Source organism: Pongo pygmaeus, chromosome 6 (genome assembly GCF_028885625.2).
Source record: "Pongo pygmaeus isolate AG05252 chromosome 6, NHGRI_mPonPyg2-v2.0_pri, whole genome shotgun sequence".
Lineage (NCBI taxonomy): Eukaryota > Metazoa > Chordata > Mammalia > Primates > Hominidae > Pongo > Pongo pygmaeus.
This window is the reverse complement of record NC_072379.2, coordinates 69036483-69108571: the sequence shown is the minus strand read 5'-3', so window position 1 is coordinate 69108571 and position 72089 is coordinate 69036483. Positions and strand designations below refer to the sequence as shown.

The 72089-nt window shown below is 39.2% G+C and overlaps 1 long non-coding RNA gene across 1 annotated transcript; it reads left to right on the top strand.

Annotated features, from left to right (window-relative positions):
• The first annotated feature begins 22572 nt into the window (after positions 1-22572).
• On the top strand, positions 22573-41369 carry LOC134739863 (uncharacterized). The gene is made up of 3 exons (XR_010126922.1): positions 22573-22597; positions 40646-40734; positions 41328-41369. It is a non-coding gene; the product is annotated as an uncharacterized LOC134739863 (long non-coding RNA).
• The last annotated feature ends 30720 nt before the right edge of the window (positions 41370-72089 follow it).

The window sequence follows — 72089 nt, the reverse complement described above, 5'->3', positions numbered from 1 at the left end:
TGAGGCTCCTCAACAATTTTCATCACTTTATGACCCAGAGACATGGCCATAGCAAATTTGCGCCTCTGCCAGAGTGGCAGGGCTCTACTGAGGCAGGTGAAAACCAAAACATGTCACCCTGGGAGGGTCTCCATTTATTTAGGAGGCCTCTGTTTATTCAGGTGGACATTACCCACTTCCTATTGCTACCTTAGGGGACCTAAGTACCTCATCCCATTTTCAAAGACTTAGCAAGGATGAGCATCACTCTGAAGCTAATTGCTCATGTTTTAGAGATCTGTATAGTTAACATCTGTTGATAAAGCAGTTGCTAGATGTGTGGGGCATGGCACTGTGTGCTAGCTCATGGTCATTTCATTTTGAAATTCAAAGTAGAATGAGATATTCAGCTTAGCTTTAACACCTTGTTTTGAGTGTACTCTTAAACAACTCCTTCAGTCCACATGTTATTTATGACAGATAAAATTCTTCAGAGGCTTCTTAAAAATATTTTTGCTATTTGCTGAGGACTAGCATAAAGGTATAAAAACTCTTACAAAGTGCTGATAGGAACAAGACACATGTTTTACTTTATTCTTAGCAAGCAAAAGTCGACAACTGGCTACTCATCAAACGCAGCTGATTCATCATTTCACCCTCTACCATCTACACTACATATTCTTTTTTGTTCTTGCAACCAGCATATTGTGCTTGTAATGAAACAAAATAGGCAACGAAATGAGCAGATTTTTAAAATAAGTTGCATGACAGACAGTAAAGGGAGGTATCATTTGTTAAAGCTTTTGTTTCACCATATGAACATGAATATAGCATTTCTTATATTTTTATGTATATGTTTTTACTTTTATTTTAGGTTTGGGGGTACATGTCCAGGTTTGTTATTAGATAAATTCATGTCATGGGAATTTGTTGTACAGATTATTTTGTCACCCAGGTACTGAGCCCGGTACCCGATAGTTATTTTTTCTGCTCCTCTCCCTCCTCCCACCCTTCAGTCTCAAAGAGGCCCCAGTATCTGTTGTTCCCTTCTTTGTGTTCACGAGTTCTCATTATTTAGCTCCCTCAGTGAGAACATGTGGTATCTGGTTTTCTGTTCCTGCGTTATTTTGCTAAGGATAATGGCCTCCAGCTCCATCCATGCTCCTACAAAAGACATGATCTTGTTCTTTTTTATGGCTACATAGTATTCCATGTACACTACTTACTCTCTACCTGTAGACTGGAATCTAGGAAATTAGGAGACGTTCAGAACCTCAGAGACTAAAGCCAATATCAAGGTTCCTTATTTCTCTTGAGACTCTTTCTGGCGGGAGATTCTTTATTGTCCTCACTACATTTCTGGACCACAAAAAATAGTTTCAGCACCTAAATTCAAATCCCTGACGTTCTGAGCCCCTCCTATTATGTCTTTGTTGTAGGTTATATCTCACCTCTTCATCCTACAAATTTCTATTTATTTCACCTCAAAACCCAGGTTTCATTCTATAGACAGAAGTAATGTATCCTTCCAAAGGCATGGTATGGTGACTGTAGTTAACAACAATGTGTTATATACCAGGAATTTGCTAAAAGAGGAGATTTCAAATACTCTTGCCACCCACACAAAAAGGAAAAGTAACTATTTGAGGAGATGCATACATCACTTAGCTTCATTGTAGCAGTGATTTTTATATACATGTATGTCACAAACATCATGTCGTATACCTTGAATATATATAATATTTATTTGTCACTTATACCTCAATAAAGTTAAAAGGTAATGTATCCTTAAAATTCAAAACCAAGGTGATTGTGTTTTGTCTGTGTAGTTGATATAGGTCAAAAGAACATGAGCTCTGCTCTCACTCAAGTTAAGTAGCCCTGAGCCATGGCAGTGAAGTTGAGAATGGGGAGGGACTCGAAAGGGTCTTACCCTTGCCATGAGCCTCTGCCTTCTCCCACCACCCACTCTTCTCTTGGCCACCAGATACCCACATGGAGCTGGAACTGACAGACTGGGGCAGGGGGGACCCGAAGCAGTCTCTATTGCGCTCCACGGACACACAGCATTGATCCAACATTGGACAGATAGGAAAGGGGAAAGAAAGAATAGTGGAGAAAAGTAGAGAAGTGAGCAATACATTGAAAGACAAAGGCAACAGAGGAGTGGAAGAGAGAGATAGACACAGAGTGAGGTAGGGAGCCTCAGACCAACCAGCACCAACCTGTCAATACTAGCAGTAACATTTACTAAACATTTACTACATGCTAGTACTTTGCTGAATGTGTTACATGTATTAACATTCCTTTATTTATTCACAAATATTTAACTGACAAGATCCCTGCCCTCCTGAAGCTAACACCCAATCAGGCAGTCAGATAAATTGGTAAAATATATAATATTTAGAAGATAAGTGCTAACAATAAAAATGAAACAGGGAAGAGGGATAGTGCGTATCAGAGTGGGAGAAAAGGGAAGTGGCCCCTTTAGCTAGGGTGTCCAAAGAAGGCCTTATTGAGGAGGTGACATTTGAGAAAGACAGCAGCATCAGCTTTGTTCACTCTTGGGCATTTTTGCCACACTTTGAGACCCTCAAAATGTTTGCTTTGTATTTGAGCTACTTGTGCTTGTTTGTGTTTTTTTTCTTTTATTATATTTTATCTATCATTTCCATGTGTTGAAAGCAGAAGGGATTATCAAAGGGTAAAATCTCTACATCAACTTGGCTAGTGTGGTCATTTCTTTGTATCAACTGTGAAAGGACTAAAGTCTTACTCAAGAAGAGCAAATCTTTTTTAAGTTTGGACATCTTGTCTTGAGAAAGAAGAACCAGTGTGTCTATAGTATTAGTCTATATTAGTATTATTATTATAGTATTAGTCTATATTTCATCCTGCTGATGTTATACAATTCAAATATGAATTGAATTCATATATGTCTTCAAATATGAATTTGAAGACAGCTTCAAAATATGATTGGAAAAGCAGAAGTCATGTCATGAGACAGTTAACCTCATTTCATTATGTTATTAAAAATCATTTGAATCATCTTACTTGCACTTGGAATTCTAGTCCAATATTAGGATGACCTTGCATAAAATTGAGGGCTGCTATCTATTTGTTTTGCAAAACTCAGAGACATTGTAGTAAAGTACTTGCCAAGGTCACATCAGCCGGTCGTACCTGGGAAATCTGTGAGTATAGACTGGGAAAAAGAGTTAAAGCTGATGAGCTGATGTGTGGATTGATTTCATTACAGCCTCAGGAGGCTAAAGAGTGCAAATTGAAGAGAGAAGGCTTGACACCCTTGAGAACACTGGAAAAACATGTTATGCCAACACCAAGACTGAGGGCCTGAAACAGAACAAATATCAATTCATGTGTGTGGGGGTGTAGGGGTGTGCATCTTGACAAAATAATCCCTAAAATGAAATTTTACAGTTAAAAGTGCATTTGAAGTGGTAAGTAAAAGAGCTGATAGAGCAATAACTTGACACTCAGCAAGGAACTGCTGCTGGAGGAAACTCTTAGTTGCCTGCCTTCCCATTGGTCAAAAGCATCAGAAGTGAGCTGAGCCCACATGAGCTATTTGATGAAAAGACAGAAGGGGCAAAGCAGGACTCTTCAGGAGCCAGCTCCTGAGATCTCATTATGCACATTTTCAATCCGGCATCCATTGGTGTCAGGTTGGTAGCTTGAAATAGGTGATGGAGGAGTATTTACACTATGGAAATCAGCAAATGCTACCAATCAGGCCAAGGCATTGGGTTTGTTTTTGTTTGTTTTTCCATGATTGTTAAGTGTTTCCCATCACACCATGAGGTAAGGGAGAGGCTGTTCTGGATAAATCAGATGTTCTTTGTCAGGACTCAGAAGCAAGAATGAGAGAAATAATTCCAAAATACATGAAAATATACAAAAGATATGAGATAAATATCCTGATAATAAGGTTACTCTAGGGAATTGAGTGCCACATTCATTTAAGGCAAGAGCATTCCATTTTAGGACAGGAGATTCTAAAAATCTATTAAACCCAGGATTATCTTAACTTCATTAAAGGAAACAAGGAGCCATAAAGCCTGTGATCCACATATGATTAAGGATTCTAGGTAGCTATTTTCAAGAGCTCTTGGAAAGCCAAAACAAATGATTGGCTTACTCCAAAACTTATTTCATAAAGTCAAGGCCAATTTTCTATTTTAAATTTATTTTTTGAATGCCCTTTAATCCCTAAAGGTAGGAGAAGAGAAAAAATATACATATGAACTCAGGTTCATTCCATAGCTTTAGCCATATAGCTATCACTGTCTGGATTGGCAATAAAACCCACAAACATTTCCTAATTATCCTAATTATTCTCTATAATCAAAGATCAAAGCTGTCATCAAGACTGAAGGACTTAAACTGAACGGGGTGGAGCAACAGTACAAAGAACCACAAGCAAACAAATGTCTGTCATAAAATCTCCATGTTCCTTGCTTAAAAATCTGCAAGCTGATTGAACTCATGTCAAGTCCTGAGGATATATTATATTTGACATCACTCACTACAGAAATTGTAAACTTTCTAATAAATAACATAGAGCAGGATGGGACATTTAGTTTATTTACCTTCATTTATGCAGAACCCAAAAGTATTGCCTGTGTTTTTCCAGGCTCCTTCAGCAAAACTTTTCTTGTGAATTCTTGTAACAGGAAAGCAACAAACCAATACCAAGTAGGGAAAAATTATAGTTATTTCTTAAAATGGAGATTTCATTTGTGATATCTGCATTCTTTCTATAGGTACAGATTTCTTTGAGTTTTAGATGGTCAAACCCCTTGTTATGATATAGTATGATGGTTAAAAATAAAGTCTTTGGAGACAGCCAAATCTGTTTTTTTTCTCTTAATCTGCTACTTGCTAGTAGCTTTGGACAAGCTACTTAGCAAAGACTTTTTTTCATTTGTATAAATAAGGTTAATAATGCCTAACCCTCATAGTTACAGTAAAGATTAGATAGGAGACTGTGTGTTAAGTGCCTCACACAGGGCCTGACTCAGAATGAACCCCCCAAAAATGTTAGTTATTACAGCTCTCTTAGTCAATCTCCTCATAATTGAGTCACTAGATTAACTGATGCGTGCTGATGTCTGTGGAATACTGAGCACTTACAGCTACTACATTCATCTCCAGTACGCTTGCACACTTCTGCTCCTAACTGGTGTTTATGTTCTCAAAACTGCAAATTCCAATCAGACTTGTTTTAATTATGTACAATCGATTAAATTTTATGTAAACCCATAAAATATGAGTACAAAAAGACCATTTCTATAAAAACTAAAATGCATGAATGTAAATGAATCCTTGGAAAGATTCATAAACATGAATGACTAGAAAAACAATACTGCTAATATATAAAGTATGGATGAGTTGACTAAAAATAACTGAGGAATTTCTTAACCCTTTAAGGATATATCTAGATCACTTCAGAAGCATCATTAAATTACCCTGCCACTTAAAAATGGATGACTGGAAATAGGAAAGGATGCCCTGTGTGTGTGTGTGTGTGTGTGTGTATGTATGTTTTGAATCAATGAATAAGGTAAAGGATTGGATTAACGCTTTGGGGGCAGGGGAGAGCAATGAACAAAGTGAAAGGATTGGGTGTGACTCTCTTCCATGTCCTAGTTCTATGTCATTAGGCAAATTATATAGCCTCAGCCCTAAAATGGGGGTATAGAAAAAGCCCTAAAGGCATGGATTTGAATCAGAATCTTTTAAGGTGTTTTCTAACTCAAGGATTCTTATTTATCACAGTTTTCATAGGAAGTAATGATCCATGACAAAGCCACAGCATTGACCTAAACCAACAAATGCACCACAGGAAAAACCTGGCTTCCTTGTCTTGCTACTTTCATATTATGATGGCAAATTCACAGAGTTTATAGAGATTTAGAATTTTGATTCTGGTCTAATTTACTTAAATGTATGTAGATGTAGCTGGTGTTCAGCAATGGCATTTATAATCCCAATGTAAGCCAACGAGTCCCAGATTCTGTAGCAATGCTTGGCAGGTTTCATCTTTTTTGTGTAATCAATACATTCAAATCTTTTGAAAATCACTCTAAGGATTATCTGTAAGGGCCTACCTCTTTCTGTCTTTGCCTCACTATATAATCAACAGAAAGAAGAGATGTTTTTTAAAATGTTAGATTATTGCCATTTGGTGGAGATTATCATCTGAGCCCATTAACCAGAGCCTTAAGGCACTGGGCAACCTGCCAACAAAATGAGATGAGCTGCATTAAGATCAATTTGTTAATTTTTAATGAGGCTTCAAAATGCCCTAGTAAATTACTTAATCATTTTAAGAATGCATTGCTGCTTCTTCACTATTCCTCCTTTCTGTACATAAAAAAGCTAATTTATTTTTAATCATTTCCATTCCTCCTTTCACCCCCCTAAAGGCTACAATAATTTTCTGCTATTACTACAACTAGCCAAAGCAGCCCATAAAACTGAAGACCAAATATAATGAAAGTGGATTAAATAGCATGACAAGATTTTCAAAGCAATCCGATTCTTTGACTCCATAAAAAACTTTTCACAGTTTTAACATAAGGAATTAACATATTATGGGTCTTTCTTTTTGGAAGCAATGGTTTAAGTTGTGCAGGATGTTGCACACCACCATGCTTCTAATGAGTTAGATTATATATAGGACTTCATTTCAATTGCTCATTTTTAAAATTAACTAAAATTTGTGTGGAATATAACAAAAAAAAAAAGAGGGAAAGGGTTTAAAAGTGGACCATTAACAAAGTAATCTAAATCCATCAGGACACAGGTCTTAGGATATTTTGTTCACTGGGTATCCCCATGTCTGTGTAGTGCTAGGCACATATGAGGTGCTCAGTAAATACATATTTTTAAATAACACTTTAAAGGAGATTCTTTTTTTCCCCTGTACTTGAGAAACAGCTCAGAAAGTATAATGGATATACTTTCAATGGATAGGTTGAAGACACTAACAAACCTGTAACTACTGGAAATGAAACCACGACTTTTGTGGAATACAAGGCAAGGATAGGTTGCATAGCCAATTAGAGTAGACATAACCCACAGACAAGAGTAAGTCCTGTTTCAGTTCACAGAAACACCTCTCGCCAACCAGAGCAATGTGCGTTACTACTAGGGAGGTCTGCAAATTAAAAGTGAGATGAAGCATTTTCATTGGCTACTGAGTATTAAATATCTGGCAAATAGAATATCTCTCTAATATAACTCAAAATTATTAAAAATCACATCTTCTACTAATTCTATAGGAAGAAGTTAAGATTTACAAAAGTCTTCCAACCACAAAAAGCCACTTTAAGGAACCACGTGGGGCACATGACAATAACAATCGCAAGTCCTCCCTGCTAGGATGTAAGCTCACAAGGGCAGAGGTCTGCACCTCTCTGCTCACCTGTTTCCGTAACACTTAGGAGTGACAGAACAAGCCCTGGAATTTTAATCAGTAGAACTGGATTCAAATCTAAGCTCTACCAGTTTCCCCCTATTTATAAAAATAATAATAATAATCCGTTCTTCACAGGGTGTTCTGATGATTCAGGCTCAGGAATCTGCATTTCATATGAAAAGGTGTAATGACTCTCACATGTTGTTTACGTAAATAATATTCTGAGAAACACTGTCTCCCCAAACTCCATGTTGTCCAAATGAAGAAACTGACACCCAGGTGAGATTAACTGATTTACTAAAGGACTTTCCATTACTTTGAGGAAGGAAGAAATAAATGTAGAACAAAAAGGGGCATGCGAGTTGTGGAACAAGCAGAAACTGTCTTTTGCCTCCCGTGGACACTGTAGCCATCTCTTTTAAAATTGATCACTTACTAATCCATATATATAATTATTTTTTAATAAATTTGCATCATCAGAATTGCTGCATCACAGAATATTCACTTTTGGATGATTTCGATATATATTTATCAAAATTGTCTTCTACAAGGCCTATAGCAATTTACAATCACACTAGCAGGGTAAAAGAGAAGGTTGAAGAGAGAACTTCAACCTACCACCAAATAGTGGGTCAGGAGGCGATAGTGTGCTACCTGGGGCTCCAGCTAAATTTGCTGGGGTTCTGCAGAGTCTCCAATGGAAGGTTAATTTTTAGGCACAGCATTTTGTTTTTGACACAGACCTGCGGCTGCATCTTGGGCTTACAATATATTTTGGTCAGTTTGTTGTATGCTTAATCCTTGCTACTGATTTGGGATAAAACTAGATTATTTCACAAGAACTGTGGTTTCAAATGAGATAAAACCACAAAGTCTTACTCTCAGGAGAAGCAAATTGAAAATGGTTTGGATGATGAGTTTTAGTCAGCTTTACTACGTGAGCCAGAACATAACATAAACTCAGAGTAAAAGAAATTAGAAATGGAAAAATAACCAGTTCCAAAGACTAAAAGTGAATAAACCAAATATCTGAAATGTAACCACTTTACACATTTATACCCATCACTTGCAATAGATGGAACTGCGTCTGTTCAGTCTGCTTGTGTTTTTTTATTCATTGGTTTTTCATCAATATCCATCACCCAAAATATAGCAACTAAGGAATTTCTGCAATTGCTAAGTATAGAGCTTACATAGACCCATCTAAACTAGTGCTACCGAAACTCTGATGTGTATACAATTTACCTGGAGACATTATTAAAATGCAAATACTGATTCAGTAGGCCTGGGGTGGGGCCTGACATTCTGCATTTTTAACAATTCTCCAAGTCATGCTTATGCTGCTGTTTCCTGGGTCACACTTTGAAAAGCAAGAATCTATACTAAATGTACTGAGGAAATACAGCAGGACATCAACTGTTTATCCCTAAGCCAATTGTTGTCCACAATAGTATCACAGTACACCAGTACGACTATTTCCACTGAAGAGGAAAGTGATAGAATTAGAACAAGCACCTGGTCTTGAGAATCACTTGTGTACACCACAACCTGTACTATCAGTGACCCAACCATTAGTTACTTCACAGGGCTGTGTTGCCTTAAGAACTTGTGAACAGGTGTGTGGGGCAGAAAAAAAAGAAAGTGAAAATCATCACCTCAAGAACTTTTCTGCTATAACTTGAGAAGTGTACTACTCATTTTTTAGCCCTAGAGCTCCTTCCAGAAGGGGATCTCATCAGGTTGATTAAAAAACACATATCACCAAAGTTATTAGTCATTTAAGTGGGCTGGGGGACAAGATGACATTGTGGAAATTTTAAGCATACCCTTCTATAGATTGACATTTATGTGCAATATATAGGGTCCCTGGTTTCCCAAGCACCATAGAGAAAGAACAATTTTCTAGCTAATATAGTTGAGATAAACATGCGTTGAGAAAAACAGTTCTAGAACTATTTCCAATGATCTCAGAAGTAACATGATATTCCCAAAACAAAATTAAGTTTTAAAATAGATATATTTCAATTAGACATTAGAAGAAAAGAGAGTGATACAAAAGCTGCCATAAAAAACAATTTTTAAAAATTATTAATTTAGATATAATTATTTACTACCTTCTCAGAAGCATTGAAAATTAACTGGACTATGGAAACACATAAGAAAAGTCAATGGGCAATGACTAAGTGTACTATTTCTACATAGTTCACTGAAGGACTGGCTTTGCAAAAGCCACTAAATTTTACCTACATGAGTGACAAAGTTCTATTTCCAATAATCAAAAAATATCTGGCAGCAGTAAATTTTACTTGGTAACTTATAATAATCAAATTTAGGGGTATATTTTCTAATATTTTAAGAAGCACACCTTGCCTTATACATGGAAATACGAATTACTATCGTTAAAGTAATAACCACAGGTAGTATGTGTAGCTATCATGTGGTTGTATTTGAGAACAGAGTTTCTTATCCCAAGCTTTAACCTCGGATATAATCCCTTCTCAAATGCCCTGTTAGGGTTTCTTTCTGAGCCTCTTGCACATTCTTTGGTTTTATTTAATGATGGATTCCTTTGAGAATGGTTTGTGTTTTTAAAAATAGCCAAAAGCCATTTGAAACAAGGATAATTGACAAGGAAGGACAATAAATACTGTTTGAGGGAAACAGAAGTAAATAACTGGGATTGATTTTCTTTTGTAGCCAGTGAGTGGATTCTGAGGCCATTCTGAAGTTGGAGCTCCAGAAATATTTTGAGCCGCAGAAGTGTTATTTGAATAGCATTGTGATGACTTGGAAGACTAATACATATTTAAAGATTATTTTGTTGAAAAAGTGATTAACTGCTCTTAATCCAGTGTCAACGCATCCACAAGGGGGCACAGATGGGTTTCAGGGCAATCTCCCGCAACTGCATATCAAATGTGGTAGGTACGTGCCTTTGGGTTTATTTTTCATCAGAGGAGAAAACTGTTCTCATCAGAGTTTCAAAAATGTTCATAATTCACAAAAAAGAAGCAAGTTAGGATGTCCTGCAGATATGTGGGCTCAGGCCACCTACTTACTTGCAGTGTAACCTTGAGCAAATTACTTAAATTCCCTAAACAGGGGTCTCTTCCTCCATAAAATGGTGATAATCATATCTATCCTGAAGATTGGCATGAGAATTAAAGTGAATGCAGTGCCTGGCACATGGCAACAACTCAATAAATGGTAACCTTGTTGATACACAATTGTATAGCCTTAACATGACTTAGTTTCTCAAATATCCTGTTCATTGCCAAATAGCCTTGACTCTCCTTGTGTCATTTCATCCTCCTCTCAAGGCTCAGAGAAAAATGGTATCATTTTCCACACGACCCCCCAATCTCTCCATCTTGTTCCCTCATATTTCTTGGATCTTACTTTCTCATTGCTTCCTTCAACATCTTTCATCTCTCTTCCTCTGCTGTGTTCTTCTCTCCATACTAGTTCCCCACTTTTTGCAAAATATTTTCTTGCTATACTTCTATCTATAATAGTATACCTCCTTTTCCTTTCACCATCTCTTTTTGAATATGTGGTGGGCTCCAGTTCTTAATTCTCAAATGGCTAAATATGGTTTCTGCATGTGAATGAAAATGAACTCATAAAGGTCAGCAGTTACATTCCCAGGAGCCGACTTCTCTTGCAAACTGCTGGTCAGAAACAAGGCTGATGAACAGTTCTGATGAGGCTTCATTTGGGCATCGTCCTGTGTATGGAGACAAAGATCTGTTGTAGATCTTGTTGCTAATGTATTCTCAATTCCTCAATTTTATTTGTGCTATCAGAACAAGTTCTATCCTAACTAGACTATGTGATGCTCTTTATCAACTAATCAGCATAACATGCACACTCAACATGAACAGATATCCAGAAAGAATGACTTCAAACACTTTCAGATGTCTTCACATAGCTTTTCTCAATTCTCAGCCTGTGGTATTGCTTATAGCATTGAGTGTGGCAGCCTTACCTCAAGCTCCATAATTTTTTTTTTTTTTAGTCGGAGTTTCACTCTTGTCGCCCAGGCTGGAGTGCAGTGGCCTGATCTCAGCTCACTGCAACCTCCGCCTCCCGAGTTCAAGGGATCCTCCTGCCTCAGTCTCCCAATTAGCTGGGATTACAGGTGGTGCCACCACCGGCTATATTTTGTATTTTGAGTAGAGACAAGATTTCACCATTTTGGCCAGGCTGGTCTCAAACTCCTGACCTCAGGTGATCCACTCACCTCAGACTTCCAAAGTGCTGAGATTACAGGTGTGAGCCACCGCGCCCAACGCTCCATATTATTATTGCTTGCATCTTAACACATTTACTCAAATACAATACCACTAAAACTGAAAATAATCAATAGCTAAATTTTCATCCGCCTGAAACTGGTTCTCCTAGTCCACCTTCTTGAGTCTCCAGTTTGTGCCAGTGTTATCACTCAAGTTCCCTACTATGAAAAATCTGACCCTGGTGATGAGTTGACGCCATGAAACAGAGACTCCAACAAGGAGTAACCTGCAGCACCTCTCTTCCCACCCCTAAGGGATCAGCTATCCCAAAGCACTTGGTCCTCTCTTTTCAGTTTAATCTGAAATTAGCCTAGTCCATTCCTAGGGCATAGATATGAAGTCTCCTTTTTTAGGAACTGGGTCTTGCTCTGAAGGTCCAAATTTCTTGAGGTCAAAAGTAATTAAGTTTGGAAAACTTTCCATTATGGTGAGCGAAAATCTCCAATACAATTAATTCAGAGTTTTAATAGGGCTTTTTATGATTTTAATAATGCTATCCATATTTGTAAGCAAATTAGAGCTTCAAAAGACCATTTCATCTCTTTCTATATTATATATGTGCACATACACACAAACACACACACACACACATATATATGCAGTTATTTATTAGTCAAAGATTTATTGAGCAACCCTCATACTCAAGTTAGGTTGTTAGGCAAATGGGATACGAAGATGACTAGAATATCATCTCTGTCCTGGAAAAGTTAATTACTAGAGAAGACAAATATATAAACAAATAACATCATAACAATAGCAGTTGTACTAGCTAACTCTTGCTGTGTGCTTCCTGTTTGCTAGACACTTTGTCAAGTGCTTTACATGGATATTTTATTTAATAGCATACAATAATACTGCAGGTAGGTACTGTTATAGATAAACAGAGGTTTTAAAGATGTTGGGTGCCTTGTCCAAGCCCATGAATGGGCAAAAGCTTCAAACCTAAGTCTGTCTAACCTGTAAAGCAAACTCTGAACTAGCACATTTTCTTGCATCCAAAATTCTGGAGGAGCAAAGAAACAGGAAGAATGCCATGGGGTGTGCAGCAAGGTAGGTGGTTCTTACTCCACAGCTAGTCTTGGATTTACTAGAGAAAAGGGAAACTGATTGAGTCCCTAGAACCTAAAGCCTAGGGAATAAAGGAGGCAAGGAGCAGGGGTCCTTCCAAAGTCAGAGCTGCACTGCTGGGAACTGCTTTATCAATTGGCCCAGGCAGCCCAACCCTGGGTACAAGAGGCACAGGAGGACTCCCTTGCCTCTCTTTGTACCTCTCAGTTAGGTTTACCGATAGCTCAGACATTGTTGATCTGTGTTGTCATTCCCATTTATCACTACAGTGTGAGTCATTGTTTTCCCATCTGCTTCTTTGAAGAAGCAATAAATGTGATCCACACCCATTTTACACTGGTCAGCAGCACTGGAATTGAGGAACAACCAAGGACAGTTACACAGCAAAATTTTTGGTAACATAGGCCTAATATCTGCCTCATAAAACTTTTCTACTTTTTTTTTTTTTTTTTGAGACAGGGTCTCACTCTGTTGCCCAGGCTGGAGTGCAGTGGTGCAATCTTAGCTCACAGTAACCTCTGCCTATGGGGTTCTATTTATCCTCCCACCTCAGCTTCCCAAGTAGCTAGGTCTACAGGCATGCACCACCATGCCCAGCTAATTTTTGTATATATTTTTGGTAGAGGTAGGATGTCACCATGTTGCCCAGGCTGGTCTTGAACTCCTGGGCTCAAGCAATCTGCCCACCTTGGCCTCTCAAAGTGTTGAGATTACAGGCATGAGCCACCGTGCCCAGCCTATAAAACTTTTCTTAGAAAAAAAAAAGTTATCAGGTATCTTGAGCTCTTTCAAAAAGGCATGACAAATTCTTAGTAACATTTATGTACTTCTCATACTTTTTGCTACGGGAAGACTTTTTAATTGACACATAATAATTGTACATATTTATGGGGTACAAGTGACATTGTGATATATGTATACATTGTATAATTATAAAATCAGGATAATTAGCATGTCCACCACTTCAGACACTTATCTCTTTGTCTTCAGAGCATTCAAAATTCTTTTATCTATTTTGAAATGTATAATAAATTATTGTTAACTATGTGTTATAGAACACTAGAACTATTGTGCTATAGAACACTAGAACTTATTCTTTCTAAGTATAATTTTGTACTTGTTAATCAACCTCTTCCTATTCCTCCTCCCCTTTACCTTTCCCAGCCTCTGTAATCACCATTCTACTGTCAACTCTGAGATCAACTTTTTTAGCTCCCAAATCTCAGATAACATATGGTATTTGTCTTTCTGTGCCTGGCTTATTTCACTTAACCTAATGTCCTCCAGGTTCATCCATGTTGCTGCAAATGACAGGATTTTATTCTTTTTTATGGCTGAATAATACTCCTTTGTGTGTATTTACCACATTTTCTTTATCCATTCATTCACTGATGGACACTTAGATTCCATATCTTTGCTACTGTGAATAGTGCTGCAATAAATGAGAATGTGGATATCACTTCAACACACTGATTTCCTTTCATTTGGATATATACCCAGTACTTGGATTGCTAGATCATATGGTAACCCTATTTTTAGTTTTTAAGGATCCTCCATACTGTATTTTATAATGACTACACTAGTTTTCACTCCCACTAACAGTATATGCATTCCTCTTTCTCCGCATCTTTGCCAGTATGTGCTTTATTTATCTTATTGATTATAGCTATTTTAACTGAGGTGAGTTGATATCTCACTGTGGCTTTGATTTGCATTTCCGTGATGATTCGTGATGTTGAACATTTTTTCTTATACCTGTTGGCCATTTGTAGGTCTTCTCTTGAGAAATATCTATTCAAATCATTTGCCCATTTTTAAATTGGATTGTTTGGGTTTTTTTTTTTTTTTTTTTGCTGTTGAGTTCCTTATATATTCTGGATATTAATCAATACAGGGGATATTAATCCCCTATCCGTGAATAGTTTGCAACTATTTTCTCCCATCCTGTAAGTTGTCTCTTCATTCTGTTGTTTCCTTTGCTGTGCAGAAGCTGTATAGTTTGATAGTCTCATTTACCTATTTTTGCTTTTGTTACCTGTGCTTTTGAGGTCTCATCAAAAACATTTTTACTTAGACCAATGTCCTGAAGCATTTTTTCTATGTTTTCTTGTAGTAGTTTCATAGTTTAGGTCTTATGTTTAAGTCTATAATCCATTTTGAGTTGATTTTTATATATGGTAAGTGATAGGGGTCTAGTTTCATTCTTCTGCATATAGATATCCAACTTCCCATGACCATTTATTGAAAGAGACTGTCTTTTCCCAAATGTATGCTCTTGGCACCTTTGTCAAAAATCAGCCAGTCATAAATATGTGGATTTACTACCATAAGACTTCCTATCCACTTAGTCTTCAAAAAATGTTTTCTGAGGCCCTACTATGCACCTAGTAGTGATCTAGGCACTGGGGTAGAGCTATAAACAGAAAAGACAAAATATCTGCCCTCAGAAAACTTGTTTACTTGCAAATGTAGCTGGATGAAAACTTAAAACTCAGCTTGATAAGGAACTAGTCCTGACAACAAATTACATAGAATGATGAAAAGGACAAGATGCAATTTCACTTATAAAAAGAGCTTCACAATGAGTTGGCAAGTGTATGAGATTCTTTTTAAGCTATGATTTTATTGTTTTTTAAAAAACAGGTCTTTTAAATTTTTTTTTTAAATCAAGCTACGTAGAAAATTACAAAGAAAGAAAGCAATAAATCGCCCATATTCTCCTTTCCAGATTAGCTCATGCTATCTTTGATGAATACAATTCCAGACACCTCTGGGCAGCTTTAGACACAGGTAGATATGATGGTATATGAGAAGGATCGCACTACAAGTGATTTTAGTAGAATTATTAAATAAAACTATACTTGAATTTAAAAAGAAACAGAAATCAGAGTAAAACTGGGTTGGATTATTGAACTGTAAATGTTTTTAACAAACAGTAATACTAAAAATTCATCAAAGGGAGGGCTGGAAATCTACATGCAGAAGAGTAAAATTGGACCTTTATCTCACACCATATAAGAAAATAAACTCAAAATGGACTAAAGACAAAAATGTTAGATCTGAAACCCTAAAACTACTAAAAGAAAACATAGAGGAAAAGCTACTTGAAAGTGGTCTGGGCAATAATTTTTTTGGATATGACAATGAAAGCAAAGGCAACAAAAATAGACAAGTGAGATTGCATCAAAGGTAAAGCTTCTTCAGAGCAAAGAATGCAAACAGAGTGTAAAGATAACTTCTGGAATGGGAGAAAATGTTTGCAAGCCATATATCTGATAAGCAGTTCAAATCCAAAATATTTAAGAACCCACACAACTCATCAGAAAATAATTTAAAAATCAAATAACCTGATTCTAAAATGAACAAAGAACCTGAAAAGACATTTCTCAAAGGAAGATATATAAATGGCCAAGAGGTATATGAAAGGGTTCTCAACATCGCTAATCATGAGGGAAATACAAATCAAGGCTGTGATGAGATATCGCCTCACACCTGTTAGAATGATTATCATCAAAACACAGAAGATAAGTATTGGCAAGGATGTGGAAAAAAGAGAACTCTTGTACACTGTTGGTAAAAATGTAAATTAGTACAGACATTATGGAAAATGCAATGCAGGTTCTTCAACAAATTAAAATAGAACTATGGTTGTAAAAATGGTTCAACAAACCCACTTCTGGGTATATATCCAAAGTAAATGAAATCATTATCTCCAAGTGATATCTGCACTCCCATGCTCATTGCTGCATTACTCACAATAGCCAAGATATGGCAACAATCTAAATGCCCACTGACAGATAAATAAAATGGGTTACATATGTACAATGAAATATTATTCCTTCACTTAAATGAAGGAAATCCTGTCATTTGCAACAACATGGAACCTGGAGGACATTATATTAAGTGAAATAAGTCAGACAGAGAAATACAAATACTGCATGATCTTACATGTGAAATCTAAAAAAGCCAAATTTATAAAAGCAAAGAGTAGAATGGCTGCCAGGGACTGGGGGAGAGGAAAATAGGGAGATGTTAGTCAAAGGGTACAAAGGTTCAGATATGCAGGGTGAATAAGTGCCAGTGATGGAATGTACAATATGGTGACTATTGTTAACAATACCTTATTACATACTTGAAATTTGCTAAAAGATACATCTCAAGGATTCTTAATACAGCAAAGAAAGAAAAAGAGAAAGAGAAGAAAAATAAAATTGTAACTATGTGAGGTGATGGCTATGTTCATTAGGTTGATGGTGGTGACTATTTCACAATGTATACATGTATCAAAACATCAAGTTGTTCACCTTAAATATACAAAATTTTTATTTGTCAATTATACCTCAGCAAAGCTGTGGGGGAGGATGGGGAGGAAAGCTGGAAAATGCACCATGAGAACAGCAGGAGGATGGGGCTGGCTGAGGAAGCCAAAGTGAGAAGGCAGTCCCTTCTTAAGGTGGCAGCTCATTCTCAGGTCCAGACAGGCTTGCCCTCTGGGAATTAGGTCTTGTAGTTTCAAATTTTATAATTACTTGAGAAATCCCAGAAACCGGATTTTTATTTAAAATTTTGATTTTTTTTAAAGATTTGGACTTTTTTTCAAGTTATTTAAGAAAAGTGCTGTCCCCAGCCTAACACCTCTGACTCTCTAATTTTAATCCCCAATGTAAGCACTTTTAATGACCTGCATTTTCCAAATATTTATCTTGCTATTTCCAAAAACTGTGCTTATGTTGTTATTTCTTGATTTATCCATTTTAAGTATAATCTATTCAACTCTTATTACCAGAGATGACCTACCCCCGCCCCCAATTATTTTTGTTTAAATTACCATGACTGTATAGTCACTGCTAAACCAAGTGGTAAACTATAATTATTTCCTAGATGTACAACTTTGTTTCATTTTTCTAAAAAGTAGCACTTTCTTATTTTATTATTTTTTCCCTTTTCCATGTAACTATTGCTAATTCTTCCCTTATTCTCAAATAACCTCCCAAAACAATCTTCCAGCTGTCATATGTATCACATCAGCTATTGATCCATTTTCCCCACCCGAATATTTCCCTCCTAAAGTGCTCCATGTTTTTGCTACGATGTGTACTGATTTTCTAGACATGGTTCTTAAAGCCTCAATAATATTGCTGTGATGTAAGGAAAGGGAAACATACGTTCTTAAGGATTATTATTTAAATAAATATTTTAAACATTGGCTGCCTTTGCTGTGTAGAATTAGAGGCTTTTTTTCCGAGACAATTCTTAGTAACTCTTCACTCTCAGCAACCATATCTATTGGTAGACGTAAACACATACAGTCCAGTTGCAGTAAGAAGCCTTTAGGTTAACATTTTTCTCGAAGGTGGCCTATTTTAGGATTTCTCATTGTTTAATACAGAGGAACAACTGCTCAATATTTCAGTCTTATCTTCCAACATTAGTTTTGCTTCCTCTCCATGTGTTTGAGTGTTTTTGATGTCTAAGGTTTTTACAGCAGACATTAGCTTCCTGAAATTTAATTCAAACATTTTGTAAAGGTCACTGTGTATATGTGTGTGTGCGTTTTCTGAGGAGCAGTTCCACAGTTTTTATCAGATTCTCAATGCCGTTCTTGATGCCAAGAGGTTAAAAATTTCTGCTTTGTAGAGTAGATGTGCTTGTAATTTGGAGAATCAAAATAATAAAGTTAGAAGGGACAAGAAGAAACCATTTGGCAGTTAAGCAATTAAGCCATCCAGGAGATAGAGTGAGTTATCCTTTTCTGGAAGCGGCTCATCCATGACTAAAGTGCACAGCTTTTCACCTGTCAAAACCAGTAGGCTTCAAATCTCCTCACCAGACTATAGAACCCAGTTAGGCTCTTTGACAGACAGCAGCCTATTGCTCCTTATTACATTTCTTACAGGGCCTCCTCACCATCCCCCACCATGCAGATTGCACAAGTCACCACCTGCACAGACAGGCAACTCTCTCTGCACACCAAGCTGGATTTCTGGTAAGTGTGTGGGACTACATAAAATGCATCAGACAAGGAGAAGGATACTTGCAATCAGTCCTATTCAGCTATAAACTCACCACATCCCTCAAGTGTGACATAAGGGAATTTAAAGGAAAAGGAAATAATATTTTTTTAAGTATGCATAATGAGTCAGGAGCTGCATATATATAAATTTCAGTTAATTCTCTCAATATTGGTATGGGATCTATTATTATCTTCACTTGAAAGAATAAATACTAAGAGAGAGATAATTTGTTCAAGATCATAGTGAATCACAGAGCTAAAATTCTAACTGACCCCTTTTTGTAAATATAAACTTTATTTTTTTAGACTGGTTTTAAATTTACAGCAAAATTGACTGAAAATTACAGACAGCTTTCACTGACCCCATCCCCACACATGCACAACCTCCCCGGCTCTCAATATTCACCGAGTGTGTTTTTTTAAATGCGCAAAAAAGGCATTTTCTTTTTTCTGCCAAAATTCTGCAATTCTAAATCCATTCACTTAACAGTAAATGTGTTTGAGTAATATCACATTTAAAAGGCCCCTACTATTAATTATATTAAAGCAAAATATGTTTTACATAATGAATAATTAATAACGACTTCATCATTTATATTTTGAGTAAATGTAGAGTTTCTCATACAGGATTTTCTTAGAGTAAACTCTATCCAAACCTAGTCCATATGATAAAATGACTCTATTGATACTTAAATTCATGTATGTGATCATATTAAATTGCATATTTTGAAGAATAACTTGTGATATACAATTTCTAAACTGTCTTTATTCACACAAAGTTCCATGAAAATCAGAAAATGAAAGTACCTAATCTCACTTCATAGCTGGAGCCATTTAATGACGAATACTCAACCAAAAAAAAAAAAAAAGTGATAGGGAGACAGTAGGCAAGAGAAACAGAATTTAAGACTGTTTGGTAAAATGTAGATTAAAAACTTCAAAAAGATAAAAAATATTGGTGGCTTTAGAAGATTTTGAACAAGTTAGTTAATCTTGCAATGCTTCCGTTTCGTCATCTGTAAAATGTGGATAACAATCAGATCTGCCTCATGAAGACCCTGTGAGAATTAAACAAGATGATGTGTTCAGAGTACAGAAGTCAGTGAGCCCAGCATCTACAAGTGTCTATATGAATTAGTGGTTATTATGGCTACGATTGTGCCTGCTGCTGCTAAAGTCAAACTTTTTTTCCTTTTATAACTGAACATAGCAGGATTTGCATTTGTGGAAGATGGTACCAAAATACCTATCTCTCTGAAAGTCAAATAAAGAGAAAAATCAAAAAATGTGGATTCATCTTCATTACATTTTGCCCTAAAAATTTACTACTTGTTTTTTGTCTTAAAATAATAGTCTTTTAAATTGAAAACAAAACAAAACACATAAGTCTTTGTGGGGAAGCAGAGCAGTCAGATCAGCCACTGCCTCATGTGTGGAGCCTGTGCTATCTTTTCAACAACATTAAAATTACATGGCAAAGTTCTATCCACTCTAAACAGGGAATCTCTTAGGAAGAGATTAAGAAATAACAGAACCAAGACGCAGACCATGTGAGGCCCTATTGTCGCCATAAGTCATGACTGTGGTCTAGAAATTTAGACAGGAATTTACCTCCACTTTTCTCATCAACAAAGTGAACACAAATGCACGCCTTAAAATCAGAGGATCCAAAATGTAACATATAAACTGGATTTTAGATGTCATTTCATTTGAATTTTTTCAGCAAGGCAAGCTTCAAAAACTCTGGAGAGAATTCCTGAGAATGACAATGCAACTAAAGCCTTTTTCTCCATTGAATTTTAAAATTCTGTCCCTGAAGAAAGATGCCTCAAATTAAAGTGTCATAGCCATGATCACCCACTAGGGGCAGAATTAGGACAAGCAGCAAAATCTTCTAACACCCAGCCCAGCACCCTTTCCAGTACCTCAAGAGAACTATCAAAAGAAAGGTTTTTTAAAACTAGTACTCTTTTTTCCTACTTCAGGCTTTCTAAGGTCATTATATTTTGAGGATAAAACAAAGTCCAGGAACACAAATAATTCAGCTCTAGCCACTTACCAGAAGGAGAAAATGAAGGGCTCTCTGCCAAGGTTATGTAAGATGTCACCCCCAAAACAATATCCCACTGACAGAGAAAGGGAACAGCCAGAATCTTGGCATGTGGCTGTAAAGCTCAAAGTTCAGTTCCATTTCAGATGTACCTAGAGTCGCTCAGGGAATTCTCCCCAAACATTTAAATTCAGCAATGGAAAAGTATTTAAGTTACATGGGAGGCATTTTTTATTCTTTTCCTTTCAGCAAGTGCTGCTTTCTTTGAAATATGAATTATATATACCCACTATAACTAAATGTCTTTGATGGAGAATGAATGACAGTTGGAACCTAGTTTTTCACTTGTTCCATTTATCACAGGATGTAAAATACTCTTACTCTGGTAAATATTTCTTCAAAGTATCATTCTCGAGTAGATTATGTGATTTTCCTTTACAAGATCAAATGCTTGGGGGGGAAAGTATTAATTTAAAATGCCTAGGAGAGGTGTGTATAGATCCTGACTTTAAATAATCAATGCTTGTTATTCTATTTAATTAAACTAGTAAGGCAAACATCTTCCCAATAGAGCCCAAAAGAAAGCAAAATGAAATAAACTAGATTCCAAGAAGTGATTTCACCTTGTAAGCAAGCTGTCTGCTTTTCTTCTCTTCATCTTCCACCTTTTTTTAATTCATTCTCATTGCCATCTCTGCCTATCACAACCCGAAACCTCAAAAGGAAGTTTATCCCTGTGAAAGATAGTTCTTCCTACTGCCATTGTAACATTAGAATTGTTTTAAAGACAAACAACTCTGGAGTTAAACATGATGGATGCAAACAACAAAAGGATTCTTTTGTTATCACAACAATCCCTGCTGTCCTCATTTTGCTACTATGTGAATTTAGAAGTACACTTAGTAAGGTTGGAGTTATGCATAGGATGTACCTATTTTTTCATATTTGCAATGATTTGGGAAGCTGGATTAAATTAAGTGCTATAAGACATGGCCTAAAAACATAGAGCCACTTCTGGTCGAGAATACTCGATGCGCCACTCTCTTACATTTCAAACTAGAATGTTCTTGACCATGGACCAAACTGACTAGGGCTTGCCACAAGGTTCATCTCCCTTTGTCTGGGTCAGTTTTCCCAGCCTCTAACCCAAAGTCGGCCTGTCAAGAACCTCAACATGCCAGCAAGAGCTGTGTATGAAAAAATGATTATTTATGAAGTTATTAAAGTTGTTTTATAATCACATGTCATATAAAAATTAAGCTTCACATCATTATCTGGAATAAAATCATTCTAAGCAAAGAAGTAGTTCACCAGTTTAAAGTATTTACTTAACCTGCTTATAAAATCATTTTTTTAGAAAAGAGCAAAACATATACCTAGAAAATCGCTGAGCTCATCTAAAGAGTGTCCCTTGTGGTATAGCATAAACTCTGCAGTGGCTACATTCTGAAATCACAGTGTTATGGTTTCGCTGTGTCCCCACCCAAACCTCATCTTAAATTCCCACATGTTGTGGCTGGGACCCAAATCTCATCTTAAATTCCCACATGTTGTGGGTGGAAAGTAACTGAATCATGGGGCAGGTCTTTCCCGTGCTGTTCTTGTGATGGTGAATAAGTCTCATGAGATCTGATGGTTTTAAAAATGGGTGTCTCCCTACACAAGCTCTCTTCTCTTGTCTGCCATCATGTGAGATGTGCCTTTCACCTTCCACCATGATTATGAGGCCTCCTCAGCCATGTGGAACTGTAAGTCCATTAAATCTCTTTCTTTTGTAAATGGCCCAGTCTCAAGTATGTCTTTATCAGCAGCATGAAAACGGACTAATACGGGAAATTGGTACCAGTAGAGCAGGCACTGCTGAAAAGATACCCAAAAATGTGGAAGCGACTTTGGAACTGGGTAACAGGCAGAGGTTAGAACAGTTTGGAGGGCTCAGAAGAAGACAGGAAAATGTGAGAAAATTTGGAACTCCCCAAGACTTGTTGAATGGCTTTGGCCAAAATGCTGATAATGACATGAACAATGACATCCAGGCTGAGGTGGTCTGTGATGGACATGAGGAACTTGTTGGGAACTGGAGCAAAGGTGATTCTTGTTATGTTTTAGCAAAGAGACTGGTGGCATTTTGCACCTGACCTACAGATTTGTGGAACTTTGAACTTGAGATAGATGATTTAGAGCATCTGGCAGAAGAAATTTCTAAGCAGCAAAGCATTCAAGAGGTAACTTGGGTACTGTTAAAGGCATTCAGTTTTAAAAGGAAAGCAGAGCTTAAAATTTTGGAAAATTTGCAACCTGACAATGCAATAGGAAAGAAAATCCCATTTTCTGAGGAAAAATTCAAGCTGGTGGCAAAAATTTGCAAAAGTAACGAGGAGCCAAATGTTCACCAAGACCATAGGGAAAATGTCTCCAGGTCGTATCAGAGACCTTTTCTGCAGTCGCTCCCATCACAGGCCCAAGGTTTAGGAGAAAAAAAAAATGGTTTTGTGGGCCAGGCCCAGGGTCCCCATGCTGTATGCAGCCTAGGGACTTGGTGCCCTGTGTTCCAGCTGTTCTAGCCATGGCTGAAAGGGGCCAATGTAGAGCTCGGCCATGGCCTCAGAGGTGCTTCCATGTGGTGTTGAGCCTGCAAGTGTACAGATGTCAAGAATTGGAGTTTGGGAACCTCCGCCTAGATTTCAGAGGATGTATGGAAATACCTGAATGCCCAGGCAGAAGTTTGCTGCAGGGGTGGGGCCCACACGAAGAACCTCTGCTAAGGCAGTGCAGAAGGGAAATGTGGGGTCAGAGACCTCACACAGAGTTCCCACTGGTGCACTACCTAGTGGAGCTGTGAGAAGAGGGCCACCATCCTCCAGACTCCAGAATGGTAGATCCACTGACAGCTTGCACTGTGCACTTGAAAAAGCCACAGACACTCAACACCAGCCCATGAAAACAGCCAGGAGGGGGCATATACCCTGCAAAGCCACAGATGCGGAGCTGCCCAAGGCCATGGGAGCCCATCTCTTACATCAGCATGACCTGGACATGAGACATGGAGTCAAAGGAAATCATTTTGGAGCTTTGAGATTTGACTGCCCTGCTGGATTTCGGACTTACATGGGGCCTGTAGCTCCTTTGTTTTGGCCAATTTCTCTTATTTGGAATAGCAGTATTTACCCAATGCCTGTACCCCCATGTATCTAGGAAGTAACTAACTTGCTTTTGATTTTACAGGTTCATAGGTGGAAGTGACTTGCCTTGTTTCGAATGAGACTTTGGACTGCGGCCTTTTGAATTAACGCTGAAATGAGTTAAGACTTTGGGGGACTGTTGGGAAGGCATAATTGGTTTTGAAATGTGAAGACTTGAGATTTGGGAGGGTCCAGGGGTGGAATATTATGGTTTGGCTATGTCCCCACCCAAATCTCATCTTGAATTCTCATGTGTTGTGGGAGGGACCCGGTAGGAGGTAATGGAATCATGGGGGCAGGTCTTTCCTGTGCTGTTCTTGTGATAGTGAATAAGTCTCATGAGATTTGATGGTTTTAAAAATGGGGGTCTCCCTATACAAGCTCTCTTCTCTTGTCTGCCGCCATGTGAGATGTGCCTTTCACCTTTCACCATGTTGTGAGGTCTCCCTGACCACATGGAACTGTAAGTCCATTAAATCTCTTTCTTTTGTAAATTGCCTAGTCTTGGGTGTGTCTTTTTTTTTTTTTTGAGACGGAGTCTCGCTCTGTTGCCCAGGCTGGAGTGCAGTGGAATGATCTCGGCTCACTGCAAGCTCCACCTCCCGGGTTCATGCCATTCTCCTGCCTCAGCCTCCCGAGTAGCTGGGACTACAGGCATCCGCCACCACACCTGGCTAATTTTTTGTATTTTTAGTAGAGATGGGGTTTCACCATGTTAGCCAGGATGGTCTCGATCTCCTGACCTTGTGATCCACCCGCCTCGGCCTCCGGGTATGTCTTTATCAGCAGCATGAATACAGGCTAATACACATAGCCTATAATTAAAAATTATTTTTAAAATGCAGACCAGTAACTTTCATCTGGTAAGATCAATATCAATAGTTGGTCAGTTAGTTGAAAAAGCTGAACAAAGTAGAGGAGTTTTAAAATCAAATATTGTAATTTAAAACTTGAAAATAAACATGCATTTACCAATCTTTTAATGTAGAGGGTCTCCTTTTATTAAGTGCACATTATCTGATTAGAAATCCGTATCATCTTTCCTGAATAACGCACATCCACAAGGCATTCTCTCCAAATCCCCACTTCCCTTTAAGTGGAGCAAGAACCCAGAAATAATTCTGCAGAAATTTTAGAATACATGCCTTCAAGATTTTCAGTTTCCCCTCCAACCTCTTATATTTGTTTCATCCACATCCAAATTTAATAGCAAGTCTAGTAACTTCTCTTTATCAAGTCTTTCTAAGCATTATATATAATTAGTTTTCAGAGAAATAAAAATCCCCTTTTATTTTGCAGTCATATTTCACTGGTTCACATAATATTGCAATTACCCACTTTAATTCAATGGCAAGTGTAGGTGGCATAAACAGAATTGGTACAAACTCACCTGACCCTTGGCAGGCACACAATTCTATTGGGAAAGCAAAACTGCGGGAATCCTGCTAGCTTACTTTCAGGATGATACAGACATCAGATAGTATAAGAAAAAAAAAAATTGGTTAATATGTTGAGTCAGTTAAGTGGAGATATTCAGTTGGAATATCCAAATCCATATCCAAGTCCATATCTTTTAATATTTCCTCACACTTTCACCCTTCCATCTTTGATATAGTTTGCCTCTTTTACCTGATCCCTGCAGTTTTTTAAAAGTAGTTGATTTCCAAACACATTGTATTAACATTTTCTAAGCAATTTGCATTTCAGTTAATACTATACAATACAAAGTATAGTTCTGGCTTTTAAAAGGGGGCTTCATCAAAGGAGTTTATTTTTAAAATCTAATCAAGCAGTGTAAAAATCATAAGTGAGAAGCAAGCTCTTACAATATTAATGAGTAAAAGAATAAGATCTTCATAGGTAACCAACATGTATCACCATATATATGCATGGAAACAAAGGCGAGTTTAGACTGACTTACATTTGCATTTATAGTAAATAAGACAATGTATCATGACCTTCCCTGGGAATAAATGTTTTTTTCACTTGAAATTGATATCCATGAAATCAGTTAGGCAGTTCCAATATAATTCACCTTTCTGTTTTAGATAAGGACCAGATGTGCTCTATTGGGACACATGTTTTCATGTCCATTTGTATTTTCCCTTCAGGACTAAGAGTGCAGAGTCTAGAATTAGTGAGGCTCTCTCATTTGAAACTGCACCTCCCTCACTTACTACATTATATGTCTAAGCAACAGTCTCCTCCCCATGGCTCTTCTGTCCCATGCAGAACACAGTCATGCCTTGTGCTAAGCTGGTAGGCCCAGGTAGAGTAGCCCAGGAAATGCTTGTGTGAAAGGCTGTTATTCTTGTTCTCTAATTTATATTGCAGAAAAGCAGTGCTCCCACATTATAAAAGGACAGGCAAGAATCCCAGGAATCTCTTTACCTCTTCATAACAAATCCCACTCTGATGAGACTAGAATGAATTAACTTCAGTACCTAATACACACATCACTACTATATGCAACAATTCTATTCACTATTCTAGAAAAGCCTTGCTAAACAAATCTGCCTTACAATGACATCTGCTGGGAGTTTCTGGCACTGGATATATATATTTTTAAGACCAATATCTGAGGTTAAAAAACACGGCTCAGGAGAAAGATAATTTAACTGCGTCAAGAATCAATCTCTCAAGTTATCTTTCAAACTAGGGACTATATCACTTAAAAAATAAAGAAAATATACCTCAGGTGAATTCGTAATAAATATCAGATGCTGAGCTATGAAACTGAACCCAAAAAATGAATTAACATTCAAATGCAGTGTTATCCAGCTTTTAAACATTCCATCTAGCAAGAAAAGGACAGAATATATGACATTCTTCTTGGATATGCTTATACTTCAGAGAATTTCTCAATGCTGAAAATCTGTCATCTTTTTTCAAAAATATCAAAGTATTTATGGAGCTTTATTATTCTTCATATTTAAGGGACTACTGCTGTAAGTTTAGGTTAGAAATCTTTAAGGGCTGGTGAAGAGCATTTTCCTTCTAACCCCAAGTTTGAATTCCAGTTGAGGATGTGGCCAAGGTATGGTGTTAGAAGGACCACCATGGGAATGAATCTTCCAGCAACCTATTGACATATCCAGTGGTTCTGCCTTCAAAAAGGGATGATGGCTGGGTGCACTGGCTCACACCTGTCATCCCAGCACTTTGGGAGGCCAAGGTGGGTGGATCACCTGAGGTCAGGAGTTCAAGACTAGCCTGGCCAACAAGTGGAAGCCCGTCTCTACTAAAAATACAAAAATTAGCTGGGTATGGTGGCAGGCACCTGTAATCCCAGTTGCTTGGGAAGCTGAGGCAGAACAATCACTTGAACCCAGGAGGTGGAGGTTGCAGTGAGCCAAGATTGCACCATTGCACTCCAGCCTGGTGACAAGAGCAAAACTCCATCTCCAAAAAAAAGGATGATCATGCTGAAATTAAGATGATGCCTAATATTTCTCTATCAAAGTAACCTAAGCTATAAAATAAAATCTCCTAACATTCTCTCCCCTGTGAAGGGGCAGACACCTAAACGAAGGAGGAGTTAAGTTACAGGAGTTCACCGATGAATTAGAAAGGCAAAAGGAATTATAATATGAACAAGTTATAATTCTACTTAATTGCACCCACTAAGACATATTAACATGAGATGCAATTAACCTAAGTATTAGCACAAAGTCCAATCTCCAGCTGCCACTTAGTCAAAAAATTTTTGTAACTGAATAGAAGTGTTCATTGTTCATTAAGGAAATTTATATTGGCATTATTGTATTTGACAGCATGATGGACAAATTACATTTCTCTTGCTATTGTTCATAGTAATAATTGAGGCCATTCTTTACCTTTGAATAGATAATGATTAAGAAATTCTTGAGATTATGTTTGTCAGAATATAAAACTGGAGATAATCTAAATATCAACAGGAGAATGGGTTTAAAAAACCTGTGGTATATTGATACAAGGGAATATTAAAGGTTAAAATAAATGAACTAGAACTTCAAAAAGAAAAGAAAAATATTATGAGCTTAATAACATTGCAATCTCTCTGAATTTCCTAAGAGAACAAAAAAAAAAAATTACAGAGAAATTGGACTGGTCTCCTGAGAAAAAGCCCCTACACTGTTAAAAAAAAATTAAGCCATCATATAGCTCTTTACTTCAGCCATAAGAGCCAGCACCCCAAATCTGTGCTGTTCAGATCTGTCCACCTTTCAATTTGATTTTCATGTTTAAGGACATGAAGAAACATGATATTGAATCTAATAAAGTGTGAAGGCTGTGCTTTGTGGCAAGGCTGGAGTTATTCCCACAAAACTGACATAGGGTCAAAAAGCATAAAGGGTTGGTATATATTCTATAATTCCCCATCTTTTTTCTCATAAATGGAGCTTATTTTGAGGCATGGCTCTACAAGAGCAAAGGCTGTGTCCACCTCTGTTCAGTGCTATTTTCCCAGTGCCTGCTGGTGAATGTTTATAGAACTGCTTTCCTACTTGTAAGCTATTTTACAACCTTGACACCTGATATATCCACATCTTAAAGCAGATCTTTCCACATCTTTTCTGACTCTCATTGTTCCCTATTCTGCTCCACCCCAGACCCCAGATTCCAGGAGTCCACCTCAGCTAGTCTGAGTCTCCCTTACATTGCTCTGGTGGCAGAGAGAGTCCTCTGATTTTTACAGAGGCCATCTGCTGCCTTGGACCAAAGACCTCTGCTCACTCTGCTCAAGACTCTGGGAGTGAGAGAAGGGAGAGTAGAAACAATTGGAGCCATCAGATGGAAGGTAAAGCATGTAAAGGAGCATCTAAGGAAATATTTGCCCACAAGGCAGTTTTTGAAATGGATGTTGAAAGATACTAGGGGCATGATTGGAGGAAACCAGGAAAATTTCAAAATCTTTGTCTTTTAATGTCACTCTGTTTGTATAAAAGCATTTAAAACCACAAACATTACACATATTGGGATAAAAGGACTATTTAGGCAGCTTTACAGTTAATTATACTGATTTGTCTTACCCGCTTATTCCCAATACCCAAATACGTGAATGTCTGTCTGCTTGCTACACAAGCAACAAACTATACTGACTGTACACTCATATTAAGTTTCAACCAGGAACATAACCAAATATCTTGCTAATGCTGATTCCGAATGTTTTTGCTGACCATTTAAACAATAAATCAATTTGACCAAAGAAGTTATTATGCAGTTGCAGAGATAGATATTTTATGCCCTCTTCTGCAGGATAATTTTTTCTTAAGCAGAAAATGTATAAATAACCTGCAAATAAAATAATTTTCATTTAGACTACTTCCATACATGTTTGCCAAATCTATCCTGCTCCAGTCCCCAGCACTACTAGACCAAGTCTCATCTCTTTACTCTGCATTACTGCCACAGCCCTGCCTCTGAACTTCTGCCTACCCTACCAAGAGAAAATGTTTTCACTGGCCGGGCACGGTGGCTCAAGCCTGTAATCCCAGCACTTTGGGAAGCTGAGGCCGGTGGATCACGAGGTCAGGAGATCAAGACCATCCTGGCTAACAAGGTGAAACCCCCTCTCTACTAAAAATACAAAGAATAATTAGCCGGGCGTGGTGGCAGACGCCTGTAGTCCCAGCTACCCGGGAGGCTGAGGCAGGAGAATGGGGTGAACCCGGGAGGTGGAGTTTGCAGTGAGCCAAGATCGCGCCGCTGCACTCCAGCCTGGGCGACAGAGCGAGACAATATCCCAAAAAAAAAAAAAAAAGGAAAATGTTTTCACTTTACTCCTGTAAATTGATACAACAAAAATGCTGTAATGGCTTCTGATTTCTTTCAAGTTCAAGCCACCTCCAAGACCCCAGTCCACTTTGTACAATTTTATATTCCATTATTTCCCATTATATATGGAAAACACATTGTCTTCCAGGTTTAGAAATCTCTTTTTAGGTCAATTAATATCAATATTCCCTTTAAGCTACTCAGATCTTGCCTTAAAAGAACTGCCTGGTCAGTAAGTCTCAACTCAACACCACTAGAGCTTCCTCATACAAGTTATTCCCAGCAGCATTCCAGAAATCCATATTTGGAGCTCTAAGACACATTGTCTTACTAGCACAGAATTCTAGTTCCCATCTTAATCACTTCATTCATTTTGTCCTTTTCACCTGGAACGGTATGCCCCCCTACTTCACTCCCTATTCAAGTTCTAAGGAAATATTTGCCTTAAAGATTCACCTTAAGCTGTATCTGAAAGCTTTTACATACTTCAGGTGGTAAAGAGTTCTGCCCCCTCTTGTAATGGTCATCACCAAATATCTGTTGATCAAACACAAAGCCTAAATCATAGAATAGTGAAATGAATAGTTTTAATCATCTTAATCAAATTAACGTGATTTCTCTATAGCTTCAATTAGTATCCAATGCCAGTCAATCAATATTCCTCCCCATTAGTATAACTCAGAGATTCTCAAAATTAGCTGCTTTTCAAAATCAACGATGAGGTTTATAGAAGAATGGATATCTGGACCCCTCCCTAAGACTGTGATTCAGGAAGTCTAGAAAAAAAAAAAAATCTAGTTTCAAGTAGCTCCACAGGTGTTTCTGATATCCACCCGGGGCCAGGTCCTAGTAGTTCCAGCTGAGTGCTTAGTAATTGACCCACAAGTGTATCAGGCCATGAGAAGTCAAAGAAGCCATACTAACAACAAGAGATTTAGGGTGATCTGTAGATTAAACCACAAAGCAAAAAGTTTTCCTTTACATGCCAAATTCAGCAGCCCCTGCAGATCCAATAATTCAGAATAATTTCTTTGTGGATAATACAGTTACAAGCTGACAACTGGAGCCAGGGGTTCCTAGTTGTGACAGCACCCAGAATAATCTGGAAGCAAACATAGGTACACTGATCCACTGAACTGGAAACTCTGGGAATGGGAACTGGAGATCTACATTTTTCAAATCTCCAGGTGATTGCTTAAAGCAGAAAGGATTGGAAATCTCTTTTTAGGTCATTCCAAATTAGTACCTATATTCCCTTTAAGCTACTCAGATATTGTCTTTAAAGAACTGCCTGGTCAGTAAGTCTCAACCCAATTCCACTAGAGCTTCCTCATATGAGATCTTCCCAACGGCATTCCAGAAATCCACATTTGGAGCTCTAAGACATAAGGAAATGATAAAGGATTCCTATGAAAGAAGACAAAAACTTGGTTTGCGTTAGCTGATACTTTCATCTTTCCAATGGTCATCACAATGATTGCTTAACTAAGTCAGTGTTATGGCACGAGTGTTTGTATATTGTTCTAAAATCTTTCCATTGGCTGTGACTCTAGTGTATGAACCATTCTTCTTGCCTAGAGATAACCTAATATCTTTGCCATACAGAAGATGAAAAGCAGCTGAAACCTTTAGACTTCTTTGCGTAAATACATTAGCTGGGGACTCATATCATGAATTATCCGCTCTTTAAATACCCTTGGAAACTGTTTCGTCTCAATTGCAAAAATCACTATTATGAAGCATCACTTTTTATTATAACACAGTAGATAGTTTAATGTACAGCAACCAAAAAAAAAAGGAATATGTTTGCCAGTTGGTATTTTGCCCTTATTATATAAAACTGGAAATGGAAATGGCGGCCTTGATGAAAACACTGAAATTCCAGTAAGTAGGATTAGTCATACTTTTTGTGTTCCAGGGTTAGATTTCAAACGGCAAGTAAAAGTTCCCTGAGCTACCAGTGGAAGCAAACACTCTCAAATTAAAATGAAAAGGACTACACATACTTACAAGAGCCAAAGCTAGAATGAGTAACGTTTGACATTTGAAAGACTGGAATTGCAGCAAACAGCTCTCTCCCCATGGAGAATCTTCTCACCAAATAGTTGGCTCATTGTGGTATCTAGCTTTCTTTGAAACAGCAAGCCTAAAATCTTCAGGGAGAAGGCAAATTAATGAAAACCACTTTGGCTTAACGCCTCACAGGCTGGGAACTGTTGTAATCAAGTCAAAAAGCACAGGCCAACTGAGTTTTAAATTATACACTGGTGGGAGAAACTGGAAAGACATCAATGATAACAGATTGCTGACAGGCCTGGGGCCCCTCTTGTAGCCTCACTCACTCAGTGAGTGCCTTGGGGCTTTTTACTTCCACCATTAATAAGATCTCTTTGCTTGGGAGGTAACACTTGGACATCCTTTGTTTTGTACATTAGGATAGTAGCCATATTAACAGCAGCAACATTTTTTCAACATGAACATAAGAGCAAATAGGTAATAGGATGAGTCAAGGATCAAAACATGTGCACTGTCAGCCAGGCACAGTGGCTCACACCTGTAATCCCAGCGCTTTGGGAGGCTGAGGTGAGCACATCACAAGGTCAGGATATCGAGACCATCCTGGCCAACATGGTGAAACTTTGTCTCTACTAAAAGTACAAAAATTAGCTGGATGTGGTGGTGGGCTCCTGTAGTCCCAGCTACTCAGGAGGCTGAGGCAGGAGAACCGCTTGAACCCAGGAGGCAGAGGTTGCATTGCAGTGAGCTGAGATCGAGCCACTGTACTGCAGCCTGGCAACAGAGCGAGACGCCATTTAAAAAAAAAAAAATGCACTGTCACCCACATAATTCACAGGGAGAAAGAGACAGAGAGGCAGAGGGAGAAATAGGGCAGACCTTCAGAAGTCCCAAACATGAACTAAAATACTAAGGTTTATACATATTCTTTATATCTCATAATCTTTCAGAGTATGTAATCTTACTCTGATTATGTAATCATAATCTTTCGGAGCAGTGGAGTATAAAATAACTCTGTTGCAGATTATTAACTTTCTTTAAATGCCAATGGCAAAAGTTAGCATTTATGAGTTTTTCTTCCAAACCATCTATGCACCTCAAATAATCTCTTTGGAAGCCATAACATCTCTTTACAACTCACATAGGAAATTCAACTTCTCCTAAACCCATCCCACTCAGATAAGCGCTGGGTAAAACTCCTAGGAGGCCTTTGGCTAGGTCAGCTGCCTTGCCCTATTCTGCTCAGCTGGGTGGTGTTTGTGTCTATCCACAAAATGGATAAAGACAAGAACTGATTGCCTACCCTATCTAACAGTCTCACAGCTTCAAGGAGTTTCCTGATGGCCCACTGCTCCTAACATGTTTCTCCTACCAAGTCAGTCTATGACAGTAGTTCAGCAAAGATCCTTTTATTAGTTTATTGTGGCTGCTGTAACAAAGTATCACAAAATGGGTTGCTTAAACAACAGAAATTCATTGTCTCACAGCGCTGTGGAGGCTAGAAGTCAGAGATAAGGCATTGGCAGAGTTAGTTCCTTCTGAGGGCTGTGAGAGAAGGATCTGTTGCAGGCCTCTCTCCCTGGCTTGGAGACAGTCATCTTCTCCTGGTGTCTCTTCACATTGCCTTCCCTCTATGCATATCTCTTTGTTCAAATTTCCCCCTGTTGATCAGACACCAGTCGTGATGGATTAGGGCCCGCCCTAATGACCCCATTTTAATTTGATTACCTCTGTAAAGACTTTACCTTGAAATAAGGTCAGATTTGGAAGGACTAGGGGTTAGGACTTCCATATATAAACTTCAGGGGTACAGAATTCAGGCCATAACAACCATCTATTCATTCTTATATGGTGAACACTGCTGACAACATTTAAGGGCAATTTGCACTCTGAGAAGCAAGGATGCCAAACCCACTGGGCCATGTGTCAGCTCATTAATAGTTTGCAAGAAGCTACTATAATTCTCACCAACTAGTATCCTGTGATGCTAAGTGAAATTCATTACAATCAGGTCACCTATAAAACACTTTTCTTCTAAATGTATGTGTAGTTTACTGTACAATAATATGAAAGAGTGAAACTAAAACCACACCTGGTAATAATCTGTGAATATAGCAACTTTGGCTTTTTCTTCAATCATCCTCTGCTGAGGTATTTATCAAGTTTCATTCTCCGTTTCATGCATTTAACAATGAGACAATAATATAGCCTTATCCACCCTGTATCACAGGTCATCAAATCCTCTGTCTTTTCTAGCCACCACAACCACAAACTCAACAACCAATAATATGCCTATGTCCTTAGTGACACTGTTTTCCTTAAAAAGAATTCCACCACCATCCTGCTAAAAGATCCCCAACCCAGTTCACAAAGGTTGTGTCACTGTGCTTCATCATCCTGATGACAATAAGGTTGAAATCTCCTCTTATAAACCCCTTGTCTTGGGGCATAACTCAATTGATCCTATGAGGAACAGGGATATACTCTTTGAATAAACTGTAAACCCAATCAGAGTCTTCCTCTCCAAAGAAAATAGTTTGACCTAAAAACCCAAAGCCCACATAGATAGACCTACCATGTTCTGTTAGAAAAATAAATTCAACAGAAGTGTTCTAAGATTGCCAGATGCACAGGATCAGACATCACTTAAAAAACAAACGATCCATCATTGCCTGAGATCTCACTTTAAAGGTAGAATTGCCTTTACTTGAGTCTGTGTTCCTTAGCTAATACTAATTAGCCAAGATATAAAATTGAACCATATACATCATATGGGTTAAAATCATCAATAACTGTCAACTTCATGTGGCTCAACCTAATTCCATGCTTCATTCATTAATTCAATTCTTTCAAAAATCCTTTATTAAGTGCTTTCCATTATTAGGTCTCTATCCTAGGTGAGCATAAATCTACATAAGTAGAGTTTTCAATACAGTTAGAGAAAAAAACACTTCTGGCTACAAGATCTGAAGTTATCTTTCCTCTGTAAACAACTAAGAAGCAGAACAAAATACAGGAAATAACTATTTTCAGACATTGGACAACAGGCAACAGAGAACTGTGATCCCAGAAAGGAAATAGAGTGCTATGACTGCCCAGGTTCTTTGCCTAAAGGCAATTTCTGAACTGCTGAGCAAGGAGGGAAAACCCAAACTGCAATCTCACTGAGTGGAGGAGACAAAGATGAGATTCAGGAGGATAAGGTGGCTTTAATTTACATGCCAGAATACCCGAAAAAACTGGAGCTGATACAGAGAAAGAATTCTAGAAATCAGCATAGAAGAACTCTAGAATCTATGTCTGAGTATCAATATACACTTGTAGAGTGTGAAACACCCTAAGGTACGGCAAATAATGACTTCTGAGAAAAGAAAATGTACTGAGAAGTTATAAGCCAAACAATTCTTAGAGCTCATAAAAGGCCAGGAATAGTTTGAGTTTCCGCCAGTGAGAATACAAAGTCCTCATGGGATACATGTAGCAGCCAATGAAGACCACAGAAGGGCCAAACTAAAAAGTGAGTTTAAATTACCTCTAGTATAAAGACTACTCCAGATATGCCCTTAAAAACTCTTTTTAAAAGATTCAAACAGATAAATCTTGTCTGCCACATGCTCCAAACAAAAACAACTAGATATGAGAAGAAGCAGAAAAATATGGACCATAACCAAAAAAAAAATTAGTCAATAGAAACATAGATGAAAAATACTATGTCTGAGGTTAAAATATCCCTAGATGGAATCAATAGCAGATTAGAAACTTCAGGAGAAAAGATTAGTGAATTCAAAGACAGCAGTAGAAATTATGCAAAATGAAGCATAGAGAAAAATTACTAAAAAAAATTTACAGAGCTCAGTGATCTGTGGAAGAACATTAAGAACTTTAACACAAGTAAAACTGGAGTTCCAAAAGGAGAAAGAAGGGAATAGAAACAAATTTTTAAGAAATAATGGTTGAAAATATTCCATAATTGAAAACTGTAAATGCACAAAGAGGCTCAGCAAACCTCAACCAAGAAAAATACAAAAACGTAAAAACACACACACACACAAAACACTACAGAACAATATAACCAAATTGCTTAAAGGCAGTAAAAAGAGAAAATCTTTAAAAAACAGCCTGAGGAAGGAAAACACATTAAATACAGAGAAACGAAGATAAAAATACCACAGATCTTTCTTACTTCAGAAACTATGCAAGCTCTGTTTTCACTTATTTGTGGGATCTAAGAGTCAAAACAATTGAATTCAGAAGAGTAGTTACCAGAGGCTGGGAAGGGTAGTTGGGGGCTGAGGGGAAGGTAGGGGATGGTTAATGGGTACAAAAAACGGTAAGAATGAGTAAGACCTAGTATTTGATATCACAACAGGGTGACTACACTCAATAATAATTTAATTGTACACTTAAAAATAACTAAAAGTATATGACTGGATTGTTTGTAACACAAGGATAAATGCTAGAAGGGATGGATACTCCATTTTCCATGATGTGATCATTACATATTGCATGCCTGTATCAAAACATCTCATGTACCCCATAAATGTATATACCTACTATGAACCCATAAAAATTAAAATTTTAAAAAAAGAAACTGTGCAAGCCAGAGGACAAAAGAACAGCATCTTAAAGTACTGAAAGAAGAAATAAATGTCCTCAGACAACAAAAGCAAAAATAGACAAAGGGACTACATCAAGCCTAAAAACTTTGGTTCATCAAAAGACACAACAGATTGAAAAGGCAACCTATGGAATAGCAAAAATATTTGCAAATCATGTATCTGATAAGGAGTTAATATCCAGAATACATAAAGAACTCCTGCATCCTTCAAAAGTGAAGAAAGAACAAAATTAAATATTTAGAAAATTAAAATAGAAAGAATTCTTACAACTCAACAGCAAAAAAAAAAAAAAAAAATCAATAACCCAATTAAAAACAGGCAAAGGACTTGAGTAGACATTTATCTGAAGATAACACACAAATGGCCAACCAAGCATATGGAAAAATATCCAACATCACTGATCAGCAGAGAAATGCTAATCAAAACCGCAATGAGGTATCATCTCAAAGCCATTAGGATGGCTACTATGAAAATAAAAACAAGAAAACAAAATAACAAATGTTGGCAGGAATGTGAAGAAGTTGGAACCTTTGTGCACTACTGGTAGGATTATTTAATGGTGCAATAGCTTTGGAACAGTATGGCAGTTCCTCAGAAAATTAAAAATAGAGCTACCATATGGTCCAGCAATCCCATTTCTGGGTGTATCTACACAAGAATTGAAAGCAGGGCCTCAAAGAGATATGTGCATACACATGTTCATAACAACTCTAATCACAATAACCAAAAGGTAGAAGCAACCCAAGTGTCTGTTGGCAGATGAGTAAATGAATAAAATGTGACATATACATAAAATGAAATACTAGGCAGCCTTTAAAAGGGAGGAAGTTTTATCACATATTGCAACATGCATGAACCTGGAGAATATTATGCTAAGTGAAATAAGTAAACCACAAAATGAAAAACACTGCATGATTCTACTTATATGAAGTTTATAAAGTAATCAAATTCATAGAAATAAAAAATAAAATGGTGGTTACCAGAGGCTGCAGGGAGCATAAAGAGGGAAGTTGTTTAATGAATATAGAGCTTCAGTTCTGCAAGATAAAAAGATTCTGGAAATCTGTTTTACAATAATGTAAATATACTTAAAACTATTACACTGTACACTTAAAAATGAATTGTATACTTTAAAAAGGTTAAGATGGTAAAGTTTATGATGTGTGGTTTTTACAATAAAACAGAATAAACAAATACCAATCTATAATTCTATACCTAGTGAAAAGATTTTTTAGAAATGAAGGCAAAATGAAGATTTTTTAGAGAAACATGAAAACTAAGAAAATTCATTGTAAGAAACATTAAAGGATGTTCTTCAGGCAGAAGGAAAATTGTACCACATGGAAATTTTAATCCACACAAAGGAATAAAGAGTGACAGAAATAGTAAATATATGGGTAATTAAAACTTTTTTCTCAATTTTTTAATTTATTTAAAGATAATTGACTATTTAAACATAAACAATAAGTATATGTAGAATCTTTAATATATGCAGAGATTAAATGTATGACAATAGCATCAAGGATGGAAGAGGAAAATGAAAGTATACTGTTGAAAGATTTATACATTATATATGAAGCTGTATGATATTATTTGAAAGTTGACTGTGGTGAGTTATAAGTATGCATATTTTAAGGCCTAGAATAATTTCCAAAAATATAAAACAAAGAGGTATAGCTAATAAGCCAGCAGTGAAGATAAAACTAAATCCTGAAAAGTGCTCAATTAATCCAAAAGAAGGCAGAAAGAAAGGGAAATGAGCAAATGGTGCAAATAAAAACCAAATACCATAATGCTATATTTAAAACCAATCATGCCACCATTTACATTAAATATAAATAATCTAAGCACTCCAATTAAAAGGTGGAGATTGTCAGCCCAGATAAAAAAGTGAAATTCAGCTGGACATGGTGGTTCACGCCTGTAATCCCAGCACTGTGGGAGGCCAAGGGAGGTGAATGACCTGAGGTCGGGAGTTCGAGACCAGCCTGACCAACATGGATAAACCCCATCTCTACTAAAATTACAAAATTAGCTGAGTGTGGTGGCGCATGCCTGTAATCCCAGCTACTCAGGAGGCTGAGACAGGAGAATTGCTTGAACTCAGAAGGCAGAGGTTGTGGATGAGCTGAGATCGCGCCATTGCACTCCAGCCTGGGCAACAAGAGCGAAACTCCATCTTAAAAACAAAAACAAAAACAAAAGCAAAATTCAACTATATGGTACCAAGAAACTCCTCTAAAATATAATAATACAGATGGTATAAAATAAAAGGAGGGTAACAGAGCTACCATGCACAGCTATGCACAAGACAGCTGTAATTTCTGTAATAATATTAGAATGGCTGTAACTGCCAACATTAGCCAAGTATCACCAAGGCTTTTGCCTCATTCTGCTCTATTAATGTGATGCCTGCTTCTACTCACATTGCTACTATTCGGCCTGGCCCAAGCCCTAAGTTTCCACCCTGAACTCCCTAGGCCCTAGTGGACTTCACTCAGATCCAGGCCTCATTCCACTGAGGGTCCTGTGAGGCCACTCTGCCCCTGTCATAGCCACATGCCTTCTTGGTTAAAATCAGAACCAGCCCCATGTAAGTCAAACTCTCCATCTGTTCCCAAACCAACCTTGCTTCTCCAGCCCAAGTTATTGAATTCTAGGTCAAAATCCATGTGGCTTTATTCCAAGTAGCATCTGAGTGCTGCCATGCTGCATAAAAGCAGGCTGCAGCAGGAATTAGTTTCTGTTTCCACCACATGGAAAGATGGAAGTTCTCCATCTTTTCCCCGACATTGCTCAATTTCTCCACACAGGAAAATTGACACCAGTATCATCTTTTGGAATGAACATTCTTTAAAACTAAGCGTTTATATTCTTGTGTCCATAGTAGTAAGAATGATTTACTTGTACTATATGGCACTTTGCATTTTTTAGAACAGTTACCAACATTTTTATCTTTTCTGGTGTCCTCTGAGATTAAGAGTAATAGGCAGTGGAGTCAGACTGCCAGGGTTTAAGTACTACGTAACCTTATCACTATCACTGACTAGCTACGTACACTTTGGCTAGTTGCTCAAACTAAGTTTAAGCTACTTGTAGAGTAGTGCGTGAATAGACTTTCAATTAAAGTAGAAATATGCGCCTGTAATCTCAGCACTTTGGGAGGCCAAGGTGAGTGGACCACGTCAGGTCAGGAGTTCAATACCAGCCTGGCCAACCACTAAAACTACAAAAATTAGCCAGGCGTGGTGACACATGCCTGTAATCCCAGCTACTTGGGAGGCTGAGGTAGGAGAATCACTTGAACTCAGGAGGCAGGGGTTGCAGTGAGCTCAGATCATGCCATTGCACTCTAAACTGGACAAGAAGAGTGAAATTCCATCTCAAAAATAATACTAAGTAGAAATATGAAACTCAGAAGTATTATACAAGGTACCTGAAGTCACCTACAGAAGGGTAGATCGTGGATTACAATTCCAAGATTTTTCATATATTTTGGCATCACTTCTCACCAACTCCACTGCTACCACTCTAGCATCATCTCTTGCAAAGCATATTAGACAGCTTTTAAAGTGGCTTGCAATGACTCCCATCTCCTGGTATTCACACCCCTGTGCAACTCCTTCCCCTTGAGTGTGTGCTAAACTTAATGATTTGTTTCTAACAAGCAGAATATGGCAAAGCTGTGGGGATATCACTTCTGAGTGGGCTTTGAAAGACTGTGGCCCCCATCTTATGCATGCTTTCTCTCTCCCTGGCTCTTACTGCTTGCTCACTCGCTTGCTCTCCTGAAATAAGCTGCCATGTTGTAAGTTGCCTTACAATGTACCTAAGAGGAACATTTGGCCAGAAAGTGAGGGTGGTCTCCAATTAATATCTAGAAAAAAAACCCTCAGTCCAAAGCCCTCAGTCCAACAACCCACAAGGAACTGGCTTCCATATGAGTAAGCATAAAAGTGAATATTGCCCTAATTAAGCCTTGAGACAACTACAGCCTTAGCTGACACCTTGATTGCCACTTACAAGAGACCCTGCACCAGATCACCCAATTAAACCTTGCCCAAATTCTTGACTCACAAACCATGAGATAATAAATGTTTGTTGTTTGAACATGTATTGAAAAGTTTGGGGGCAACTTGTTACACAGCGCTAGATAACTAATGCATGAAAATTATAGCAATAGCCTTCTAATGTTTCCTTACTTCTACTATTACCTTTCCAGAGTACACAGACTTATGCTTTTAAACAAGTCTGATAAAGTCATCTTTCAGCTCAAAACCCTGCGATGAGTCCCTTCTTTTCAGAGTAAAGGTAAAAATCCTTACGAGACCTAAAAGGTCCTAAGACTCCCCTTTGCTGTGACTTCAAATCTCACTACTCACTTGCTTGCACCCCCATCCCACAGGTTTCTTTACTGTTCCTCACATGTGCAGGGTGTGTTCAAACATTGGCTTTTGCATTGGCTTTCGCCTTTCTCTGAAATCCTCTTTCCCCGGATATCCATACATCTAACTCCCTTGCCTGTTTCAATTGTTTAATCACCTGTTATCTTCTCAATGAGGCCCAACCTGACCATCATATTATAAATTGCCTGTATCTTCTCTTTCCCCATTCTACTTTTCTTTATCCATGGCATGTATCATCTTCTAATTTGTTATATATTTTACTTATTTATTATGCTATTGTTAATGGTCTTTCCTCTGAAAATAATGTAGACTCCAAGAGGAGAGAGAACTTTGCCTTTTTTCTTCTGTATTAGAAGATAACTAAATTAACTACCCTGCTCTCAGTAATAATCTAGAAAGAGTTTTTTCCCATACAAAGATGATTATAGCCAACTGTTAGCATGTAAAAATACTTAACATGGACTTAATACATTATTTGTTATCCTTTCTCTTTCACAGTTTTCAAGATTTCCAAAGTGCTGATGAGATTTTATAGTGCCAAGACAGGGGGTACAGTGATCACCAAGCAAAGGCAAATCATGCCTGCTGTGACCATCTTCCCAAGGACCTTCTATCAAGACACGAAAACTTTAGAAGTAAAAATAGGAAAATTAACTTAAAAAACAAAAACGCTGACATAAACTAAAAGCATGAATGGCATTTCCTTATTCAACATATTAAACAAAGTAAAAGCTTCCAAACTCTCATATGAGAATACATAAGAAATATTTGGCTGCCAAATGAGTTTTATACTATTACATACCTCCTTTGTTCTATGGAAGTATGAAATAGACCTGAGGCATCCTTTATATTTATCAGAACTTGATTAGTAAGCAGCAATTCTATTTCTTTGTTCAGTTTTTATGGGCTTATATCATACTTTGATCCTAAAATGAATTCCCTAGTAAAAGAAGCAGGATTCAGCTTCTCAGGTGCCCACAAATAAAGGCCTCTTTTATTTCCCTCTTAGTTGAAAGGCTTTCCCTCAACTGTGGTTAGCAACCTCATTCCCAAGGCAGCCTTTGTGTCCAAGTAGGAGTTGTGTATGTTACCTCCAAGCATGCAAAGTGCAACGATCCCCCACTGTCTGTGTTAATGGGCTGCAAAGCTTAACAGTCCCAGATGAAGCAACACCTTTGTGTTTTTACACTTGAAACTTGGCCTTGTAACGCACCTCCATCTCCTGCCTGCCCTTTCCCTCCTACCCAGGTGCACAAGCCTGTGTGTGCACACACACCCACACACACCTACACACACACACTGAAGTATTCTTTTCCAAAGCTGCCCTTGAACTCTCTTACAATTTTCTAGCTGTATGACAACAAGAGAGAACAAAATACATTGAATGTCTTATACTTAATTTTTAAAAGCTGATCCAAATGCTTTCTGGGCCCAGCCACAGTCATTGAACACACGCACAGACACACACATACACACATACACACACACATCACAGAGCATTTTTAGTTTGACAAGAGAGGGGACGTCAAAGGCTTGTCCCCAGAGAGAGCTATTTATGAAAGACATCAAATTAATGCAACATGAGTCAATGGAGTCCACACGTTTCTTGGACTAAACAACTTGTCGGGGCCTGTGATGAGATCCAGGACACTGACGGCTGAGCAGGGAATGGCTCCGCCAACACCACTGACTCAGCTGCACATCAAAGGGATTTGTTGCTTGGATGTATGGGCAGATCTGCCCTGGAGGCTTCTCCCAGAGCTGTCCTCTTTGAATCCAGAGCAGCCCCCGCCCCAGCAGTGCACATGTAGGTGAGGGAAGGGTGGAAAGAAGGCGAAGGGAGAAGCACAGGCATGATGGAGAGAGCAGCCTCCACATTATCCTTGAGAACAGGTCCCACCCGGCTGCTCAGTCCCAAGAACTTGCCTCGGCCTTTTCTTTGTCCTTCATGGCCACTACCCCTTCTGCCAGGAACATTACCCTTCAGGCTGAACTTTCATACATTCCAAAAATATTTATTGGGAGCTTTGTGTGTGTTTGCGGGTTGGGGGCACAGCAGGAAACAAGACAGCCCAGTTTCCTGTTCCCATGGAGCAACCTCACAACTTGGCAGTTAGCTGCAAATGCAGGAACCACTTGGCCTAGGTTTGAATCATGCCTCTCCTGCATTCCAATCGTGTGACTTTTGGGAAATTTGCTTAATTTTTCTAAGCTTCACTTTTGCGTTTGTAAAATGGAAATAAGAATATGACATCTCCAAAGAGCTGTGGTGAGGATCGAGTAATATAAATGTCAAGTGCTTCAGAACATTGTCAGGCACATAGTAAATATTTAGTAAATGTTAGTGATTGTCAACTATTAAATTGTCACCATCTGCCAGTCACCGTGTAAGGCACTGGGTGTGGAGAGAATAAAACACATGGTCCTTGCCATTATGAAACTTTTATTTTGCTGAGGGTGACAGACAATAGACTAATAACCTGGTGAATGCACAGTAAGTCAGATGATAACTAGTAATATGGAGAAAAATAAAGGAATAATGAAAAATAAAGAATCATGAAATGAACCTACACTGAGAATAAAAGAAGGGAAACAAGATTAAAACAAACAAAGCACCTACTCTTCTCTGACACACCAGACCCCCAATCTCAAATAGCAGAAGAGAAGCATTCTACTTTGTCCCTTTTCTTCATGCAGAAAAAAGAAAAGTTCTTGGAAACCATCTCTACTAAATTCTAGAAGTTCCTGAGAGTGGGATACTTGTCCTTATTTATATTCTCTGAGATTACCATTATTAGTGCCATTCAGCATCTCTAACTAGAAATCTACTCGGTATCCTAGCAATTTCAAGACACTCCAGTTTTAAAAGTACCACATGGAATAGTAAGGCACTTACTATTCTAGTTCTTTTGACTCCATTCATGATAAAGGGTCTGAAAGAAACTAGGATCAATGACTGTCGTCTACACCGCACAGCCACATGCTCTTGAAAAGACGTGAGAGCATAACATTGCCCTGACTTTGCAAGAAACAGCACAAAGAATGTACTCAAGGTGATGAGGAAAAGTAGTGGCAAGGTAGTATATAGTATATCTTGTTGCTCTTATCAATACAATCTTCAGCCAGCATCTTTAAGTGGCTCCTAAAATGGAATTAATTATTCAGTGGAAGCCTCAGAGGCAGGAAGAACTCACCATTCAGAGTTTTATTTACCCTCATCACCTGCTGTTTGCTCTGGGTTTATTTAAAATCGTAATCATGTCTTCTGTGATGGAGGATTTGGGTTACTTTGTGGTCACATGTGGAAAATATTATATATCCACATCAAATATAAATGTGGTCTCTCTTAGTAGAAATCCATGTCGTTTCTCTGGAATTAGACCATGTTGACCCTGTGGGCATATGAGATTTAAGTCTACAGGGAGTCCTAAAGAAAAAAAAGTCCTTGAAGGATCCAGAAGGAGAGAACAGTTCCTCAGTCCTTTCATAGCACTTTGTAATTACCGCTCATCACCATAAACAGACAAACAAACAAAAACTTAAAGAACAAAAGAATGTACTGATTTGCAACATTATCTTGGTCCAAAGGGGTTGTTTTGCATTATCCATGCAAGAACAATGAGGAAATCCTCCACACCTGTTAAAAAACGACAGCCCTACAACCAAGAGCCCTACAGTTCCGTTTGCGTCTATGGGGGAGGAGGAAAAAGGACTCATTCCTAAACCCAGGGCAGGCTTCAGGGCGTGCGACCAGTGGAGTCGCACAGGGCCCTTCCTCAAAAAGGCCCTGCACTAGGTTATTAAGACTCGTCAATCACTGTCTTGAATTTCTTAGTAAGTTCAGCTTGGAAGTTATATAGGAGATTTGGAGTCCCAGCTCACATGCAGTCCTGCCTCTGGCACCTCCATACCCCTCCGAGATGGATTCTCAGTCAGCTTCCTCGGCCCCTGACACCCTGAACTTGATCCAGTTTCCCCCTCCTGGCTCCCTGCCCAGCCCCTGCTGCCGCCCTCCAATGGGGCCCACTGAGTCAAGTGCACTGACAGAGAGGCCCGCATTCCGGGAGGTGCCTGCGCAGGGAGAAGCCAGGTCGGACGCACCCATGGTCCCCAACTCTCCCCAACACGTGTCTCAAGGAAAGACATGGCCTTGGCGGCACCGCCGTGGGTTATGCAAATGACTCTGCTAGTGGCAGCCTCTTGCCTACTCTGATCCTGCTACCAGGTGCAGTCTATTTAGGCGTTGCCATTACTGGGGATTGAGGTTGTGGACTGTGAGAAACTGGGATTGGCCACCGCCCACAGAGCCGGTGGGAAGCGGACCTCAGTAGCCTGTGCTCTGCCCACGTGCCCCGCTGCCTGGGAAGGCTAAAAGAAGGCAACATTAAGTATCAAATCAAAAATACCGTGATCAGTCGAGACAGAGACAGGGTAGCAAGCTTTATATTTTGTTACCTTTAAGGCCACTTTTCTCTTGTTTTTTTGAAAAAAAGGCCCCCACATTTTCGTTTTGCCCTGGGCCCTGCAGAGTATATACCCTGCCCTCCCTAGACCAAGGCTGTGCCAGGCAACACGTAGACCAAAGAGGCTAGAACTTGAGCTCTTGAGCCAGACTGCCTAGGCACACACCTGAAACGCATCTTGTGTAACGTGGGAAAATGCATTTAACATCTCTGCTTCAGTTTCCCCTTCTACAAAATGGAGATAATGTCTTAGAGTGCCTTTGTGAGGATTATGCCATTTATAACATGAAATACTTAGTATCTGAAATATAGTAAGGCTTCAATAAATGTTAGCAATTATTATATTATTATATATTAAATATTATATATGGTATCTGCATAGATTCCATAATACAATTCCAAATAACATTATTTCCCTTTACAGATGAAAAAACTAAGGCATAGTGGAAAGCAGCTTTACCTAATCCTAAATAGCAAAGCAAAGACTTTAAAGCAGTCTCTTCTAATTCAAGGGTATCTATGTCCTCCCACTAATTATGCAGACTGCAGCTTTGTACCATACACAGTTATGAAACACCTTGAAATCATGTGCACAATATTGAAACTGATCTCTGCAGAAGCGTGCTCTTAAGCTCAAGGTGGCTACAATACCTAGGACAGCGTTCATGCTCAAATAACGTTTGACGAAAATGAGTGGAGGATGAACAAATGCCTCTAAAGCAGCATTTCTTTTTTCCCCACACTTTTATGACCAAATGGCAGAGGAGAGCAAACTTTTATGGGGCATGGGTGAGGGCTGGAGCAGTGCTTGCTGAGGTAGGCACTGGATGCATAGCTGTAAGATTACCATTTCTTTCTTTAATGTTTCATTTAAACTGAAATAATTGTGTGTGCTTGGCATTCTACTGAAGAAGTTCTATTTTTAAGGAAAATAGTAGGGGGGTGTTCTTTTTTTTTTCTTTTCTTTTCTTTTTTTTTTTTTTTGAGACAGAGTCTCACTTTGTCGCCCAGGCTGGAGTGCAGTGGTGCAATCTCGGCTCACTACAACCTCCGCCTCTTGGGTTCAAGTGATTCTCCTGCCTCAACCTCCCAAGCAGCTGAGATTACAGGTGCCCACCACCACACCCAGCTAATTTCTAGATTTTTAATGCCGATGGGGTTTCACCATGTTGCCCAGGCTGGTCTCGAACTCCTGATCTCAGTTGATCCTTCCTCCTCAGCCTCCCAAAGTTCTGGGATCACCGGCATGAGACGCCACATCTGGCTGATATTCTCAAAATATTTAAGTAAATGCATTTCCCATGAAAATATGCCATATTTAAAACTTGGGATAACAATTACTTTTATGGATCCCTTTCCACAAACCATAGCCAGGAAAACCACATGTTGCTTATATTTCCCTAGCTGTCACAACCTGGTTCAGGTGAAATCCAGCAGCAGAAAATTCTAAAGTTTCCTCAAACACTTTTCAGTTAAATAGAAGAAGTCCAAAGAAGTAGCACTGACTGAAACAATAAAGGAAAAAATATATTAACTTATCAGTTATTGAAGAGATTTTAGCTCCAGCCGGGTGCGGTGGCTCATGCCTATAATCCCAGCACTTTGGGAGGCCGAGACAGGTGGATCACGAGGTCAGGAGTTCAAGACCAGCCTGGCCAACATGGTGAAACCCCATCTCTACTAAAAATACAAAAATTAGCTGGGCATGGTGGCGTGTGCCCGTAATCCTGGCTACTCAGGAGGTTGAGGCAGGAGAATTGCTTGAACTGGTACCTGGGAGGCAGAGGTTGCAGTAAGCGGAAATCGTACCACTGCACTCCAGTCTGGTCTACAGAGCGAGACTACATCTCAAATAAATAAATAAATAAATTTTTTTAAAAAAGAGATTTTAGCTGCATATTTCGCCAAGCTTGGTGTCCCAGACACCTGGGCTGGAGGTAGGGAGAGGGGCCACATGGAAGGATATTTGTCAAAAATTCAGATTCCTGGCTTCCACCACAGACATATTGAATCTTAAAATATGAGGAGAGGTCTCTGAATCTGCATTTGTACCAGCTGTCTAGTTGCCCCTCACACTAATGTAGCAGGGGGTGCCATTCCTCCATGAGGTTTCTATCATTCGGAGCATCAAGTCTCAAAAACTCAGTATTTATGGGAGTCAACTGAAGTTCTTAGTAAAAATCCAGACTCTCTGAGCAACAAGCCCCCCAGAAATTTGGATTCAGTAAGTCTGAAATCTGCACTGTAGCAAGCAGCTCACCACCTTTCCCATCCTGCTATCCTTCTGATGCAAGTGGCCCTAAGACCATACCTTGAGAAATACTAACATAAAATATAAAGCCCCAAATTATTAACTTTTAGTATTTTAGAACATCCATAATTAAACTTCAAACTTTTAAAATCCAACACATGTTTTTTGAAGAGATTCTATGTGCTAGAGTCAGGGAAAGGAAGATGAATTTGCCCTTTTCTAAAGGGAATCAGAGTTGAGGAAAGAGAAATAGCCAGGTAAGCAATAGCTGCCATACACTTTAATTGGGTGGTACATGTGTATGACCCCTTTAAATGCTGATTAACATTGTTGATTGTATACCTTGAATCTACAACATATATAGTAGAACGACTCATAGTTCTTACAATAAGAGCAGTCACCATGTATTGAGTTCCTGGTGTGTGCTAACTGCTGAGACAGAGACATTTTTCAAACAATAACTACCCAATCCAACAAAGTTGCATAGTTTTCAGATCCTCTTTTTACATATTAAGAAACTGGCTCAAAGGATTTCAGTAATATCTCAGTGCAAGATTTCAAAGTGAGTAAAAAGCTGGGGTGGATTGCAAACCTAGGTCTGTTCTACCCTAAAAACTGTCTTCCTTCTTGAGTTCATGTCCTTTGCAGGGACATGGATGAAGCTGGAAACCATCATTCTCAGCAAACTATCACAAGGACAGAAGACCAAACACCGCATGTTCTCACTCTGAGGTGGGAATTGAACAATGAGAACACTTGCACACAGGGTGGGGAACATCACACACCGGGGCCTGTTGGGAAGTGGGCGACTGGGGCAGTGATAGCATTAGGAGAAATACCTAATGTAAATGACAAGTTGATGGGTGCAGCAAACCAACATGGCACACATATAACTATGTAACAAACCTGCACGTTGTGCACATGTACCCTAGAACTTAAACTATAATAATAAAAAAAAAATTGTCTTCCTTGTAAGAGAAGCTGCCTTCTTAAATTTACACATTTTTGAAGTTTACAATGTATTTTAAATTACAGTATTCTAATTAATTTTCACGGCAACAGTAACAATTATTTTTTATTCCTATCTTGCTGATAAGAAAACTGATTTCTGAGAAGTTAAGAAACATGCCCATGAAACATGAAAAATCAAACTTGAAACCAAGACTATGAAAACTGATGATATCTTCATAACACTATATATATTGATCAGTTTAAGTTATGCTTGATGGAAAACAACAAACAAAAAAATAACCCCACAATCTTGGTGGTTGATAACAACAAAGGTGTATTTCTTGTTCACAGTAATGTCTGTTGCAGACGAGTTTCAGTTGAACTTCATATCTTTGGCATTCCAGGGTAGTTCTTTTTCTGGGAAGTGAGTCTGCCCTTGCAGCAAAGGAAAAAGCAATGATGGAACCATGCAATAGCTCTGAATGCTTCCATTTGGGAGTGACATATGTCACTTCTTTTACTTTTAAATAGACAAAGCAAGTCACATGGCCAGGCTGCTATTCAGGAGCTACTGAGAAATGACACTGCTTTCCTGAGCAAACAGATTTAACATACCTACGCACTTCTACCACTGAAATCTTGACTGAGCTGTGAGGCAGCATCATTCTCTGACATCAGCAGGAACACCAACTATAATGTTTCATGGCATTCTGACACAGGAAATCAAGGACACAGGGCAAGAGATGTGGAGAAGCATTTCTTTGGAGCCTCAAGAGTAATAATCACAAGAGGATATGTTCAGATTTGGGAGCTGCCCTCTGCCTGAGACAGAGGTACTCATAGGCTCTTTGATAACTATGTTTGTGTATGTATTTGTGAGACCCAACAAAACCTTGGTAACAATTATTGCATAAATCAGCACCTTTCCAATTCTAAAATGTGAAGTCAGTTGTGAAGTATGTTGTGAGTAATTCATTACTAATAATAATGTTACTACTAATAATAACATTACTAATAACTAAGGTTTTTAAATAATTGACATTTTTAAACAAATGAGGATAAATTTAAGGACAACCTTTACCTTCTAGCATGCTTATTTCCTTACTCACATTCTAATGTTTTCTTAAATAGGAGAGAAACGGTTGGGGCTATAGCTACTTTCTAAAGAATTGTGTTTAACCAAACATGATTACACCCCTGAGTGTGTGTCACAAACGTGAACTTCAATTTACATGTGTGTTGTGGCCAAAAACAGTTTGAAAACTACTTATCTAAACCACAATCCCATTTATCACTTCTATATCATAGCAAGTAGCTCCATGTGTGTTCTCAGTAGCCAGACGGTAAGCATCCCAAGAACAAGAACCACATTTCCCCGTTTTCTTGTATTGATTGCAGCTGAGTCTGATACTACCAGAAGGAATCATTATTGGCAGAGGTAGGGAATTTGTTTATTCCTCTTAAGGGCCACTGACCCATGGAGGAGGATAATCTAATGATAAGCATATAGCAATATAAATTTTTATTGAAACGTGGTGTCTTAGTCCATTTAGTGTTAGTATAAAGAAATAATTGAGGGTGGGTAATTTATAAGGAAAAGGGGTTTGTTTGGCTCACCCTTCTGCAGGCTGTGCTAGATGCCTGGTACCAGCATCTGCTTCTGATGATGGCCTTTGGCTGCTTCCACTCATAGCAGAAGGTGAAGCAGAGTCAGTGTGTGTAGAGACACATGGCGAGAGAGGTAGCAAGAGAGACAGGGGTGGTGCCAGGCTCTTTTTAACAACCAGCTCCCATGAGATTGAGTTGAGTGAGAACTCTATTCCCACAAGGACTGCACTAAACCATTCATAAGGGCTCTGCCTCCATGACCCAAGCACCTCCTATTAGGCCCCACCTCCAACAGTGGGGATAAGTTTCATCATGGGATTTGGGAGGACAAACATCCAAACTACAGCACATGGAGAAAAAAAGAGCATTTTATCTATAAATTTTCTAAGTTATCAACAGAGCTAAATGATATGATGAGAATTTCCCCTTCATCTCATCGAGTTCAACCAACAAAATATTTTTGAATAATTATGGTAGAGATTACAGACTGCCAAAAAAAAAAAAAAAGAACTAGCATTAGTGCACTTGTCCAAGCCAAAAAAAATTAAGTTGTGGACAGTATCTAAAGATTAGCTTTTTCTCACACCTTGATCTGAACCAGGGAATGGGCAGTGAGTACCCCAACAGTTATATTTGCAATCAGAGATTCTGAAGAGTCAAGCAACAAAAGACTCCCACTCTGCCAAGTACAGGCCCAAAGGTGAGACTTCAAAAATGGAAAAGAGGAATTATTTTTTCAATGACCAGAATACATTTTACTTACCTTAATTTCAACTCAAGTCTTTCTGGGCTATCCAGATACAAAAAGTCAAATGATACAGAAAAAGGGAAAGCATACATTGGATATTCTGTTCCCAACTTAAAACATTAAACTGTAAGAAATGTGAGTTGACATTTATGATGATAGCTGCTCCTGAGAAAGCAAGGAAATAGAAAGGCTTTTATTTTCTTTAAAAAGGCAGACAAGCTTCTGAGGCCCTCCCCAAAACAGAAACTTGATGTATATTTTTTCCCTTTGAAGTCAATAGGAATTAAATTTTGGAGATACACAAGGCAGAGAAATGCCAGTATTCTGAACACTCAGTAACAACCAAGCTCCAGACGGCTTTGCCTGATAACGTAAAGAAACCAAATGATTCAAATGTAGACCCATTTCTCCATGACATGGTCTTCTATTTTAATTTTATTATATGCTAGCAGATTGACTGCAAGAAAGGCGTGAGTCAAATACAACAACAACTTTCTTTTAAAAAATGATAGCTCAAATGTTGAATCCTTCCTAAAGGCTCTACCAATGGTAGCACATCTAGCAAATGAAAATATAGGTACAATTGAAAAAGATTTACAATGGCTGGGGGAGGGGACGCTATTCAATTCTTTCAAGAAAGCCATTTTTACATAGATCTTTTCAAGTATGGTTAAGGCCCGAAATTTATGATAGACTTCCACTTGAAAGAAGGGAAAAACACTGGGTGCATTATCAGATGCCTACGTTGAGTGAAGTGCCTATTTATTTGAATAAGGAAATGGCCCCTCTCTTCTCCATTAGTTTATATCTTCCTATTTCCCCTCTGTTTGGCTGAAGCTGAAGTTAAGCCCTGATTTACACCAGTTCTTAAAAAAAAAAAATCCTGTGACCCTATCCATAAATCCTAACTAGAAGTGATGGCTTAGCCTGTATAGAACGGCTCCAGCTAATAAACTCCTCTCTCCAGCCAGATTCCTCACTGTGATATTGAACCCATATCTCCCACACAAGGTTGAAGATGTGTGGGAGAGACACAGGCAGTGAAACAGCTAAAGTCAGAACCACAGTGTAGAATAAGAAGTCTTTGGGTCTAACCAAAGCACTGAGCTTCCCAAAGACTTCTTATTTTTTATTTATTTTTTTTTTTTTTTGCAATGCCACCTTGGCATGCAAAACATTAAACTGTAAGAAACCTTGGCATTGCAAAAAAAAAAAAAAAAGAATAAGAAGTCTTTGGGAAGCTCAGTGCTTTGGAGGTGAAGATCACAGCTGTCATACAGGCCTTTACAGTGACAGGTACTTTACATACACGAGGCTGTATAATCCTGTCAGCTCACCTAGGAGGCCTCTGTTTTAGGGCTGAAGAAACTGAGGCCTAGAGAGTTTGAATAACTTGCCCATATTTGCATTTTTAAAGCTAGATCTGTTTAAATTCAAATTCCCCGTTTTTAAACACTCATTTTGCCCAAGGTGCTATTAGAAGGTTATCTCTGAAAGAATAAGAAGAAATTGATAATAGCAGTTCCTTGAGGATGGGGGTAGAGGGATACAAGAACCAGAAATCTAAGGAGATGGAAAAGGAGACATATTTTTCACTGTACACCCCTTTGTACATTTTGATTTTTTTACCTTGCATTGTTGATCTTCATTATCCATGGATTTCCTGTTTGCAGATTTGTCTACCAGCTATAATTTATGTGTAACCCCAAAATCAATACTAGCATGCCTTCACCGTCATTCACAGACATTCATACATTGGCGGAAATTTTGGATTGCCCCAACAAGCATACTCCCAGCTGAGGTGGAACCCGGAAAAGCTCTGCCTTCGGCTTCAGTTCTCATACAGAGATGAGTCAAGCGTGGTGACAGCAGGGAACTGATCTGGGCAGTGCTGGAAACTCCGGCTCTGGGCTGGTTGGATGGGGTGTGAGTCCCAGTCTGGCACCTATTAGTGGGGTGGCCTCAGACAAGTCACTTAACACTTCTGATGCTTGTTTTCTCTTTTGAAAAAGTAAAGAAAATAGAATCCACCAGCATGAATTGGGTTCAGGATTTATATTATAATCTATGTATATACATGTACATATTTTCCCTGGGAGAAATAGTTCTGTATTCACTAATTCAGTGTTCACAGCAACTTTGTAGAGCATAACTACCATGGATAATGAGAATCAACTTCATATGCATTTTTAATACTGTGTGTGAGGGAGTACGTATATGTGTGTATTATATATGTGGTTTTTATGATTATGTGAGCACAATGGTTGGGGGGGCTTTTAAAAAGGGGGTATATACCCTTAAGTGTTAAGGATGAAGTTAAGAACATAGTCTATGTTCATATGGACTAAGGAAGACAGGAAAAGGTGCCAGTTGACCACGTGGACAAGGCAATGGTCACGATCTAAACACATTAATAGAAGTAATCTCATCCTTCAGGTAGTCTAGGAATTAATACACGGTGAGGATTCAGAGATAGTTCTGAGATTGGAAGTGAACTATAGAGGCCCTGAAGGGCAAAACATAAATACTCTTAGCCAAGGTATCTTTCAAGCGAAAGTGTGCTTGCAGCTGCTGAACCATGAGTCTATCCAAGGAGGACAAGCAATGGCAGAAGAGGTCCAGGTGTCATCAAGTGGGAAGCTGTGGAGGCGCTGCAGCAGCAGATATTGGGAGCCCAGCTGCGGGAAAGCTGGGGGCTCAGGAAGCTAAGACGAGGCCAATGGGTCATGCTAGACTCCATAGCTGAAATCAAGTGCTGAATGGGTCCCATGACCCAAAAAAGGTTAAGAATTTTACCTAAAAAATGTATAAAATATTTGATTTTTTTAATAATTCCATCACCAGTCTTAGCAGTTTTCTTTTTAAGGCAATGTTTTGAAAAGAAACAGAAAATCCTTGCAAACGTCCAACTGCAAGGAATATGTGGCCCCAGCAGCTGTGCTCTAAGATCCATTGCCATGTTTGTGCCGAGGTTGGGCTTCCCATTGGCTGCTTTGCATGGGGCAGGGATGCGGAGGCAGGCTCTTTATTAGGGGACAGAGGACTGTGCTGACCATGACTCTGGCTTGAGGACTTCCCCATGGCCTTTCCGAACCTTCCTTAGACTGCACAGTGGCCTAGGGCACTTTCACACAACCCTCCCTCTCTCTTTCCTTGTCTATGTTACAACTGCATCCCAGTCCTGTGGCCTCACCCTGCTCACTCTCCATTTCCTCTCACAAGGCTGTTCCCCTAATAAAATCCTTACATGTTTATTCATGTCTTTTCATCTGCTTCTCAGATGACCTGCACTAACAAAAGAACCAAACTTCGAATGCTTCATAAAAGTTACCGAGCTGTGAACAACAACAATAAAAAAAAAACAAAAAAAAAAAACCCAGAGAACTTGGAAACCACACTGTGTGCTCTGCCGTCACTTGCTCCCTGCCCCTCCATTTCCAAACTCAAAGCCACAAAGTGTAGATTCAAGGCTTCTAAATCAAGATTATAGGTTACTGTACATCTCAGACTATACACTTAATTTGAAACCTTTAACAATCTCATGTAAGTGAATTTGAAATCTACTCATGTTATGAGATCCATTCCACTGAGCATCTAAAGTACTCTGGGCATCTAAAACCACATAGTAGTCTAGAGAGGCCGGGCCCCCTCATGCCTCCAGGCCTTTCTACGTGCCTTTCCTGGATGCCCTTCCCTGCCATTTCTTCCTAGTGAATTTCTACTTGTTCTTCAAAACAAAGCTCAAAGTTCACCTTATCTAGGAGACCCTCTCTCATTCCCCCAGCTAAATTACCTTCTTGTCTCCTGTGCTTCTTTAAGGATTTGTACCTAACTTTACTGAAATACCTATCAAGTAGATTTTTTTTTCAGGTGCCAGTAATTTAATAAGTAACTAAAAGTGCCTGAAGCAAGAGGAGATTATTATCACTACTACCTCACAGAACAAGAATTCTGGAGAAAGTTGGTAGCATGGTTGGTTCGGTTCTACATTGTTATCAAGGACTATCTCCTTTCTATCTGTCCATCAACCATCCTGAACGAGTTAGAAAATTGCCCCTCAAGCTCCAACCACCATCACCTCAAAACCACTCTCAAAAGCAGGAAGAGAAGGAGCGATATCCTACCCACTTGTCTCCATTTTTGATTGGTGGAAAGGATTTCCTTTCCAGGTATGCTTTCCAGAAGAGTCTACCTTTTGTCTCATTGGCCAGGAAGAAGGCCACATGGCCATTCCAGCCAATCATGGTAAAGGGAAACAGGATTACCTAAGTGGCTTTAACCAATCATAATGCATCTCCTGAATAATGAGGCCTACCTTCTTTGGGCATCTTGCTGCTTTATTTATTTATTTATTTTTAAATCAGGGCCCAGTTAGCCAGGAAGACAGAAAGAGTGACTGCTGAACAGAGAACCAATGGTGTCTGCCCCATCCCTGACTTGGAATTGCCAGGTTACTGCCTCTCTTTGCCACCACAGCTCTACAGTTCTTGGAGGGCAGGAGCCTTGTCTTATTCATCTTTACATCATCCATAACTGGCCCGTAGTAGCATTCAATATGAGTTTTAACATTTGAAACACTCATTTGTCTGAGTACAAATACCGTAAACATGGAAAACTACTGAAATGCTTAAAAATATTCTTACAAAATAAAACATTAGATAGATTCTCCAACACTTCCCATGAAAGATTAATAGGAATGCTATCTTGATTGTAGAGAGTACGAGAGTCTGGTTAAAGAGGATAATTAACCAAGGTGAAATAACAACAAAAACATTCTGACTCAATAGCCCATAGTCAAAATCCCATACCCACTGGCTTTCTGATTTATGCTTCAAATACAGTGTTAGTGCCTCACTCAGGGTCACAACAACTATTTAAATAGTGACCATGGAATACATGGTGCACCAAGAGATGCTTACACTAGTGAAAATGAACACTAATGAAATTTTACTGGAGGCCACAGACAACCACAATTATTGATTTTACATGAGCTCTACTACTTACTAAAAGCCTTTTGCAATTCTTGGACTTCAGAGGTTATCAAGAAACAGACTAAATCTCTCTGAATTGGGTCCTTTCAACAATTCTGATTACACTCACCTGATATTTCATTTTAAATTTCATGTTTATAAACACATTTCCCTCTCATTCTAAGACTAGAAGTCAGACATTAATTGCTCTCCAAGGATGGCTTTGCCCAATTTGGGAACAGGCCAGATTGTGTTAGAAGTTTTCCTCAGTCAACAACCTTTTTGAAAAGACCAATTCATAGAAGACATGGATACATCTAGAGAAAAACAGCTCTCTAAAGGATGTAAGAAGGGTATAAAAATCACTATAAACTCAACTATGTGTGTAAGAACATTTGCAACTGCACATTTTCCATAAAATAATTTAATTTTATTATAAGCTCCCATTAGGCCATGCAGGTAGAAAATTTAACTCAGTCATTAAGGTTCCCTGTCCACCAATACCAACATGGGTCTGTGGCTTGCTTCCAAGATTCTATGCAGGTCCAAGATATCTTGAGGGTAGAAGAGGCCCTCTGGTTACATGTCATCTATGCACACATTTTCTCACATCTCCAGATTGCTGTGAGGCCATTTTTCCACTGATGTGGGAAATTATTTTCTCATCTCTACCCCTTTCTCCCACCCTAGAGAAATCTTTCTTTCCTTGGGAAGTAACTATTGTAGTTAAACATAAAGGATAACTCTAAAGAAATAAGGTTGCTTTCTGTATAATTCACACATCATTCTACAAATTTAAAAAAAAATTTTACCAGAACATGAAATTGTTTCTAATGCTATAAAAAGGGAACAAGGCATCGAGGTTATGAGCATGAACTGTGAGCCAGTCTGCCTGGGTTTGATATATGACCTTGGGAAATTTATTTTACCTCACTTTCTTCATCTGTAAAATAGAGACAATGCAACTATTTCAAAGGAGCTGGCATAAGGTTTATATGAGATAAACATATAAAATATTCAAAACAGTATTAGCATTTAGTAAGTATTGTAACTATTGCCATTTTTATTTCTATAATAATATTGAAAATTAAAATATAAAAATGTATACAGGCTGAGCATCCCTAGTCCAAAACTCCAAAATGCTCACAAATCCAAAACTTTCTGAGTACCAACATGACAACATAAGTGGAAAAATTTACACCAAGCCTCATGTGATGGGTCTCAGTCGAAATACAGGCAAAACTGTGCACAAAATTATTTAAAATATTGTACAAAATTACACTCAGGCTATGTATATAAAGTGTTTATGAAACATAAATGAGTTTTGTGTTTAGATTTGGACTCCATCCCCAAGACATCTCATTATGAACATGCAAATATTTCAACATCCAAAAACTTTTGAAATCCAAAACACTCTGTTCCCAAGCATTTCAGATAAAGAATACTAAGTCTGTATTTTACATTTTTTTATACATTCAATAAAGGACCTATTATGAATCATATGCTGAGGCTTCCATGATAAATAAGTTGGGAATGGATTAGCTAGACATGTCAAGATGCTTGGGATAGTTAAGCCCTTTGAAAGAGGTAACACAGGATGCAGTGAAACAAGGGTCATTTAACTATCTTAGAGGATGAGACTGGGTTTTTCAGGCAAAGAACAGAGGAAGTCTCTCTCAAGAAGAGTAGCAGTGTGTAAACTCTGGAAGTAAAAAGAAATATGGCTTATTTGGACAATTGCTAAGCATAACTAGGAGATCAAGGCAATAGTTTTGCTTTAGAGCGAAATAAAGTTCAAGACAGAAGTAAGGGCCAAATCATCAAAGCCCTGTGTGCGCAGTGGTGTTTGCACTTCATCTTGAAAGCTCGGGGGAGCTATCAAAGAGCAATGTTGAGGATCAGATGACTGCAACAGGCATATGACTATGGAAAACAGAAGAATTGAAAGGATAAGGCTGGGTGTGGGAACAATTCTCTGGAGTCCATGGCAGTTATCCTGGTGGGAAAAATAAAACAACTGAAGGACGGATTAAAGTACAGTAGTGGTAATGGAGCTAAAGAAAAGAGGAAAGCCTCAAGAGAGATTAAGGTCAAAAACATGGTAAGTCTTATGACTTTGGGGCATGGGAGTGAAGAAGGGATTCATAAACACCCGACTTCCTAGGCTGAGCAACTAAGTGGAAGGTAGACAGAGGAGCAAATCTGGAGAAAGTCCTCTGCCTAGAACCTCTCCCTGCAGAGAGCCCATGACTCTCTTATTTACCTTGCTACAGTCTGGGCTCCAGGCCACCTCTCTGAGAGGGCTTCCTTGACTCTCCCACCTAAAATGCAAATACCATCATCCTCCATTACCTTGATTAATTAGTGTTATTTTTCTTCAATGCATTCATCTGTTCCTGACAACATACTATAATGTTTTCTGCTCATCTCACCCATCAGAACACAAGTTCCATGTAGGTAGGAACAGTGTATTTCTCATTTGCTCCAGAGTGAATCTCCAGAGATGTATATGCCTGGGACAGAGTAGCTGCTCAATAAATATTAATTGTGTGAGTGAGTGATGAGTTCAGTGCAGGACATGTTGAATTTTAGGTTTCTGCAGCACCTACAGTAGGACTTACTGAGATGCTGAGTAAGCAATGAAAATGCAGGTCTGATGCTCAGAAGGAAAGCGGGGCTACATCTGGCAGTGCCGCATGCATCAGCCCAGTGATGAGGATAGCCAGGATGAGGAGGCTGTGGGTGATATCCTCCCCAGGGGAGTGGAAAAGAGAAGCCAAGGATGAATTCCTGAGATCTTCTACATTTAATGGAGAAGAATAAGAGTCTGAAAAGCATCTGGGGCAGTTAAAGAAAACCCAGGAGGTAGCGATACCATGAAAGCCAAGAAAACAGTTTCAAGGAAAATGTTTGATTAACAACAGGGCCAAAACCACAGAAGAGTCAAGAGAAAAATGTCCTGTTAAACACACATATATATAGTTTTCTCTCTCTCTCTGTCTCCTTCCCTCCCTTCCCCCAGCAAAATACCTAATGGAAGAAGTCAAGATTGGAGAACCAAAGCATTTTTCTTCTGATCTTTAACCACAATCCCACATTATCCATCATTTCTTTAACTGTAAATTTCTATTATAGCTTCTTATCACAGTTGCTAGCCCATAGATTACTGTATTTTACAAATATATATATTTAGAAGCATATATATATGTAGAGAGAGAGAGAAGCAGCCTTACAAAATTAATTCTAATTATTTTCAAAGTCAAAAGTCATTTCAGTTCTAGGCCAGAGCTCCCAGGATCGCCTATGAAAAGTTCTGAAGGAAAAACCTGGATAACATTTCTCTTTCCACAAGTCTCGCAAGGACATTCAGACCATCTGATTCATAACTCCCAGGAGATCAGGCTGATCCAGCACTTGTCCTTGTAAAAGCCAAAACCCTTTCCTCGGGATGCAGCAGCCTTATCACATGACCTCGGCTGGCCTAGCAGAGCACGTGGGTGTGACATAATAAAATGTATTATGAGGGCCACCCTAGGAACTTTGGGAAGGGACTGGACTTGCCTCAAAAAGTATGCCCATCCAGTTGGGGCACAGGAGGGAGGAGGGGCCTGAGAGGGTGAATAAAGCCAGAGCTGCTAGGAGCTGAATTCCCTTTCCAGCAGCATCCTGAAGTCTTTGTTTCAGACTAAACTGGTGACAAGGAGAAAGGAGAGGAGGGGAGGGACAAGCTGGTTTCCTTTGGCCCATTACGTGCCTTTAGGTTTCCAGTGGTTCTCAGGCTTGCTACTCATTGGAATTACCTGAGGAGCTTTGAAAACCCTGGTATCCAGGGACAGGACCCAGACGTTAGTATGTTTTTAAGCTTTCCAGGTGATCCCAATGTGCAACCACATTTAGAACTTTAATACAACTGTCTAGCCTAGGATCACTCCTGGAATGTCCTGAAAGGGCATTCTCCAGACCCGGTTATCACGGACCCCTGGAGAGGGTCAATGGTCATCACAGAGTGCAGGGAAATTCCCTGACCTTGTCTCGTTAAGCAGTGCAAGCAGCAGCAGTTTCACAGGCACATGACCCCCATGGCAGCCAAAAAGGGAATTAGCCACTTCAGCGGAGATGTTGCTTAAGGCAAAGGAATTTCCCCTTGTGCTCCTCATTTGCCCAAACAGAACACACAGTTTACTCATCTATTCTGAAGAAAGATTTTGAGTTCTCAAGGATGTAATCATTGTTCTATAAAACCTTACAATTTAAAGTGTGAGCCCAAAACAGGAGTTTTGTCATCTTTGGGAAGCTTGGTGTGAATTCGGAATCTCTGGTTCTACTCTAGACCTGCCCAAAACTGTGTAAATACTGCTGGACTGGATGGAACACAGGATGTATTAGAATATTTTTCCTGTATTGAAATATACACAAGAAAGGAAGACATGCTCATGGACTGACACATCTTGGGAAAGACTTGGGAGAAAAAGACAAAACAAATGTGTCAAAAAGAGAGAATGTAATACACAACCTTGCTTCATTTGAAACTGATTTTTGTTGTTTGTTTTTGTTTTGTGTTGTTTTTTACTTACCACCAGGAAACAGCTAAATTGAGTAAGAATATCTTAAAACTTAAGGGAGAAAAACTGAGTGATCAACCAAAACTTCAAGAGGAAATAATTAAGAATTTCTGGGGGGAAAATAGTGATAGTCTGTGAATGAGGACCCTACCCTATTAGCCCAATAATTAATGAGCCTAAAAGACACTGGTTACCATATGACTTTCCCTAAGCCTCAATTTCTTTAGGTGTAAAACAATACATCTAAATGAATAATCATTGTGGTCTCTCCTTGCTCAAAATTTTACCATTTGAAGATCCTTGACATTGAATCAAATATCCAAACCCAAATGAAAATAATTGTACGCAGTTTAAGGATTATTTTGCCACTAGGTGGCAATGTTGATTAAAAAATGCTAGAAACCAATGTAAACATCATTTTATTGTATTTTGTGGCTGACCTAAATCTGTTTTCCAAGGTTCGAGACATCAAAAAATTGAAGAATTGCACTACTATGCAGTCAAGACCAAGAATGAAACGTAGATTTGGAAAATATTCAGTAAAGGGACAACTGGAAAGGAAAGAAAAGCAGCTGCCTGAGGTTGACAGAGACAGTGAAACGCAGCAGGCCAAGCATAGAAGCTCACGGGATGAATGACCAGGGAGGAAATTCAGTAAATCTGGGTAACCAAAGGATTCCAGATGCTGGTAATCTCCCCAAGGAGATTGCTGGCCTTTCATCCATGCTTGGTACCTTGAGAGGGCCCTAGGCTAAACATATGCCATGAGCTCTGATTGCTGGCAAGCAAATCTCATCGCAATTTTTCTAATTTGTTTTATATCTGATTCCTAGCTATTATCTTCAATGTCTGGCTATTCCTATGGATTTCTGATTTTGCTGTGCTCTAGGACATAGCACTTCGGCTGTCCCTAGGAATTCATGCTTCAACTGCACTGCCTTACCTTGATTCTACCTCCCGGACCTCACGCAAACGACCCTAACTCAGGCAATGTTTGCACACCCCCTCCAGATTCCATGTCTGCTAAAGCATCGCATCTTGAAACTCCACACAACCACTTCAAGCAAAGAATTGCCAATTGTTAGGGCTGGAAGAAATTTAGAGATGTCATCATACCATTCCCTTTTCATTTTCAAGACAAATTAAAGGGAAAGAAACAGATATAATAATTACTTAATATTTAATAAGTTCTTGGCTGAAGGAGATTTATTAACTCTTATAACAAAAGTTCCAATACGAGCAGCTCCAGTTAATTCAATGGTTCAGCAACACTATCAGGGCCCAGGTTCCCTCCACTCTCTCAACTTTGCTGTCTGCCGTGGACTGCCTAAGATGCCTTTGCATGCCAAGAAAGCTGTCTCAGCTCCAAGCACCACATTCGGACACACCAAAGTCCAAAAGAATGGGTCATTTTCCCCTTGTGCATCTCTTATTTAAAAATGAGAAAAAGCTTTCACGGAAACATACCAACAGATGTGCCTTCACAATTTATTGGCCAGAACTGGGGCAGCTGCCCAATCCTCCACGAGTCACTGTTGAGAGAACAGAATGATCATAATTGGCTTTGACAAATCAGATCTGACTCACGTGGAGGAGAGGTGGACATTGGCACAAAACTGGGGTACTGCCAGCATGCAAGAAAGGAAAAATACATCTTGGGTAAGTGAACCAGCACTGATTGCTGTATTGGGGTAGTGTAACTAAGCACTAGGACATCACTGTGTTCAAGAAATAGGAGAGATCAGAAAACAAGGAATGGGCACTTGCCTGTACTCCCACTTTGTTGGGAGGATGAGGCGGGGGGATTCTTTGAGCCCAGGGGTTCAAGGCTACAGTGAGCTGTGATCACACCACTGCTTTCCAGCCTGGGCAACAGACTGAGGCCCCATCTCTTTAAAACGTTAAAAAGAAAAAGCAAGAAAGAAAACAGGGGACATTCTGGCAACTCAGACTCAAAGAATATTCCTTTAGCATCGGCTATTAGTCCCACCATGACCTTCACTAGTCAGCTGATAGGAAGCTGATAGCTGCTGCTACTTCTCACACATCAGCATACTTTGCTCAGATGTATGCATCATTGTTCACTTGTCAAGCTGTTATGAACAGCAGTTTTCCACAATGAACCAAATGAGGATGGAAGGTCAAATTAGGCTCTTAATTTGTCATCCGTTGATTCATGCACTGAAATTGAGCAAGCATTATTGCATGCTGTGACCCCTCACTCTCACAGAATTTACACTCAATCAGTCTGTAATTATAAAAGCCCTATTTGGTAGCTGAGCCAAGAGATATCAAGACTGAACAGAAGCTCTCCTGGAACTTTCTCTAAGCCGATGGTTCTCACAATTCAGGTGTGTATCAGAACCACCTGGAGGGCTGGTTAAAACACGGACTACTGGGCTCCACCACCAGACTTTTGGATGTAGTAGGTGTGGGATGGGGTCCAAGAATTTGCATTTCTAACTTCCAGGAGATGCTGATATAGCTACCCTAGGGACCTCATTGAGGACTATGGCTCTAGGCAAGTCTGAAAGACTCCCAAACTGTTCAAAACTGCTACAGCCTTGGCTTTAACCATTTCTGTGACAGAAACTTTCTAAGTCCCAAAGGCTGCCATAAGACCTAGCTCTCTCACACAAAGTCAATTCCATTTCTATGGATCTTGAAGGTGTTACATCTATGTCTGGTGGATCCTAGACTACACATACTCTTCTAACACATGCACAGACACACACACAGCTGGCTTTGGATGCTCAGGTATTCACTTATTTTCTTAAAAAAAATTACTGAATGCTGCTATATGCCACACAATGAGCTAGGCTTTTCTAGAAGAAATTAAAATACATATAGGCCCTTCTTAAAGGCCTTGTATGACATCAGAGAAGACCAAATCATGTACACACATGTAGTTACACGTGTACATGTGTAACTACAATGCAAGCTTGCAATACAAGCCATAAAGAATATATAAAGGGAGGTGGGATGTCAGGACATAAAACAGTGTTTTAGGGAGATAAGAAGGGGTTCCAAGAAAAGATGTGATGGTTAAGCTGGACCTTTAAAGAATGGGCACCGGGGTGGAACTGGGACACAGGAGATAAAGCACAGGCCACTTCAAAGTGTAACCAATATGAGTCAAAGAACATTTTTTAAAAGCACTAAGTATCCAGTATATTGAAAATAAGCAACTCAGTGTTACCAAAGTGAAGATGCTGAAGTTACACTAACTAAAGTGTTGAGAAGACTTTTCAGTACCAGGATAAGGGAGCGACCAAAAGTTTTTAAGCAGGGAACTGAAATACTAAGTACTATTATCCCAACAGTGTTAGACTAGTTGGCAGCTAGCTACCTTTAAGAAATAGCCAAGATATAAGATTAAATCAAAAATTCAACTGAGAATTTCCTTAGGATTCCCTCGGGATAGCTAGGAAGTCATTCAGTGTGCTACATGTATTTTTAGATGGAAGGAAAAAAAAAGCTAACGCAAAAAGATATATAAATGACCCATACAAGCAAACCCCAAGCTGAAACTTCACTTGCAAAACAGGCATTTAATCAAGACCACTATAATATTAAAAAATCAACACGTCAGGAGTTAAAACCTCTTTGAATTTTCGAGCAAATCACATATTCAATGCTTTTTTTAAAAGCATAAAGTCAAAAGAACTAGTTTCAACTTTTTCATGGTGACATCACGATCAACCAGAAAAGTTCTTTTGTAAATAGCAGCTTTACACATCTGAGTTTTTAACCAAAACTCCTCAGGGCTTTCACAGTATTTCCCCAGGTATTCCTGGAAGAATACAAAGTGGGTTTAGATGACAGGATTAACTATATTATTATTTTAATAGTTGAATACTTATTTTAACATATAATGAAAAATACGACTGCTCTACCAGATTCATTAATTTGCAGATATTATTGTTTATAAAATATTAAGTAATAATAGTAATATGGTCATGTCAAAAATCTGCTATTCAAGATCTCTGGCTTGTCAGATCTTTGATGCCTCTGAGGAGATCAGATGCTACCTAAAGCAAGGGCTGCTGGTGGTCATTTCAACTCATGCCAAAATGCAGACCAGTGAAAACACTGATTCCAGTTAAAGGCAGTTATAATACCAAGAGTTCTTTTAGTGTTTTCTTTTCAAGCCCGGTTTGATGGGGGGAAAAATTTCAAAGACTCCTGGGCATACAAACTTGTTCTGGAGCCTCTTGAAGCTATTGTTTCTCTTGAACCACTCTGACCAGGTAACTCCTAGACAAACAAATCAACAAATATAAGATATATTTAAAACTGCCTTATTTTCAGAAGCAAATGCTGCTGCTGAAAGGCAACACTCCATGGTACACCCCTCTGCAACCATAAATTCGTCAAAATTAAAACCCTTCTTTGCTCTTTTTGTGAGAATACTCTACATCTAAGCTCCAGCTTCCAGAGCAAAATGCCATAGACTGGGTGGCTTAAACAACAAACATGTATTTCTCATAGTTCTGGAGACTGAAAGTTCAAGATCAGGGTGCCAGCAGGGATGGGTTGTGGCAAGGGCCCTTTCCTGGCTTGCAGATGGCTGCCTTTTTGCTGCGTACTCACACAGCCTTTCCTCAGTGCATGTTGCATCCTGGATATCTGTCTTCCTGTTCTTATGAGGGCACTAATCTTATCGTATTAGGACCCCACCCTTATGATGTCATTTAACTTAATGACCTCCTTAAAGGCTCTATCTCCAAGACCGTCACATAGGAAGTTAGGGCATCCATATATAAATTTGGGGGTGGGGACACAATTCAGTCCATAGCACCCCGCTTTTAGAACCTTGCTTTTCTTTCACAAAAACTCTACCACTCTCTCAATCACACATGATTATTCACTGACTGCCTCAAATGAATTGGCAGTGTGTTTTCTAGTTCACTTTCTATCCACTTTGACATGGTGAATTTAAATGGAGAGAACTACTATTGATTTTTTTTTTTTTTTTTTTTTGAGATAAGGTCTCACTCTGTTACGCAGGCTAGAGTGCAGTAGTATGATCCCTCCCGCCTCCACTTCCCAGGCTCAAAGTCAAATCTGGCCTTAGATTGATTCTCCTATCTCAGCCTCCAGAGTAACTTGACTATAGGTGTGTGCTACCATGCCCAGCTAATTTTTTGTATTTTTAGTAGAGACAGGGCCTCACCAGGTTGCCCAGGCTGGTCTTAAACACTTGGATTCAAGTAATCCTCCCCGCTCGGCCTCCCAGTTTGTTGAGATTACAGGGGTGAGCCACCATGCCTGGCCACTACTGTATTTTGAACTACAGGTCTCTAAATGTTCTCTAAAGACCTGTAAAGTGCCAAGAATTCTAAGCAGTTTCAGGTGTGAATTAATTGGCTGCTTTCTCCAACCCTTCTATGTCAGGGGCAGCCATAGGTATTCATGGAACACATGGAGATTCTCCATCCACTTCCATCTGGGTTACAAACAAAACACTCAAACTCAGAAGGATAACCTTGCTGCAAATGTGGTCACCCCAGCAATCTGAGAAGATGCTCACACTGACTGGTCCCCATAAATTTTGATAAACTGAAATCACTATCCTGCAGCAACAAGAGAAAGCTGCATCTTCTTCCTGCCCGTTGTACCCAGGCTCTGCTTGAGTGTAATTCCGTCCTGGGGACTTTAGCCATCTCTAATAATATCTTAATGCCTACTCAATCTGTTCACCAGCCTTTTTCAAAACTTTTTCAAATATCTTTTTCAGATATTCTATGCCCACTTATATGTAGTTTAGTACTGTCTAAATGTTCGGATGTTGAATTGTGTCATCTGTGTGCTGTGCTGGATTTTAGAGACAGTTCCATGGCCTTGGGGAGTGTATAAGGAGAAAGCAGACTTTTAGCTGTAAATCACACTGTACCCCCCAAAATAGTGGCTTATGCAAAAGACAATAAGTTATCTCGTATAACCCACATCTGGAGGATAGCAGTGCCTGGCATTCACTCAACAGACTTCACTATGTTAGGACCAGCATGTAGGAGTCTCCTGTCCTCTTCTTGGTAGTCTGCAAAGTCAACTCTGACCTTGGATTGATTCTCTCTTATTCACTCAAAAAAAATTGGTTGAATGCTACTATATTCCAGGCACTATGTATGCTAGGCTTTTCTGGGGAGTATAAATATATACACAGGCCTGCTTAGAAAGCCTTATATGACAGCAGAGAAAAACAGACATGGAGACCATAAGAACCATAAAGGAGGTATAGATACCATGTAATGGAGACATAGGAGATAGAATAATCATTGTATTCAGGAAGACTAGAAAAGGTTTCCAGGAAAGAGGCGATAATTGAGCTGGGTTCACAAGTATGAGAAGGATTGGGACATGGTGGCAGGAGATGGAGCACACAGGCTGCTCCCAGCTGAATAAATGATGTGAGACAATGAACGTCACTAGAAAAGCATTAAGGACTTTGGGGGAAACAGCTGCTCAGCCTCACACTTGTGCAAGTTGCCTGAAGACGAATAGGCATCCTCAAGACAGGAAGAAAAGCAAAAATGGAGGCAAAGTCTCCCCTAAAAGTTCCCATCACCCTCCTACTTGTCTCATAGCCAAACACTGTGTCCCAGGGCCAACCCTAGCCAAAAGGGAGGTTTGAGAAAGTGACTCTTCAGTTCTTCCTGTCTCTACAATGAAGATGGACAAGGGAGAAAGGGGTGGGAGTGTGTGAGATTAGCAGCCAAGGATGTCTATCACAGCAAGTCACTTAATCTTTCTGGGCCCCTGATTTCTTCTCTGAAAATGGGAATAATGATGCCTTCCTAGCGGGCCTATTGTGAGGATTAAATGAAACATGAAACACCTATATGTGTCCCAGCATCTAGCATATAATAGGAGCTCAATATGTTCGCCTTCCCTCCTAGTTTATGTTTCTCAGTCACATCTAGTTTTTGCTCTCGGTGATTATGGACCCAATGTGACATTTACAATTATGACAAGTTAATTGACAGGATAATTAATTTTGCTCTCATTAAATAGGGACTCTTTCTTTCTTTTTTTTTAACAAGAGAAAAAAAAGTTTTAATTATGAACGAATACACATGCACGGGAGTTCACAGAGAAAACAATGTATCTCTAGGAGGTAGCCAGATGATTGAGGCTTATATACCATCTTAGGCTAAACAAAGGAAAAGGAGTTTGGGCCTTCTAGGGATGGGGGAGGTGGCAAGTTATGGGAAAGTGACCAAGAAAAGCATGGTCAACAAAGGTTGTTTAGTAAGATTCGTTACGCAGGTTTACATCAGTACCTTCCCCATAGATAGAGTTGGTATAGTCCTCCTCTTCCTGGTCCTCCTCTCCTGGAGAAAGAGACAGGTTTACAAATAGAGATGTTCTTTATAAATGTAAATTTCCTTTACAAAAAGAACAATTTTCTCCATTTTTAAAGCTTTTCCTGCATCTGTTGGTTCTCAGTGGCCTTTAGCTCAAAATAATCCGTATGCTAAAGAGGTATACTTTGGTTGGCATATTCCAGTTCCCTTCAGCAGCATTTGAGTGTCCCCGATGATCCTTCCCATGAAAGCCAAGCTCTGCTTTGTATCTGTAGTGAGTCTTCCTGCACTCCCCTAGTGATGGGAGATCCTAATGGTGATAGTGTAGGATTCTGGCCCAGAGCATTTTGTAACCCCCAGAGTAGAGAGTTTGCCTTTCCTCAGCAGCAATGAGTCTGTATCTGTCTTAGATGCTACAAATGTTGCTGCCTCCTCTTCCAGCAGCTTAAGACTTTTGCTTTGGGTAAAGGATCAGGCAGAAAGGTGGGGTTTCCTTCTTCCCCCACTCCTACCTGCCACTCCCACCCCTGCAATGGTATCTAAATATGCCCTGTGGCCCTGCACTACCAAGAAGGTTCTCTCCAACCTCTTATCCCAATCTTTCTGGAAAAGACTCTTTTCTTCCTTATAGTAAGAGAATTACCAAGGCTTTACTCTCCTTACGTCAGAGATTTTGTGTTGCAGGGCTGAATTCCGCATTGCCTGGTATCCAAAAATCAATGTCCAACCACCACCCTACCTCATCTTCACTATCCTTGGATATTTATGCATAGGAAACTTAGCTCATTCAGGAGAATTATGCCAGATACTCTGAGAGGTAAAGGGATAGAAGAATGGGATTAGAGTTGAAGATGTGGGCATATCAGAAGGAGATATACAATATTGATGGTTTCTGACAAGGTTGGCTGACCAATGCAAGAGGATTGCTTGAGGCCAGGAGTTTGAGACCACCCAGGACAACAGGACAACATAGTGTGATACCATCTCTAAAAAAAATTTTTTTTTTAAATTAGCCAGGGTATAGTGGTGTGAGCCTGTAGTCCCAGCTATTCAGGAGGCTGAGGTGGGAAGATCACTTGAGCCCAGGAGTCTTAAAAAAAAATGTTGACAGTTTCCTCTCAGGTTCAGGAAGGGAGTGAAGACTTTGCTAATCTCTGCAGTACAGCTTAGCAAGACATCTTACCTTGTCAAAGCCCATCTTCGAGCTTGGCCTAAAAGGAGTCAAGATATTTGCTTTTAAGGAACCAAGTGGGCCAAGATAAATAAAATATCAATAGTGATTACTATAAACTCAAGCGGCCACCGGGCTTTCCTTAAATGCTCTGAGCAATGAGTGGAGCTAGGATCTTCATAGATCCTGGGGCCAAGGTAAAGAAAATAGAGATAGAAATTTCCACCCACCTTACAGAATGGGAACTTAGGTTAAATTTGTTGTAAATAAATAAAAGAATCATGATACGCCTTACACCTTGTACTGAAGAATAAAATTAATGCCTCTTCAATTTATATGACACAATAGGAATGATAGGATGCTCCTTCAGCACCTAGGACAGCCAAATACGGAGGTCATCCATCTGTGAAAGGAAAAACTCCCAACAAGACCTTGAGCACACACCAAATAGATTTAATTTATAGTTGATATTGGTTCACAGAACAGTCAAGGTCATTGGCACCTTAATTACAACACACTTGGCCCACACTCCTTACCCAGCATGTAATAGCATTAACATGCATGATGAAACTCCTGTCCATCATCAAAATTCAAGAAGATAAGTTTTGATTCAGTTACTAAGACTATTATTGTCTGTTTTATCTTGATGGAATAGCGACTACAAACACAGCTCCAGGCTAATTTGGAACAATGTCAACACCTAAAAAATTCTCTCCTTGGAAGAAACATGGGTGAATTAGAATAAACCTTTTATGCATTAATAAGTATTAACGTATTTAAGGTGATTCTTGCTGGTGTGTGATTCCAAGATTTAAGTTGGAATATTTACATTCTTTAACACTCTTACTTGGCTCCATTGAAAGACTTTCCCTCAAGCTCCCACTCCTGTGTCCCCTGAGACTATTGTAAGTTTCTAGAGCTGATGAAACTACCTGTAGGGTAGAAAGACCAGAATAGGGCGTGTGGTTTAGCAAGTCTTTTCTAGAGTTATTCTTGGCCCTGAGCACCACTGGCATGGTGGGTGTTTCTGGCTGAATCTGTCTGGTTGTCCTCATGCTGCACACTCTGACGGGTGACCTGAGGCCATGAGTCAGCATTGTGGTAACATTCCTTCTCATTACACCAGCCATTCTGCTTGAGTAGTCCTCAGAAAAGGGAACCATTTTTTAGGTAGGAAAACAAGCTTCTCGTTGTGGTCTACAACCTCTTCTCTCCTCTGGGTTCAGTGCGGGAGAGTTACAATGCACCAGAGAAGGGCAGGCCTCTTCCAGGCCCCCTAAGACATATAACCACATTTGATCCTCATCATAACCCTGCAATGTTGTTCCCAGCAAGATGGTCTGTCACAGAATCCTTGTATGTATATGTCCTTGTAGATCAAGGCTTCTTAGCTTTCTGCCATGTGACAACTCTTCCTTTGCATGGGGAACGAGTGAACTTGACATGACCTGAATACATAGAATCCCAACGCTTGGACCATTCCAGTCCCAAGAGATAATTTATATAAAATAAATGAAAGGAGGAGTAGAAAGTATGTGATTGCTTCAGTCTTCCTTTTGTCCTGTGTTGTGAGAGTTTTACCAAGCACATGGCTCAGAGGAGGCCCAAATGAGAAAGTGAAGCATTTATAACAAGATACCCATCACTGTAGATTAACCTGAGTACAGAGGAAGGAGGTGGACACCTTACCCTGGGGGGATGCAGGGAACATACCATATACCTGGAGCTGGCCTGCGGATATCTCCATGTCTGCCTCCCAAGATTGTAGGGTTGACAGATTTTCACTGTTTCAACATGTAAAACGAAGTGGTGAAAACTTCACCAGCAGAAGGTTGAGAAACCACTATGGGCAATGCCTGCTCTTAATTCATGTTACCTTAAGTATAAAATAAAAGGGACTTAGTTGAAAAAAACTTCTACCAGATTCCTGTTTTATGAAATTCTGAATCTTTTTTTATGTCTTAATCAAAAAACCTAAATATTTTAGGGCATGGCAAGGAGAATAGATTCACCCTTGAGCGCTAGCCTAAATTAGTTATGAATTACTATGTTTATTTTGCAGGTGAGAAAATTGAGGCTCAGAAAGTCTGGAACTTTCTCTTTCCTCGCATCCCTTTTGACAGTAGAGCACACATCAAAACTGGTCATTTGGGAACAGTATGTTTTGGTACAATTCTTCCTTTCCCTCATGGACAAGAGTAATATTAATTTCATCGAAATAATGCAAATGGACTTTGGCTTTAATAGAATTTTTATATCAGTATTTCCAGATAACAATGAACTTCTAATTTGCAAAAGCTGCATGTGTTGTTAGAAGAACCATCCTACTATGGGTGGGGTGCAGTGGATCACGCCTGTAATCCCAGCACTTTGGGAGGCCAAGGAGTTCAAGACCAACCTGGACAACATAGTGAAACCCCATCTCTACTAAAAATACAAAAATTAGCCAGGCATGGAGGCACATGCCTGTAATCCCAGCTACTCAGGAGGCTGAGGTATGAAAACAGTTTGAACCTGGGAGGCAGAGATTGCAGTGGGCTGAGATGTCACCACTGCACTCCACCCCGGGTGAAAGAGCGAGACTCCATCTCAAAAAAAAGAATCATCCTCCTATGAATTGGAATCTTATAAAAATAGTGCATCAACTAAATTGGGACAGAATTATTATATATACATATGAAGAGAAAAATGGGAGAGTGCCATGTGGGTCAGTGCCCTCAGGAGTCCCTAACCAGAATCCCTCCCCCAGCACCATACCCAACTCCTAACTGTTCACACCTTGGCCGAGCTCTGGGCATATCTGGACACTTGGAACACGTCCTTTCCCTGCCCCCCCACAAACCATCGGCCACATTTCCACAATATGGGCATGGTTCTGCCTGTCCCTGGCTGGTGGAGACGTCCTGGTGGCAGAGCTCCTGTTGGCAGTGCACAGTGTTGACAGGGAGCCATGAGTGCTGATGTAGATAACAGTGTTCACCAAATGGGATTCTGCAGGCCTCACCCTACTAGGTTTTCCCTCTGAGGCACCGTGAGCAAGCCAGCTAACAGCCAAAGGTGTTGTTCCTGGGAGCCTCAGCCACCCAGTGTCTGAGTGACCCCAAGGGTGAGAGAGATCCACAATGCATTTGCAACTGTGGTTGGGAGACTCCAGTGTAGGTCTCACAGATAAGTAGAGGTTGTTTTACAATCAGTATTTCTGATTTCTAATTCCATCTCTTTCCACTAG